Source organism: Pseudorasbora parva, chromosome 10, assembly GCF_024679245.1.
Source record: "Pseudorasbora parva isolate DD20220531a chromosome 10, ASM2467924v1, whole genome shotgun sequence".
NCBI lineage: Eukaryota > Metazoa > Chordata > Actinopteri > Cypriniformes > Gobionidae > Pseudorasbora > Pseudorasbora parva.
The window spans coordinates 2,089,867-2,161,294 of NC_090181.1; the positions used below are offsets into that span (position 1 = coordinate 2,089,867).

At 40.2% G+C, this 71,428-nt stretch overlaps 1 protein-coding gene and 1 long non-coding RNA gene across 2 annotated transcripts; both read left to right on the forward strand.

Moving 5' to 3' along the window:
- The first annotated feature begins 27,574 nt into the window (after positions 1–27,574).
- On the forward strand, positions 27,575–33,185 carry LOC137090489 (uncharacterized). The gene is made up of 4 exons (XR_010907871.1): positions 27,575–27,652; positions 27,736–27,822; positions 28,209–28,364; positions 33,107–33,185. It is a non-coding gene; the product is annotated as an uncharacterized lncRNA (long non-coding RNA).
- Positions 33,186–38,796: 5,611 nt separating this feature from the next.
- On the forward strand, positions 38,797–53,916 carry LOC137090486 (adhesion G-protein coupled receptor G2-like). The gene is made up of 11 exons (XM_067454449.1): positions 38,797–39,028; positions 39,105–39,273; positions 39,353–39,487; positions 39,609–39,707; positions 39,791–39,827; positions 39,914–40,011; positions 43,349–43,467; positions 43,610–43,875; positions 49,815–49,905; positions 52,707–52,990; positions 53,143–53,916. The coding sequence occupies exons 1-11, from the start codon at positions 38,871–38,873 to the stop codon at positions 53,277–53,279; spliced, it is 1,593 nt and encodes a 530-aa protein (XP_067310550.1). The 5' UTR covers positions 38,797–38,870; the 3' UTR covers positions 53,280–53,916.
- Positions 53,917–71,428: the final 17,512 nt, after the last annotated feature.

The following is a 71,428-nucleotide window of genomic DNA, read 5'->3' on the forward strand; positions in this document are numbered from 1 at the left end:
CTCTGAGCTATATTAGCCAAAATAAACACGCCACCTCACCAAACAACCTCTCATTTCAAAATGGCCGCCCTTCCCCTTTATTGGTCAGCCCATCACAATAAGAGTCCCTAGAGGCCGAAAAAAAGTCCCCTTAAACATAAAGGCACATGTACATACAATGACCCTTTATATATATATATGATATTGATATTGATATTTATAAATAATGATATTTTCATAACAGCACAGCTTTTTTTTTTTTTTTCAAAATCAAAGAATAAAAAAAAAAAAAAAAACTGTATTCTGCCAACTGGTCAAACTCTCATCCTCACTACTGAGCACTGCCACCTAGCAATGTCCTAACCACCCAGTACAATCTGGACACTACAGAGCAAAACACTTAAAACACAGGTAACACTTTAGCCAGAAGGGTCCAGAATTATACATTAGTTAAGCATAAATACACTAACAATAAATTATGAACTTAACATGCAGTTAAACCAACAACTTAAGATATTAATTGCCACACATCCAATGTTCCTTAAAATGTTTATTTAATAAAGTTTTACGGTCTGTCCACGGCCATGATGGATGGTATTTACAATATTTATTTGTAGAAACTGAGGACACACACATTTTGATGGCAGATGTATTTCTAATTACATCCTGGTTGTTTAGATTTTTTAATCATTTTTTCTTGGATCCTGTAGTATTTAATTTTAAAGTAATGCAAAGTTTGAAACTAGTCAGGGTGTTTAGTAAAGAGATATAATCTATATAATGTTTGTTCCTTTAGTAAGCAGTCTGTTAAACAGCAGCTCTAGAGTCAGAGGACAGCAGGCCATTCAAACAATAGAGGAGTGTGTGTGTGTGTGTGTGTGTGTGTGTGTGTGAACGACGTGTGTTTAAGGGCTATTACAGTTCCTGCTCCAGCCTACAGGGGAGCTGCTGAGCATGGCCTTAAACACTCACACACTCTTAGGTCCCCTCTTTGTCAAAATTTTTAAAAATTCACCATTGTTTTTTCTTGATTTTAACATGATTTAAACACACACACCTGTAGGTCCCTACTTGGTCAACCCTTTAAAAAATCAACAGAGGTTTCTTTTAGTTTTTTACTTCATTTTCACATGATTTAAAGCATGACCAACAGGGGACTTGAAAAATGTCCCCTCTTGGCTCAGAGGTCCCCTGTTGGTGAGTGTGTAACGACGCCAAGGTCCCCTGTTAGATAGGTAGACAAGTACACACACACACACACACATCCTTGCATTGATGAATCAAATGAACATGGGCTATCTTTACTCATCCTAACTCGTGTATCTGACATGATTGTGAATTATTCAGTGATGCTTCTCTAAAGAAAATAATAATTATAATAATACTTCAGCAAAATACAGTAACATCTTGTTTCTGGAGACCTAAAGGAGATAGTAAAAAAAACACCAACAAACAAAAAACAAGGCAGAAAACACTGACATTTACACACAAAAAAGTCCAGGTTCAAAATCAATTTCCCCTCAAATCCTCTAAAGATGAGCTTTATGGGCCAATATCCCAGACAAACCTGTTAATTAGTGAATGGCAGACCGCGCATTAATGAAACACTGACATCACGGTCGGATCAATAAAAGCCTCGATCGATGCGTTCCTTAATGTGACGTCGTTTATATCTGTCATTATGTTTAACTGTGCAGATCCTTAATGTGATTGCGAACATTCAACAGATTCTTCGTCATGCTTTAAAACAAACTAACCCACTAATGCTTGCAACTTATGGATGAATGCTAAAAACAATAACAAACATTCAGAAATCAAAAGACTTTGATAATAAATATCAAACAAAGAGCTAGATTTAGTTATTGTTCAATTCAAGTTTACATATACAATGTTGATATTACCAAACCGATTTGTGTAATTTGATTAAACAGGATAAATGATTTATAGGGATAAACACACAAAACATCCCAGAATCCATCAGACACACACTCTGCTGTTCTGCTGTTTTCCCTCCATATTGTTGTCAAATCCTGGAGGATGATGCCATTAAGGATGTATTTATTTTTAGTAAGAGGGATTTGCTGAATCCTTTAAAAGGGAAATGACTGTGACACTAGAGGGCGCCGTTACTCTGCATCTGCTCTTTACAGTGAGTCCTGCTTCAGTGTGTTTCTAATGTTTCTGGACTTACTAGATGTGAGCTATAACTTTAGAGATCTGTAAATTCAAGATATATGGCCTAAAACTTGTATTAATATCACTAAATGTTGTTTTAAGGAACCTTTTTAAAGATATGTTACAGGGAAAAATAAGTAAAAGTTTTAGTGGCACAAAATAATTTTGAAAGCAAATGAAGTGAGTTTGCTTCCTTCTTCTCCGAGAAAATCAATAATATCAGAAAGGCGATCAGCACATCTTTGAGTTACTCTGGGGTCAGTCAGATCAGACCAAAACCTCAGAAAGTTACTATGGCTAATTTCTAGGCAAATGACGGTAAAATTTTTGAAGAAACAGTACAGCATCTTTAAACATCAACCTGCACCCTTGACGCACTCCCCACTTTTTTTCATAAGTGTGTTTAACTTTTAGAAGCAGTTTGGTAGTGGTAAACTCCTCACTTCTCTATGGGACGTTTCCAAACTCCGTTAAAACTGCAATAGTTAAGCCTCTTCTGAAAAAGAGAAATCTGGATAACTCCATACTGAGCAACTACAGACCAATCTCAAATCTCCCCTTCATAGGCAAAATCATTGAAAAAGTTGTTTTCAATCAACTAAACAAATTCTTAAACTCAAATGGATACTTTGACAATTTTCAATCTGGTTTCCGTCCACATCACAGTACAGAGACAGCGCTCATAAAGATTATAAATGATATTCGCCTAAACACTGATACAGGCAAAACATCAATTCTGGTACAACTGGATCTCAGTGCTGCATTCGACACTGTTGACCACACCATACTTCTAGACAGGCTGGAAAACTGGGTCGGGCTTTCTGGGATGGTCCTCAGACGGTTCAGGTCATACTTAGAAGGGAGAGGTTATTATATGAGTATTGGTGAGTGTTACGACCCTGTCTCCTATCGGTCTCTGAGTGTGTGTGTGTGTGTGTGTGTGAGATCGGCTGCAGACAATCAGACTCATTGATTGATTTGTGGGCAGAGAGTATAAAACTTGTACTCATTTTCTCATTAGTGCTTCTTCCGGGGATCACCTCCAGAGGAGTCATTTTTGCTCCATTTTGTTTCCAATTTATTTCTCCTTTATCAACATTCCTCACCTTTTAGGATTATTATTTTTCCCTTTATTGTTTAAACTAGTGATGGTGAAGTGAAGCTTTCAGCACAACTGAACCGGAAAAAGGTTCATTACTCAAATCAGAGCTCGATGAGGACCTCTTCTGGTGAAAGTGAGGGAATGCGCTGTGTCGCAAAATGTTTTGAAACCAATTTTATATAAGTAAAAAAATAATAATTAATGGATAGATGTAAAAATTAATGAATCAATATGTTAAATATATGACAGTCTGTTCCATTGCATACTCCTAGAAACATTTTGTATTGTGAATGAGGACATTTTTTACTGTTTGTAAACAAATAAACTTTGATAGAGAATACACACACACACACACACACACACACACACACACACACACACACACACACACACACACACACACACACACACACACACACACACACACACACACACACACACAGCCCCTAAACCTACTCATCACAGGAAACATTCTGCATTTTTACTTTCTCAAAAAAACTCCTCCTGTGTGATTTATAAGATGTTTTCCTCATGGGGACCTAAAAATGTCCCCACAAGGACAAGGATTTCGGATATTGCCATCTTTGTGGGGACATTTTGTCCCCATAACGTAGGGATTACCAGGCCACACACACACACACACACACACACACACACACACACACACACACACACACACACACACAAAATAAACTAGCACAATACAACTTCTAACCACCTGTCGCGCTTTTTTAATCAGAGGACGAAGCAGTCATGTGGGCGTGTGTTAAACGAAGCTTCGGACGTCATAGGTCACATGATTTTGATAGAACGAATCAAGCATCGATACAAAGCTTCACTGAAAATAGTTTTATTTTTTTGACACAATTTTTATTTTTTTGACTTAGCACTGTCACCTAATGACTACAGCCCCATTGACTCGCTGTGCAAATGCATTGATGAAGTTAACAACTGGATGTGCCAAAACTATCTTCAGTTAAACAAAGACAAAACTGAAATCACTACATTTGGAAACAAAGATGAAATTCTCAAGGTGAACGCATATCTTGAGGCTAAAGGTCTGATAACAAAAAATCAAGTCAGGAATCTTGGAGTGATTTTGGAGTCAGACCTGAGTTTCAGTAGTCATGTCAAAGCAATAACTAAACTGTTTCCAGGCAAGACTTAGAGAAACTGGTTCCTGCTTTCATCACCAGTAGGGCGGACTATTGTAATGGCCTTCTCACCGGCCTTCCCAAAAAGACCATTAGACAGCTGCAGCTCATACAGAACGCTGCTGCCAGGATTCTGAGCAGAACCAGAAAATATGACCATATCACACCAGTCCTCAGGTCTCTACACTGGCTTCCAGTTAAATCTAGGATCGACTTTAAATTACTATTACTTGTTTATAAATCACTCAATGAGCTAGGACCTCAATTCATTGCAGATATGCTGATTAAATACAAACCCAACAGATCACTCAGATCAGCAGGATCAAGTCAGTTAGAAATACCAAGAGTTCACTCAAAGCAAGGAGAGTCTGCCTTTAGCTATTATGCCAGCCGTAGTTGGAACCAGCTTCCTGAACAGATCAGATGTGCTCCAACAGTAGCCACATTCAAATCCAGACTCAAAACACATCTGTTCAGCTGAGCATTTACTGAACAACCGGTCCTCCAAAAAAATATGACTCTATAGGTCGTTTTTCAAGCATCTTGTTACGACCTATATTAAAGTTTTAAAGTCATGCGCCCTCTAGCTGGCGTAAAAATAATTACAGTGTCGCGTTACGTCTGACTGTCGTTACTAATCAAAATGGGTGTTCATTTTAATGCAATGTGTGGACTTTTTACCACCATTTGTCCTATTTACAACTACACCCACCCATCCTTAAACTTACCCAGTGTTTTATAGAGCATACACACTTTATGAGCACGTGTTCCCTGGGATCGAACTCACGATCGCATGATCACATGTTGTTGTTGTATAGTGTGATACTTTACCAACTGAGCTATGCAAAAGCTAAAATATTAAGCAGATAAAAGGGAAAAATGCTTTAAAATGAAAGTGTCCTGCTATCAATAGGAGGAAAACTTTAGAAAACGCTCCTGCGCGTCATAATTAATTAAAATATTGTCGATAGGGGCACAACTTTAGTAAATGCTCATATGGGTTGTATTTCAAGTGACAAACAACCTATATAGGCGTATTGGTTAGAGGACATGTTACTGAATGAGCTCTGTGCCAACTGTATGTCCAACTGAGTGCACCTTATCTTATTTATGTATCATTGTGGCAAGGGGGGCGTGGTTCAGCGAGGTCTGCAGCGGGAGAGAGAGCCGCGGGACGAGCGGTAAGTGAGTGGGTTGGACGCAGATTAATAACACCTGTCTCTTGTTTCAGTAATGGGCGCGGAGAGGGGATAAAACACCAGTGGAACCGGAGACCAGGGAGAGAGAGAGGCGGACTGTTGATGCGACACCCTGACCCTGAAGTTTACCCGGAAGCCGGAAGCGCTGTGAACCGGAAGTGATTGTCTATGAGTTTGAGGGTGCTTTCACATCTCTAGTTCGGTTCATTTGGTCCGAACCAAGGGCAAACAATTATACATTGTTGCATTTTTCAGCTTTTTTGGTTCCTTTTCACACCACACTGATTGCTTTGGTCCGAACCAGTTGAAACGAACCAAAACGCAGGCACGTGACAACATCCACATCACTCATTGGCCATGGCGTATTTCCTAAACTGCTTTTCGATTGGTCAGAATTTACATGTGGGAAAATTCCAACAGAAGAGGCAAAGCCAGCAAACTATAATAACACTATGGAGAGACGACTACGCGGGCCAGTTTTGTCCCTGGCCATAATCTACTACACTGTGTGTATTTACCACAGTATGAAAACAAAACATTTCTATAATGAAGCGCGGATGCGACATGAAAACACCGCTCTAATGCACTGCAGACGGCGAGCGCGCATCGCTCGTCACTTCAGCGGAGGCGTGCATTAATTATTAACTCTTGACATGCTCATCTTCCGAAAATATTGCCAACGATCTATCAGGTAATAATATCATGCACACAATGTCAGCGCAGCTAACTACGGCAGCTGGTTCAGTCCAAAAATGATCAGTACTTTTGCAGTTGGTTCTGTTCGAGGTCGGATCACGTTCTCACCACAAACGAACCGCTCCAGAGATCGTTTGAAATCGTACCGAGACGACCTCTTCAAGGAGGTCTCGGTACGCTTGTTTGGTCCGCTTTTGGTGCGCACCCGAGTGCGATTGCTGCTTTCAGACCTGACCAAACGAACCGCACCAAAGAGGGAAACGAACTCTAGTACGATTCAACCGAACTAAATGAGGCAGGTGTGAAAGCACCCTGAGAGAAGCACACGATACAGATTCTTGATACAGAAATAAAGAGAGCATCAACAGTCCAACCGACCCCCGTATCCTCTTCCTTCCTTACATTACGAACTTACTACAATCATCTTTTTAAAACTGCTTTAGTTTTCCATTGTTCTTATCTTTGGTTATTGTTATTTTATCTATTTACCATTATCATTTTATTATTTTTAATTCTCTTTACAATGGTATATTTCTTTTTCTTATGCATCTGTTGATTATTTTTGGTTAGGGCTGTCTGCCTGGAAGAGATTGGAAAAGGAGAGCAGTGTGCTTCGCTTCATTGTTCATGTTAATGGTGTAAAGAAGCGGACTCAAGAGGACCGACTTGTAAGGTCCAGGAGACATTTCGAACCTGCTCCATCTCTTCCATCTCAGATAGGGGTACCCGAATTTAGAGAATCAGGCAGATTGGGATTTATTTCTCACCATTTTATTTATTTTAATTTCTCTTTACAACTATTTTAATTGTCCTTGTTTTTATTTTAATTCTTACACATGGTATTCTTTTGTCTCATGCATTTGTTATCACTATTTTAATTAATTTCTACGTAAAGCACTTTGAATTGCCATTGTGTATGAAATGAGCTATACAAATAAACTCGCCTTGCCTTGATAATATGCACTGTAGGCAAGGCGAGTTTATTTGTATAGCTCATTTCATACACAATGGCAATTCAAAGTGCTTTACGTAGAAATTAATTAAAACAGTGGTAACAAATGCATGAGAAAAAAAAGAATACCATATGGACGAATAAAAATTAAAAACAAGCATAGTTAAAACAGTTTTAAAGATAATAATAATAAAAAATAATAATAATAAAATAAAATAAAATGGTCAGATCCACAATAATGGTCTGAAATAAAAATAAACCATTCTTCAGTTTACTGCCTACATACATGTACCATCTTTATTAGAGCACCTCTCCTTCATTTCTTTCTCAAACACGTTCATAACATCCATTTTGATCACTCTTCCCTGATTTTTACTCAGGAACCTTCTTGTTAAAACCCTTATCTTACCCCTCATCATACCCTCCACAGATTTACACATACTCAAACCTTATTGTCAAACTTACTATTTCCATCAAACCCAGTTTTCACTCATCATATTTAACTCAAAAGAACATATAAAATAAACAATAACCAAAGATAAGAACAAAGGTAAACTAAAACAATTATAAAAAGAATAAAGAGATAAGATAAGATGCGATCAGTCGGACGTACAGTGCTCAGAGCTCATTCAGTAAATGCGCAGATAAACAGATGTGTTTTGAGTCTGGATTTGAATGTGGCTACTGTTGGAGCACATCTGATCTGTTCAGGAAGCTGGTTCAGCTGCGGCTGGCATAATAGCTAAAGGCAGACTCTCCTTGCTTTGAGTGAACTCTTGGTATTTCTAACTGACTTGATCCTGCTGATCTGAGTGATCTGTTGGGTTTGTATTTTAATCAGCATATACATTTGCCTGTAGATGATGATAACTTCAAACTCTTTGCCGTTTTTCTCTGAGAATCTCCTTTCTGATATTGGTCCACTATTGTCCGCCGCAGCATTGGGGGAATTGGTGATCCTCTGCCCATCTTGACTTCTGAGAGACACTGCCACTCTGAGAAGCTCTTTTATACCCAATCATGTTGACAATTGACCTAACAAGTTGCAAATTGGTCCTCCGGCTGTTCCTTATATGTACATTTAACTTTTCCGGCCTCTTTGCCTGAAAATATTCTTGCCTGCCAATTTCTTGGAATGTGTAGCTCTCATGAAATCCAAAATGAGCCAATATTTGGCATGACACTTCAAAATGTCTAACTTTCAACATTTAATATCTTATCTATATTATATTGTTAATAAAATATAAGTTAATGAGATTTGTAAATTATTGCATTCCTTTTTTTATTCACAATTTGTACAGGTTTGTAGATAAATAAAAGGACACTGATCTAAATGAGCTTTAAAGTTCACAGCAGTTTAAATTGCTCTCATTGGTGCAGGAGGAATAGTGGGCGGAGTCTAGAGCCACCAACCAACGAGAGAGCAATCAGATCCCGCTCCCGCCGCTTATTACCCACATAGGGACACAGCAGCACACATACATTTTTAAATATTAAAAAATAAAGTGATTCCTCTCAGCAGAAGTGCTTGACACTGTGAATCATCAGATTATTGTGTCCACTGGGCATCACTGGGCATCAGAGGGATCTCACTCCACTGGTTTGAGTCCGATCTCACAGGAAGGTCTTTTAAGGTTGCCTGGAGAGGAGAGGTATCCCAAGCACAGCAACTAACCACGGGGGTTCCTCAGGGCTCAGTGCTTGGACCTCTCCTCTTCTCTATTTACACTAAAATGGTAAATGGACTGCATTTATATAGCGCTTTCAACAGACCCTATGGCCATCCAAAGCACTTTACATTTTTGCCTCACATTCACCCATTCATACACCGACGGCGATGTCAGCCATGTAAGGCACGATCGAAGCTCGTCGGGAGCAGCTGGGGTCGGGTGTCTTGCTCATGGACACCTCAACACTTGGTCAGGTGGAACCGGGGATCGAATCACCAACCTTCCGGTTTGTAGACAACCTACATGAACCAATCGCTGCCTGTATCAAATTCAAAGCCCTGACTCTTGCTTATGGATCTTCCACAAGCTCAGCACCAGCATACTTTGACTCACTCCTACGAGTCTACACATCCACCAGAAGCCTTCGCTCAGCTAATGAGTGGAGACTTGTGGTACCATCACAGAGAGCCATGAAATCCCTCTCCAGAACTTTTTCATTCACTGTTCCTGGTTGGTGGAACGATCTTCCGACCTCCATACGCACGACAGAATCACTCGCTTCATTCAAAAGACGGGTAAAAACTCATCTCTTCCATGAGCACTTAATCTTATCATAATTTAAAAAATATTAATAATTCTAACTCTTCCTCTTCTGTTATTTTCTCTTTTCCCTCCCTTTCTGGTTTTTGCTACTCTGAGTAATATCCAAATCTTTGTATTTAGGGCACTTTTTGCGTTTCTTTGCCTCTTCATGACAGATCGCTTCCTATACTCGTCAGTTGTAATTCGCTTTGGATAAAAGCATCTGCTAAATGCATAAATGTAAATAAATGTCATAACACACACCAAGTTTGGTCAGAATACACTGAAGCACTACAGAGATATAACCTCACGTTTATTTTGGCGGGCACTTTGTCAAATTTATTTGCGCGTTAATTAAGAACGGTATGACCAATCAACTCGATTTCCATAATCTTTTGTAGGCATGGGCTGAAGATTACGTGGATATATTTTTGTGAAAATCGGAGAAAAAAGCCTGGGAGGAATTCGAAGAAGTATTCGAAAAACGACTAAGGGTGCAATCATCTTGAGCCAAGAGAATCAAGAGAAAAAAATATTTTGTTTCTTACCCCCTAATTTAGCCACCTCAGCTCTGCAGCATTTTTAGAATAATTATGACGTATGCAAATTTGGACCCAAATGAGCTGAAGGGGTTACGTTATGAGCATAAACATGAGAGTCACTTTTGACAGTTAGTGGCGCTAGAGGGATTGGTTAGAGACTCCACATTTGCTATGGTGACCTTTCAGACTGTCCTCAATCTGTGTGCCAAATTTTATAACTTTCCTGTAAGCAGTTCTGTGGGCGGCCATAGACTCCCAGAGCGGAAGAACAATGCCAACGATTAAAACAGACACACCTTAAATGCTTGGCCCCTAAATATCTGTTGATTGCTAACAGTTTGTTATGGTTACTGAACTGTGCTAAATGTTAGATTCATTCGCCATTATAATCATCCCGCTGCCCTGTAGGTTTAAACATGAGCATACAAGAGACACAACTATAACAAACCTCTTTTAGAAAACTAATTTGCATCTTCAGAATGAAACCAAAGACCACACGCCAAATATTTGCATGCTTATTTGATTTAACATTTCAAGGTAAGACATACACACGGTTTGTTTGGCACATATTTGGTTAATAAGAATGTCAAAACACTGGCTTGGATGCTTTGTTTTTCATCTAAAATCCTCTCATGTCATTCTTTATCATTCTGAAGTCTGCTATATTTCTATAACGCTTTATACAGATTTAAAGCAGCTTTAAAGTTATAATGAACAATGATGCAAAGACAATAGAGTGATTATCCATTATAATGAACCCAAAAAACATCACATTAGTCAAATTCGTAAATGTCTGAATGTCATTAATTGGGTGAGTCATTTCTTGTGAAAGAGACACAAATGACACAAAAGTTGTGTCTTGTTGTGTTTCATTGTTTCAAATAATTAATTGTCATCTTAGGATGATTGCAACTATTATTATATATTTTTAATTTATTTGTAGTTAGTATGTATTTGCTATACCTACATAGTCCTCTTTGAACAAATGTGACTTGATCAGAGGTGGACAGAAACTAAGTACATGTACTCGAGTTCTGTACTTAAGTACTCTCTTTGAGTCTCTGTGCTTTACTGGAGTATTATTTTTTCTGGAAACTTCTGACTTTAACTTCACTCCATCTGAAAGACAAATATCGTCCTCTTTACTCCACTACATTTCTATCAAGGTCCTCGAAGTGGAGAGTCGTTTCTGTCGCAGCTTTGAAAGTCAGTGGATGATTTTTTTCTTCTTTAAAAGGTGTTTGGGTTTTTGAAGAAAGCCTTTCAGGAATCACTCTTGTAGAGTCTCGTGAAGTTCAATGATTTCACAGCATTTATTAAACACTGATTTATAGTTTAGAGCAAAATGGAAGAAGACGGATGTCCAAATGCTCATTTAGTGGAGTATTCACATAGACAAAGTTGATTCTGTCTTCAGTGAAGGTGAACAGTGTGAGAATATCAGATGTGTATCAGTGTATTGGATCCGTGCATTCGGCAAGTGACAGCAGCTTTATAAAGAGCTTTGTAACTTTAGTATTTAAATGAGTTTAAGTTAGTCGTATGCTAGTATGTCAGATGGAGCGTCACTGACTGGCTTAAACCATGATGGCATAATGTGCATTTATACAACAAAAATAAAATAATGCATCAAGATAAAACTTTACATTTTACATTCACCCGAAGGTGAACTTCGCGTCGGCTACTAGTACCGTATTTAATGTTGTACAGAGGTTACAGTCAAACTCATTTCATCCTTGGTGACTTTAATCATATCTCCATAAAACAGACTCTTAAAACTTTCCATCAGTATGTCTCCTGTCCGACCAGACAGGGAAAGACTTTAGATCTGTGCCATGGATCGGTGAGAGGTGCATACAAATCTATTCCTCTGGCCCCCTTGGGCTCGTCAGATCACAATTGTGTCCATTTGTTGCCCATATATAAGACTGTTTTGAAGAGGGAGAAAACAGGACATCAGAGTGTGGTCAGATGATGATGTGTCCTGTCTACAAGACTGTTCCAGCTGGACAGATTGGGACCTTTTTAAACAAGCCTGTGGTGACGATTTGGACTCAATGGTGGATATTACATGCTCATATATGGCTTTTTGCAGTGACATGATAATCCAACAATAAGCCCTGGGTTACTAAATCAATAAAGTCCTGTTTACAAAGGAAAAAATTTGCATTTAAACACGGAAAAACTATGGACTACTATGTGGCTACTAAGGATTCGAAGACTGAAATCCTTAAAGCTCTACAAAGCTATAAGGAAAAACTAGAAAATAAGATGGCCCAAAAATCCTGGCTCAGCATGGGCAAATATGAAAACAATAGTAGGCCTTCAGAACTCAAACTGTAGTAATCAGGTTACTTTAAAAGGTTTTAAGTCAGATTTTGAACTGGCAAATGCACTAAACAACTTTTACTGTCGTTTTGACGATTTGGACTTCAGTAAAGAAATCCAGGAGTTGAATTTTAAATTAATGGATGATCAGCACTTGAACATCGACCTTCAGGAGGTTGAAAAAGCTTTTAGACTTGTAAAGGCAAATAAAAGCCCAGGTCCTGATAGCATCTGTGGCAGACTTTGTATTTCATGAGATTTATAATAAGTCTCTGAAGACACAACATGTACCGATCCTCTGGAAGGATGCGGTGCTCATCCCTGTCCCTAAATGCAGTGGGTTAAGATGTTTAATGATTTCAGGCCAGTTGCTTTGACTTCCATTTTAATGAACATCTTTGAGAAATTACTGCGGTCTGAGATCCTAAGGGTGACGGAACATAAATTGGACCCTATGCAGTTTGCATATAGACCTCACAGAGGAGTACATGACACATGCTAGACTTTTATTTGTTGATTTTTCTTCAGCTTTTAATACAATTCAACCACACATTTTAATCAAGAGGCTTTTAGATCAGTTTGCGTTAAGCAAAAACTTGATGGGTTGGATTCTGGATTTCTTTAAAGGGATCCCCTGGTGTTGAGACTTGTATGGCTTGATATAACAAAAATGATGTCTCTTACTAAAATATGTAGTAGAAAACCCATGAAAGATCTGCGTAATTTAAAAAAATCGATTTTACATTTGGACCATGGGCGGCGCCATTTTGTTTGCGTTCTAGGTTGATGAAGTAGAATGGTTGCACTCGGCAATCAGCTGGCATTATCCCGTAGCTATTTTTACCACAACGCAACTCGAAAATTGTTTCAGAGTTAAACAAAACCAATGAATTGCTTTGTAATTGTACTTAAAACACACTCAAACATACATGTGCACACAAACTCACCTACACAAAGTCACAAACAGATCGGCAGGCGGGCACACACACCTGACAGACTGCGCTGTCTCAATCGAGATGTTGGGCTGCTCAGTCTCCACGACAGGGGCTAAATACGAAATCGACCCCTTATACCCTGAAATAGGGCATTATTTGAAGGGACGGCCATTTGTAGTGTTGTCCGACACCATAGTGGACATGTTCGAGTGCATTCATTCAGTCTCACGCGTCGCAATAACGAGTGTACAGCCGATTTACACACAACAGCTGTCCGACTTCACGCACTCGTCTTGATTCACTCCTTCAAGTTGTATTAGTGAACAAAAGTAGGGAATGTTATTTGTGTTTTAAAGATGAAAGTTTAAAGATTGAGGTTTTAATTTACTGAGCTTGTGCTCAAACTTTAATGCACGATCCAACATCATCACCAAAACATCCTGCCTCTCTTCCTCACGTCCCCCTATCCCATGGTCCTATACCTAGATATTTCCCTCTGCTGGTCACATTAGGCATTACAGTTAATCTACTGCATATCAACCGTCTATCTATGATATCAACACAGGGAATAGTGATTGAGGGTTATGTTTGAGTGTGTTTTAAGTACAATTACAAAGCAATTCATTGGTTTTGTTTAACTCTGAAACAATTTTCGAGTTGCTTTGTGGTAAAAATAGCCACGGGTAACGCCAGCTGATTGAGGAGTGCAACCACTCTACGTCATCAACCTAGAATGCAAACAAAATGGGCCGCACATGGTCCAAATATAAAATCGATTTTTTAAATAACGTAGATCTTTCATGGGTTTTCTACTACATATTTCAGCAAGAGACATCATTTATGTTATATTAAGTCAAAGTCTCAACACCAGGGGATCCCTTTAACTAACAGAACACAGAGTCAGAGTGAATGGTGTCTTATCTGAAAAGAGGAGTTCCTCTACAGGGTCTCCTCAAGGATGTGTGCTGTCTCCACTTTTATTTATCTTATATACAAATATGTGTCAAAGCATGTATGATAACAAAATTATCATAAAGTATGCGGATGACTCCGCATAAAGTTATTTTGAGTTTACGTAACGAGAATGAGACCTCACATGGCCCAATTATTGAGGACTTTGTCAATTGGTGTGAGGAATCTTAGAGCGTAATATATCAAAGACCAAGGATATGTGTTACGACCCCCTCTTTTCTAGGGGTTGGTCAGGGGAAGTAACAAAGAAAATTAATTATTAATAATAAAATTAAAAGGTAACCCTTCAGTCTCCTGTCCCAGAGTGAAGGAATTCACAACTCGAGTCTGCTAAATTGCAGAAAAAGTAGGAATTTATTTACAACAAAAGAAACAGAAATTAACAGAAAAATCTTTGGGAGCACTGGCACAGGGGAGAGCAAGGCCTAAAATAACAAACAAAACGATCACTAACTAATTTTTGGGGCAGCTAACTTACCTAAATACTCAAAATAAAAGGGGAAAATAAACAGCATAAAACTTCCCTTACCTCCTTAACTGTACCAAAAACAGGGATGAAATGGTAGTCAACAAAAAAGGCACTCCCCCTTCGCTTCCCTTTTAGGTTTACAACAATCTTTGACAGGAAACAAAAATAATTGAGACGAAAAAGATAAAACTCTTGATCACCACTGTACACTTAGCCACTTGCTAACTTAACACAGGAAAATCACAACCTCTTAACCCACAATTACACCATGTTCAGTCTGGACCAGGAGAGAAGTGTGTTTTCCCACAGCACCCCTCCAAATGGCCTTATAAGCTCCGCTCTCAGCCGCAAACACGCTGGCATAACGAGCTCCAGGTGTACGTCATCCTGCCGGTGAGGAGCCGAGAGAGAGAGAGAGAGAGAGAGAGAGAGAGAGAGAGAGAGACGGCCACAAGGCATTACAATATCTCACCACACAGGTATATTCACAACTGAATAAAAACAATTTCAAAGCACCTATTGAAAAATACGTCCAAGGACGTAACACCCCCACCACTAAGTGTTTTTTTTTTTTTTTTTTTTTTGGATTCTTTTGAATTTAACTCCAATGCAAAAAGGAGGACAAAAAAGAAAAATTAACACACCTCTGTTTAGGTTTCAATCTTATTGGCCCTGGACAAAGCATCAGCAATCACATTTTCAGACCCTCTTAGATGATGAATATCAAGATTATACTCTTGTATAATTAAAGCCCACCGCATTAATCGTTGATTAGAATTTGACACCTGGGCCAGAAAAGTTAAGGGGTTGTGATCGGTGTACACCAGAAGAGGAGCTGCATGACCTCCTACATAAACAGCGAAGTGTTGAAGTGCAAGTAAGAGAGCAAGAGCTCCCTTCTCAACAGTACTATAGCACTTCTGGCAAGACGTGAACTTCTTTGAAAAATAGGAGACGGGATGGTCAACACTATGTTCATCTTCTTGTAATAATACAGCGCCTGCCCCCGTGGCACTGGCATCCACTTGCAGTTTGAATGTTTTTTCAAAGTTAGGGGCAGCGAGCACAGGAGCGTTACACAACAGGTCCTTTGCTGCCTCAAAAGCTAGAGAACAGTCACTGTCCCAGATGAACATTCGCTTACTACTTAAAAGATCAGTGAGCAGGGATACTACTGCGGAAAAGTTTCTGCAGAAACCGCGGTAGTAGCCTGTCATTCCAAGAAACCGCCATAGCTCTCGTTTATTGCTGGGGGTAGGGAGCTGTAGGATCGCCTCCACTTGGCCTCAACAGGTCTCACACATCCCTGTCCCACTTGTTTTCCCAAATAAGTGACTACAGCTTTACCGAACTCACATTTGGCAGCATTCAAAGTTAGCGAGGCTGTAGCCAACTTCCTGAACACATTTTCCAGTGTTTTCACATGCTCTTCCCAGGAATTTGAATAGACAACCACATCATCAATGTAGACTTCGCAATTTCTGACTCCTGCCAGGACTTTCTGCATCAGGCGTTGGAATGTAGCAGGAGCATTCCGCATCCCAAAAGCTAGAACCTGGTATTGCATAAAATGATCTGGCGTCACAAATGCAGAAATTTCAGAGGCACGAGGAGTGAGGGGGTCCTGCCAGTAGCCCTTAAGGAGATCTAATTTTGAGACAAAGTTAGCAGAGCCCACCCGGTCCACACAATCCTCCATTCGTGGTAACGGAAAAGAGTCAGCTTTAGTGAGTTTGTTCACCTTACGGTAGTCTGTACAGAATCGAAAAGAGGAATCAGGTTTAGGCACAAGTATACAGGGGGAGCTCCACGGGCTATGACTGGGTATGGCAATATTGTGATGTACCATGTACTCAACCTCCTCTTTCATTATAGCCCGTTTTTTTGGATTAACTCTATAGGCATGTTGTTTGATTGGCAGAGAGTCACTTACATCAATATCATGGGTTAACACTGAAGTTCTGCCAGGCACATCTGCAAATAGTGTAGGGTACTTGTATATCAGCTGAAGAAGTTCTTGTCGTTGGGAGCCTGTTAGGTAGGCAAGACTGTTAGGCAAGTCCTTCAGAATCATTGAATTTTTAAGCTTTCCACCGGAGCTTGCAGGGACCTTGTCTACCAAGCCATCCTCAGCAAGACAATAACTGGCACTAGAGACAGTAGCTGCGGGGGCAACCCTTGCAGTAGTGGAAGAGGTTGTCTCTTGACGTTTTAAATAACGTTTCAACATATTAACATGACAGACACGTTTGCGTCTCTGTCTGTCAGGAGTGGCAATCACGTAGTTAGTGTCACTCAGTTTTTGTATAACTGTATATGGCCCGAAGAACTTTGCAGCAAACACAGACCCCGGAATTGGCAGAAGGACCAGAACCTGATCACCAGGTCGGAACTCACGGTCAACACTCTTCTAATCAAAGCGGGACTTCATTTTTACTTGAGTAGCACCCAAATACTTTTGTGCAATGTTCCAGGCAGCATGCAAACGCTTCCTAAAAGAACTGACATATTCTGCCACTGGTCTAGGTGAATTACTCACAGACAATAGCTGTTCACTCAGCATCTTCAAGGGCCCGCGAATCGTGTGGCCAAACACAAGGTCAGCAGGACTAAACCCAGTTGATTCCTGCACAGACTCACGGGTGGCAAACAGAAGAAAAGGAAGTCCCTCATCCCAGTCTCAACACAGTATGCACGTATCATTGCTTTTAGGGTCTGATGATAGCGTTCCAGGGCACCTTGTGATTCAGGATGGTATGCAGTTGACATCCGGTGCGACACGCCCAATGCACCCAATGTTTGTGTGAACTTCTTCAAAGTAAAGTTCGACCCTTGGTCTGTTTGGATTTCTTTGGGCAATCCAAAGGTGGTGCAAAACTTTACAAGAGCTTTGATTACAGCTGGGGACTTAATTGTGCGTAGGGGAACTGCCTCAGGGAACCTAGTTGCGGTGCACATTATAGTCAGTACATACTGGTAACCACTTTTGGTTTTGGGAAGGGGGCCTACACAGTCTAATACCAACCGCTCAAATGGTTCAGCCATAACTGGCACGGGATGTAGAGGAGCAACAGGGATTTTCTGATTAGGCTTGCCAGACCTTTGACATATAGGGCAAGTTCGGCAAAACTCTGCTACTGAAGACTTGCAACCTGGCCAGAAGAAATACTTGGTTACCCGGTGAAAAGTTTTATTGACCCCTAAATGTCCCGCAAGTAGATTTTCGTGGGCAAGCTTCAGAACCTGTGGGCGATAATCAGCAGGGAGAACTATTTGATGAACTTCACGGCAATCAGAATCATCATCCTCTGGCTTCCATTTCCTCATTAATACTCCACCATCATAGTAATAGCCAATTCTCCTATCAGGACCATTTTTACCGCTGAGGGCTGCCTCAACACAAGGAACAAGGGATAGGTCTGTCTTTTGTGCAGCAACTAACTGATCTCTATCGACACTAAGAGTCTCATGGGGGCTGTTTACCTCCTTCCGCTTCCCAAGCTCAGGCTTTATTGTTAAGTCACATTGGAGAGGTTCAGAGGAGATTTGGAAGAACGAGTCGGTAAGACTTACAACATCTTCAAACTTTTTGGACTGTGCTCGAGTGACTGCACACACAGGAAAGGTAGATGAGAACTCTAGGGAAAGAGTACAAGTTTCCCCAGTTTCACCCTTATTTGTCACGACCGGTCTTGGGAAAACTTGACCACCTGCTAAATCATTTCCTAACACGAGACCTACGCCATCAAATGGTCACTGTTCACGCACTCCCAGATTAACTAATCCATTCACAAGATCAGACTTTAAGTGTACCTGATGGAGAGGAACACTATCACACCCCATCTCAATACCACGAATTAAAATATTTGTGCCCGTGTATGAATTTTGTGAGAAGGGTAGTACTTCTTTTAAAATGAAGGACTGCGCCGAGCCGGTATCTCGCAAGATCACAACAGGCTGATGTGCAGTGTCAGACAAGGAAACAGAGCCAGGAAAGAGAAACGGTTATATAGATTCATTCTAATCCATAGCCATTGCGTGCACCACCGCAGTTTTTTTTAGTTTTGGCTTCAGCATTTCTCTTTTTCCAGGCCTGACACTCCGCAATCAGATGTCCTTGATCAAGACAGTAAAAACAGGAACGTCCATCTCTTCCCATGGAAGAGACAGGTTTCCTATCTAGATTACCATTACTTTTCAACATGTGCACAGGCACACGTGAAAAACCTTGCGCCGTATTTCTACTAGCAGGCGGCATGTTTGACGAACGGTTAAATGGAAAAACATTTCGGTGCGTCAAAACAAATTTGTCCGCCACTACAGCAGCATCTGACAACGCCGTTACTTTATGCTCATTTAGGCGAACAACGATCCCCTCCGGAAGACAACTTTTAAAATCCTCCAGTAAGATTAACTCTTGCACCTGCTCAAAAGTAGTAACCTTACTGGAGAGACACCACTTCTCAAACAATACTCTTTTCTCTCTGGAAAACTCTACATAAGTCTGTCTCTCTGACTTTGCATGTCCTCTGAACTTTAGGCGATACGCTTCCGGGACGAGCTCGTATGCGAGCAGAACAGCGGCTTTGACCATGTCATAATCGAGGGACTGTTCAATGGGCAATGACGCACAGATTTCTTGAGCTTTACCTGTTAAACTACACTGTAGTAACAGTGCCCACAAATCAGTCGGCCATTTAAGCTTACCTGCGATGCGTTCGAAAGCAACAAAGTACGCGTCAACCTCTGACTCTCGGAAGGGAGGCACAAGTTTGATGTATTTAATAACGTCAAACCCTTGAGCATCTCCTTCCCTATTTGAGGTAGCCGGCGTAGCAGGAGTAGACGTAGGAGAAGGAACAGAAGCAGAGGGAGGTCTAGAGCGTGGAGGAGGAATAGGTTGTCGTCTCACCTCCTCAGATTTTAATTTCAACGTGTGAATTTTAACATCTCTATCACTTTCCGCCTCTACTACTTGGAGCTTTAAACGTAGATTTTCATTTTCCTGCTGCTTTATGTCAAGATCTAATTCTTTAAGACGGATGGCTAAGGCCGGATCAAAGTTAGTACTTTCAATGGTATCAAAACCAGAAACAACCTCCTCAGGCATTGTCTTTCATAACTGCAGGTTGTTCTTCAACCTCTGATAAGATACCATTGTAGACAAGCTGCTCAAACAGTAAATCCTTAATAATCTGCTTTCTTTCTTCTTTCGGGACATCTATATTAAAGAAATCTGCAATCGAAATCAGATCCTTCTTCCTACACTTTTGGAAGACCTCTGTGGTAGGTGATAGCGTAAATGCCAATAAATCAAACTCCATTTTTACTACCACAGAGACTCTCCCCTTCACCTAGCAAAGACAGAGAGAACATACGTTTTTAAGAGAGAAAAGAGAAATTGTACTCACCAAATCAACGTAGTCGTTTCTAAAAACGGACGGACGAGCCCCCACTTGTTATGACCCCCTCTTTTCTAGGGGTTGGTCAGGGGAAGTAACAAAGAAAATTAATTATTAATAATAAAATTAAAAGGTAACCCTTCAGTCTCCTGTCCCAGAGTGAAGGAATTCACAACTCGAGTCTGCTAAATTGCAGAAAAAGTAGGAATTTATTTACAACAAAAGAAACAGAAATTAACAGAAATCTTTGGGAGCACTGGCACAGGGGAGAGCAAGGCCTAAAATAACAAACAAAACGATCACTAACTAATTTTTGGGGCAGCTAACTTACCTAAATACTCAAAAGAAAAGGGGAAAATAAACAGCATAAAACTTCCCTTACCTCCTTAACTGTACCAAAAACAGGGATGAAATGGTAGTCAACAAAAAAGACACTCTCCCCCTTCGCTTCCCTTTTAGGTTTACAACAATCTTTGACAGGAAACAAAAATAATTGAGACGAAAAAGATAAAACTCTTGATCACCACTGTACACTTAGCCACTTGCTAACTTAACACAGGAAAATCTCAACCTCTTAACCCACAATTACACCATGTTCAGTCTGGACCAGGAGAGAAGTGTGTTTTCCCACAGCACCCCTCCAAATGGCCTTATAAGCTCCGCTCTCAGCCGCAAACACGCTGGCATAACGAGCTCCAGGTGTACGTCATCCTGCCGGTGAGGAGCCGAGAGAGAGAGAGAGAGAGAGAGAGGAGAGAGAGAGAGAGAGAGAGAGAGAGAGAGAGAGAGAGAGAGAGAGACAGAGAGAGAGAGAGAGAAGAGAGAGAGAGAGAGAGAGAGAGAGAGAGAGAGAGAGAGAGAGAGAGAGAGAGAGGATAGAGAGAGAGAGAGATTTTTTTTTGATTTTTAGAAAAAACTTTATTTAACACATCAGTGTCATTGGATCAACTATTCAACCAACTTCAAATTAATAACATGTCAACATTTACATTTACATTTATGCATTTAGCAGACACTTTTATCCAAAGCGACTTACAACTAAGGAGAACAGGAAGCGATCCGTCAAGAAGAGGCAACGAAACACAAAAAGTGCCCTAAATACTAAGATTTGTACACTGCTCAGAGTAGCAAAGACCAGAAAAGGAAAGGAGAAAGGAGAAATAGAGGGGGATTTTTTTTTTTTTTATTGTAAGATTAAGTGCTCACGGAAGAGATGAGTTTTTACATGTCTTTTGAACGAAGTGAGTGATTCTGTTGTGCGTATGGAGGACGGAAGATCGTTCCACCAACCCGGAACAATGAAAGAAAAAGTTCGAGAGAGGGATTTCATGCCTCTCTGTGATGGTACCACAAGCCTTCGCTCATTAGCTGAGCGAAGGCTTCTGGTGGGTGTGTAGACGCGTAGGAGTGAGTCGAAGTATGCGGGTGCTGCGCTTGTGGAAGATCCATAAGCAAGAGTCAGGGCTTTGAATTTGATCCGGGCAGCGAGTGGTAGCCAATGCAGAGAGATGAATAGAGGTGTGACATGAGCCCTTTTGGGCTCATTGAATACAAGACGTGCTGCAGCGTTCTGGATCATTTGCAACGGTTTGATTGCACAAGATGGAAGTCCAGCCAGAAGCGCGTTGCAATAGTCAAGTCTAGAAATGACCAGGGCTTGGACAAGAAGCTGTGTTGCATGCTCCGTAAGGAACGGTCTGATTTTCCTGATATTGTGCAATGCAAACCTGCATGACCGAGCCGTCTTCGAGATGTGGTCTTTGAAGGACAGCTGGTCATCAAAGATTACTCCAAGATTTCTGACCGACCCCGAAGGAGTAATCAGAGATGAACCTAGCTGGATGGTAAAATCGTGTTGTATGGTGGGGTTAGCAGGGAAAACAAGCAGCTCAGTCTTTGCTAGATTGAGCTGCAGGTGATGTTTTTTCATCCATGCCGAGATGTCCGCCAGACAGTTTGAGATTCGTGCAGCTACTGTGGGATCATCTGGTTGAAATGAGAGGTAGAGCTGTGTGTCATCAGCATAGCAATGATAAGAGAGACCATGTGCCTGAATGATGGGTCCCAGTGATGTAGTGTAAATGGAGAAGAGGAGAGGTCCAAGCACTGAGCCCTGAGGAACCCCCGTGGTCAGTTGATGTGTTTTGGATACCTCTCCTCTCCAGGCAACCTTAAAAGACCTACCTGTGAGATAGGACTCAAACCAGTGGAGTGGAGTCCCTGTGATGCCCAGTGATGAGAGGGTGGACAGAAGAATCTGATGATTCACAGTGTCAAAGGCAGCAGACAGATCAAGGAGGATGAGGACTGATGATTTGGATGCAGCTTTAGCCAGCCGCAGGGCTTCAGTAACTGACAGTAATGCCGTCTCAGTTGAGTGGCCCTTTTTGAAGCCTGACTGGTTTTTGTCCAGTTGATTAGTCTGTGAGAGGAAAGATGAGACCTGGTTGAAAACAACTCTTTCAAGTGTTTTCGCAATGAATGGTAGGAGAGAAACAGGTCTGTAGTTCTCTACAAGCGATGTGTCTAATGTGGGTTTTTTAAGCAGTGGGGTTACCCGAGCCTGCTTGAATGTGGTAGGGAAGATGCCGGTGGAGAGAGATGTGTTGATGATGTGTGTGAGTGCTGGTAAGAGTGTAGGGGAGATGGCTTGTAGGAGATGTGAGGGGATGGGATCTAGAGGGCAGGTAGTGGGATGGCTGGAGAGGAGAAGCTTAGATACTTCGTCCTCAGTGAGTGTAGAGAAGGAGGAGAGAAGATGTTTGGCTGTGGATGTGGCTGATTCAAAAGTGTGTGTGTGTGGAGGTGTGAACTGACTGCTGATGAGTGTGGTTTTGTTTGTGAAAAAATTGGCAAGATCGTCTGCAGAAAGAGAGGTGGTGGGAGGTGGTGGAGGGGGACAGAGGAGAGAGGTGAAAGTTCTGAAAAGTGTGCGCGAGTCTGAGGTGCTGTTGATTTTGTTGTGGAAATATGCGGATTTAGCTGTATGGACGTCCTGTGAGAAGGAAATGAGCAGAGATTGGTACTTACTCAGGTCAGATGGGTCGTTTGATTTGCGCCATTTTCTCTCTGCTGCCCTAAGTTTGGTCCGGTGGTCACGAAGAACATCAGATAACCAAGGGTTAGAGGGAGTAGCGCGAGCTGGCCTAGAAGACAGAGGGCAGATAGTATCTAGACAAGTGGTTAAAGTGGAACATAAAGTGTCTGTTGCAGTGTTGACATCCATAGAGGAGAATTGAGTGGGTGAGGGAAGAGAGGATGATACAACGGAGGCGAGGTGAGAGGGAGAAAGAGAACGCAGGTTTCGCCTGAAACTAACTGGTAGAGGAGGTGGAAGCATAAGAGTAGTGAGATGTATATTAAATGTGATGAAGTAGTGATCCGAGAAGTGTAAGGGTTTGACCAAAGTGTTTTCTGTAGTGCAGTTGCGTATGTAGATGAGGTCAAGTTGGTTGCCAGATTTGTGTGTGTGTGAGGTAGTAAGAAGTTTGAGATCGAATGAGGATAGAAGGGAGTGAAAATCTGTAGCATACGGTTTGTCCAGGTGGATGTTGAAATCACCAAGGATTACAAGTGGGCTGCCATCCTCAGGGAATGAGGACAGCAGCACATCTAGTTCCTCAACAAAGGTGCCCAATTGACCTGGAGGGCGGTAAATGACTACTAGACGGATTTTAGCAGGAGCTGTAACTGTAATAGCATGGTATTCAAATGAGATGTTATTACAGAGAGAGGTGTGGGTTGAGTATTTCCAATTGTTTGTGATAAGAAAACCTGTGCCTCCACCTCTGCCAGTGTGGCGAGGGGTGTGTGAGAAGGAGAAATTGTTAGAGAGAGCAGCAGGAGTTGCTGAGTCTTCTGAACGGATCCAGGTCTCAGTCAAGGCCAAGATATTCAGATTGGAATGAGTGGCGAAGGCTGGAATGAAGTCAGCTTTGTTTACAGCTGACTGACAATTCCATAGACCCAGAGAAAAGGAGGGAGGGATATTAGTAGAGGAAGGAATAAGACGCAGATTAGCAGTGTTGCGCTGCCGTCTGCGTCTGATAGTGGAGCGAGGGGTAGAAATAGTGGGTATGTATTGAAAGCACATTGTGAGAAGAGAGAGAAGGAGAAAGAGGATAGAGAAATAAATAAATACTTAAGTGCGTTCTTGGTGTTCGTTCTACGGTGGAGTCGATCGTAGGTTGAGTCGAAAACGAATGTCTTTACACTTGTCGGTCTTCACACGAGGCAGCTGAACACGAGGGCTGAACGCTCCCGCTGACGCTGCCGCGACAGCGCTGACACGCTTATTAAATACACACTGATCACTGCTTGAGGGATAGCAGGTGTGGACGCTTTTATAATTATCCCAAAGATTAATCAACGCAACGGTCTGCCAACGACTCAAATCGAAACCAAACTATCACTCACTCACTACCTGTGCTAAAAGCCAACAATTATTATTTAATAACGGCTGGTGATTGCGTACAGCGCGCTTCAAACTGCCCTGGTTAAAGTGCAATTTGTGAGTAGCTTACAGACGGTCAAAGATGAGTTCTCCTTCAATTACAGTACAGATGATATTCTTATAACACCACTGGAGTTCAAAAGACTCCATATCATTCATTTCTTTATAATATCTGTATTCAACACCAACCCTAGCTTTTAAAAAAGCTTTAAAGAGAAGTACAACATCCTGACCATGTCTATTCTCCATTCTATTTCTCCTTGTGATGTAGATTGCAAGCTTAGCTTGTCCAACAATAAAATTGATTAGCTGCCATTTTATTCTCTGTTTTTGACCATATCTCAAACCCAAAATAAACACATTACATGTAAAATTTTCCTGAAATCTTAAAAACATATCCTTCAATACCACAAAAAGTATTTCCAATCTAATGCATTCTGTAAAACAATGAAACACAGTTTCTCTGACTCCACAAAAAGCACATTTATCATCAACATCCGCATGTATAACAGACACAAAGGCATTAATAGCTATAGCCCCATGCAATATACGCCACTGCAGATCCCCGCTTTGCTTATTCAATGGTGGTTTGTACATCACCCTCCAAACTGGTTTATCATCTTCTTGTAACCCAAACTTTTCTCGCCACACAGTATCTTTCTTCTCATTTAATGCCACTTTGTTTAACATTTTAACAAAGCATCTATACAACAATTTTCCTGTAACCAAACCCAATTCCAAGTCCTGGTGAAATTAAAAAGTCCCCATAGTTTAAAAAGTCCACGGTAGAACGAAGGTAAGTCCTTTAGGTTCAGCTGTTTATGATCCATAAGCATCAGAGTTCTATCAAGTCCCAGCCCATCAGTGGTCCGTAGGATAGTCTGGGCAGTTTTCCTCCATACCAGATCTTCAGGGCCAGTTAATAGTCTCTGGAGAAATTGCAATCGAAAAGTTGCCAGCCTACTTGGAAGGTGCACCAATCCTTGGCCGCCTTCTTCCACAGGCAGAAAAAGTACACTTTGAGGCACCCAATGCATCCGATCCCAAAAAAAGTTAACAAACATTGCTTGTAACCTGGAAAGCAAGCCAAGAGGAGGGTCCACACATGACAATCTGTGCCACAAGGATGAGGCAGTCAAATTGTTAATTACTAAAACCCTTCCTCTAAAGGATAGTTGTGGATGTATCCACTTCCATTTCTTTAATCTACCCTCGATTTTTTCAACCACCCCAATCCAATTTTTTCCTTGCGTAACAGTATCACCGATAAAGACTCCCAGGTATTTAATCCCTCCTTTTTTCCAAATTAACCCACCAGGTAGTAATAAGAGAGAGAGAGAGAGAGAGAGAGAGAGAGAGAGAGAGAGAGAGAGAGAGAGAGAGAGAGAGAGAGAGAGAGAGACACGGCCACAAGGCATTACAATATCTCACCACACAGGTATATTCACAACTGAATAAAAACAATTTCAAAGCACCTATTGAAAAATATGGCCAAGGACGTAACAATATGATCATTGCTTTTAGGAAAAGTACTTATCCAAGTAAACTGACCTCAATTAAAGGCCAAACAATAAAGTATGTACAATCATGCAAATACCTTGGGACTATTATTGATGAGAAACTACATTTTGAAAAGAATTGTGAAGCTGTGCAAAAAGGGGCACCAGCGTTTGTATTGCCTAAGAAAATTATCTGTGTTTAATCTTGACTGAACAATAATGAAAATGTTTTATCATGCTTTTAATGAATCTGTGTTGTCCTTCTCCACTGTAGTATTGTATGGTCATATATCTTTAACGGCAAAAAAACAGTTAAACCAGATAGTAAAATGGTCTGGCCGTTTGATAGCTGAGTCTAAACCAGGAGTGGCATCCCTGTATACCAAACAGTTACAAAGGATGGCCTTCTCAATCATAGATGATGACTCTCAACCTAATGACTTTCAGTTATTGCCGTCTGTGAGGAGGTATAAAGTCCCGAGGTGTAGAACGAAAAGATATAAGAGCAGCATCGTACCAATTAATATGATTAACAAAGTGTAGAGGTGGTTCTTAGAAATGTACTAAGGTTTTTATGATTTTTATCCATTGTTTTTATTTTTATTTTTAAGTTGTTTGTTTTTATGTTTTTCAGTTCTTCATCAGGTCCTTTTACAAAGAAAACATGTAATGTTTTGAGAGCACTTTCTTTCTTTCTTGAGAGCACTATTTACTTATTTGTCTTTATGTTTTGTGGAGTATTCTTTGTTTGTGTGTTTTTGTATTGGATGCCATAGTCATTACACTGTAAAACAAATTTACCTACGGGTATAATAAAACTAACCTAACCTAACCTAAACTAACCTAAACTAACCTAACCTAACCTAACCTAACCTAACCTAAACTAACCTAACCTAACCTAACCTAACCTAACCTACTTAAGTAAAAATCTGTTACAACTTTCACTTGTAATGGAGTAATATTTGACCAGTTGTACTTTAACTTTTACTCAACTAATGAAGTTGTGTACTTTGTCCACCTCTGGACATGATAAACTGGATTTGAATGTAAATTATCACTGAAATTCACAGGTAAATCCCAAATAAACATTATTTTCCTGTATGCAAATAAACTGTATGTCAGTGTTTCAGCAGATCATAACCGTACGGCTTCATATGTGAACGGATGAAACTCTTTCTCTCTCCTCTTGGATTTTGGACGTTCATCTCAAGAATGTAAGAAAATACTTTAGGATTTATAGCCAATGTCTGTTGAAAAGAAAATCAAACTCTTGTGTCTCTATCAGGAAATCTTTGGGAATTATGTCTCGGCAAAAGCAGAATTTGCTGTGGCTGATGATCTTCTGTTGTGCTTCAGGCCAGATAAGTATGTCGCTTTAAATGACAAATTACATTTATCAACTTTGAAAGAACAAATATGTTTTTTTGATGTGCTTAGCCTTATAATGTTGTGTTTCTTTGTGCAGCCTGCTCGAAAATAATGATCATTGGAGACAATCTGACTAATGCATATTTCGAGAATTTAAATAATTCAACTTGCGCAGGTAGCTGTGAAATATTCTACATATTTATTTTCTGAAAGTGCTTGTGATGACAGATTAATAGAGATAATGCCTTTTTATTCCAGCTGTAAACCTGACATGTCCGTCGGCTTGTGAAATACTGATAGGGAATTTTTGCATAATGACTGTCAAACCAAACTCCACGTTAAAGGGTAACAGTGTTACTTTCGTATTATATATGATTACCATTTTGTATTAATATTTTGAACTAGCTTGTTTTAATATTTTTTCAGTTTGTGTTTTAGTTAAAGTTTTAATTATTTTGTTGTTATGTACTCACTTTTTTATTTTTATTTTATAGAGTTTTTATCTAGGTTTAATTTACATTTATTTCAGTTTAATTTAAGATATTTAGTACTTTTAACTTAAATGTAGGCCTATGCTAGTTAGTTGCCAAGGCAAATTTTTAAATTTTCTTTACATCTTCAAAAAATAAAAAATAATAGTTATTGATAACAACACTGGGTAAAGTATGCATATATTTTAATTACAAACCATTATTGAATAATTTTTTTTAAATGTTCTATCTTGTTTTCAGGACAATGCAAAACATTAAACAGAACATACTCTTTCAACATTACAAACAACTGGGGGAGTTATGAAATCAGAACGAAAGAGATACTTAAAGACATACAAATTTGGATTTTACCAAATGAATTTAAGTGCTTGCCATCAGCAGTCCTGAATTCAACAGGTGCGTGTCTTCAGATGCAGAGTGTAACACACACAACACCGCATGAGTACAGGTATACGCTTGTGTTTCCATGAGTGATCACTGTTGTCAGTCAATATGACATCATCGTTGCCATCAGTCATTATGACATCATCGCTGCTGTCAGTCGCTGTTGTCAGTCATTATGACATCATCGGTGCTGTCAGTCATTATGACATCATCACTGCTGTCAGTCGCTGTTGTCAGTCATTATGACATCATCGGTGCCGTCAGTCATTATGACATCATCGGTGCTGTCAGTCATTATGACGTCATCGGTGCTGTCAATCATTTTGACGTCATCGGTGCTGTCAGTCATTATGACATCATCGCTGCCGTCACTCATTAGGACGTCATCGGTGCTGCCAGTCATTATGACGTCATCGGTGCTGTCAGTCATTATGACATCATCTGTGCTGTCAGTCATTATGACATCATTGTGCCGTCACTCATTATGACATCATTGTGCCGTCAGTCATTATGACATCATTGTGCTGTCAGTCATTATGATATTAATAATAATAATAATAATAATAGATTTTATTTATAATGCACTTTTCATTCCGAAGAATCTCAAAGTGCAACAAAGGGGGGGGGGGGGGGGGAATAACAACAAAAAATGAATAACAAGTAAAAATATAGAATACTACAAACAATCAACCAACACAGAAAACAGAACAGAAACAGAGCTGATGGTGAACAGAAACAGAGCTGATGGTGAACAGAAACAGAGCTGATGGTGAACAGAAACAGAGCTGATGGTGAACAGAAACAGAGCTGATGGTGGACAGAAAACAGCTGATGGTGGAAGTCTCTGTTAGCTCCGCAGCACACTGTGGTCCACTCCATGTTTCAGATTTCTCCCAGCGGCAGTGTCCCGATGACATCGCCGAGCACGACAGCTGAAGACCAGATGATGGGTCTTCTTCATGATGATTCAAACGATGGGGATCGCTGCAGCACCATGCAAGAGGCAGAACATTCCTCCGGACACTTCTGTGGACACACCGGGGCCGGCGCAGATGTCGCTCCACGGTCGCAATGCAGGACGGAACAGCGGCGCAGCCGAGAAGCAGAACATCCCAACATCATGCCGGACGCCGCCGACGAGAGCCCGGATGACGCTAGCCCGGTGCAAACTTCAGCCACCATGCAGCTTAAGCCCAAGGGAGACCACCAGTGAGCACCCGCGGCGAGAAACATCAAATGTCCTCCAAACCAGAAACCAACCGCAGCAATTCAAACGTAAACATTAGAGAAGCGGTTGAAAACGGCGAAACGACGAACAACGACCTCTCAGTGGCTGCCAACAATCAGCAACAGTCCCAATTGTAGCTCTGACTGTTAGACTAGTCACGTAGTTATCACATATTATCGGTGCCATCCGTTGCTGCTGTCAGTCATTATGACGTCATCATTGCTGTCACTTATTAGGACGTTATCACTGCCGTCAGTCATTATGACATCATCGCTGCCGTCAGTCATTATGACATCATCGCTGCTGTCAGTCATTATGACATCATCGCTGCCATCAGTCATTATGACATCATCGCTGCTGTCAGTCATTATGACATCATCGCTGCCGTCAGTCATTATGACATCATCGCTGCTGTCAGTCATTATGACGTCATTGCTGCCGTCAGTCATTATGACGTCATCGCTGCCATCAGTCATTATGACATCATTGCTGCCGTCAGTCATTATGACATCATCGCTGCCATCAGTCATTATGACATCATCGCTGCCGTCCGTCATTATGACATCATCGCTGCCATCAGTTGCTGCTGTCAGTCATTATGACATCATCGTGCCATCAGTCATTATGACATCAACGGTGCCGCCAGTCATTATGACGTCATCGCTTCTGTCAGTAGTCATTATGACGTCATCACTTCCATCAGTCGCTGCCATAAGTCATTATGACGTCATCGCTTCTGTCAGTCGCAGCCATCAGTCATTATGACGTCATCGCTTCTGTCAGTCGCTGCTGTCAGTCATTATGACGTCATCGCTTCTGTCAGTCGCTGCTGTCAGTCATTATGACGTCATCGCTTCTGTCAGTCGCTGCTGTCAGTCATTATGGCATCATCGGTGCCATCAGTCATTATGACGTCATCGCTTCTGTCAGTCGCTGCCATCAGTCATTATGACGTCATCTCTTCTGTCAGTCGCTGCTGTCAGTCATTATGACGTCATCAGTGCCATCAGTCATTATGACGTCATCGGTGCGTCACTCAGGGACATCGTTTGGCCTATTTTACGGGGGCTGAAGCTACCCTAAAATGTTCCTAAGCCCCCTAAATGATAATGAACAACAAAAACAATTCGATTTATCAATAACCGTATCCTCAATCATATTTAGATGCAACAAATGATATATATCCAGGAGCATCGGAGCATCACTCATTATGACGTCATCGGAGCGTCACTCATTATGACGTCATCGGAGCGTCACTCATTATGACATCATCGGAGCGTCACTCATTATGACGTCATCGGAGCGTCACTCATTATGACGTCATCGGAGCGTCACTCATTATGACGTCATCGGAGCGTCACTCATTATGACGTCATCGGAGCGTCACTCATTATGACGACATCGCTGCTGGTTACAATTTGAATTCTGAACATTCTATCAATCAACGCAAATATGTAACCCTGGACCACAAAACCAGGGTCAATTATTTTAAATTGAGATTTATACGCCATATGAAAGCTGAATAAATACGATTTCCATTGATGTATGATCTGTTAGGATAGGACAATATTTGGCAATTATTTGAATATCTGAAATCTAAGTGTGCAAAAAAATCAAAATATTTAAAGTTAAAGTTGTCCAAATAAAGTTCTTAGCAAGGCATATTCCTACTAATAATAATTTGATAATTTCTCTACTTTTACGATTGGAAATTTACAAAATATACTCATGGAACATGATCTTATTATCCTAATGATTCTAGGCACAAAAGAAAAATGGATAATTTTGACCCATACAAAGTATTGTTGGCTATTGCCACAAATATACCTGTGAAATGCAGGACTGGTTCTGTGCTCCAGGGTCACAACAAATGGAAGACTGAAATTATATACAAACCAGAATATTTGAATGGAGTGTGTATGCAATGAGTTCTTGAGAAACAGCAAGTCATGTACAACCACAAACTATTTTACAAACCCGATTCCAAAAAAGTTGGGTCACTGTACAAATTGTGATTAAAAAAGTATAAGAAAAGTATATAAAAAAGTATAAAATGTAAGAATTTACAAATCTCATAAACTTATATTTTGAAATGTCATGTCAAATATTGGCTCATTTTGGATTTTATGAGAGCTACATATTCCAAAAAAAGTTGGGACAGGTAGCAATAACAGGGCCGGAAAAATTAAATGTACATATAAGGAAACAGCAACTTTGCAAAAATGTGCTACTTATTAGGTCAATTGGCAACATGATTGGGTATAAAACGAGGCTCCCAGAGTGGCAGTGTCTCTCAGAAGTCAAGATGGGCAGAGGATCAGCAATTCCCCCCAATCCTGCCTGCAAAAAAATGTGGAGCAATATCAGAAAGGATTTTCTCAGAGAAAAATTGCAAAGAGTTTGAAGTTATCATCATCTACAGTGCATATTATCATCCAAAGATTCAGAATTTGGAACAATCTCTGTGTGTAAGGGTCAAGGCTAAAAAACCAGACTGGATGCCCGTGATCTTCGGCACTGCGTCACATATAGGAATGCTACTGTAATGGAAATCACAACATGGGCTCAGAGAACACAATCCACCATGCCATTTGCCGTCGCCGGCTAAAACTCTATGGGTCAAAAAAGAAGCCATATCTAAACATGAAGTGCAGGCGTTTTCTCTGGGCCAAGGCTCATTTAAAATGAACTGTGGCAAAGTGGAAAACTGTTCTGTGGTCAGACGAATCAAAATTTAAAGTTCTTTTTGGAAAACTGGGACGCCATGTCATCCGGACTAAAGAGGACAAGGACAACCCAAGTTGTTCTCAGCACTCAGTCCAGAAGCTGCATGTCTGATGGTGTGGGGTTGCATGAGTCTGTGTGGCATGGGCAGCTTACACATCTGGAAAGGCACCATCAATGCTGATAAGTATATCCAAGTTCTAGAACAACATATGCTCCCATCCAGACGTCGTCTCTTTCAGGGAAGACCTTGAATTTTCCAACATGACAATGCCAGACCACATACTGCATCAATTATAACATCATGGCTGTGTAGAAGAAGGATCCGGGCACTGAAATGGCCAGCCTGCAGTCCAGATCTTTCACCATTAGAAAACATTTGGAGCATCATAAAGAGGAAGATGCGACGAAGAAGACCTAAGACAATTGAGCAACTAGAATCCTGTATTAGACAAGAGTGGGACAACATTCCTGTTCCTAAACTTGTCTCCTCAGTCCCCAGACGTTTGCAGACTGATATAAAAAGAAGAGGGGATGACACACAGGGGTGAACATGGCCTTGGCCCAACTTTTTTGAGATGTGTTGATGCCATGAAATTTTAAATCAACTTATTGATATGTCATCTATATTGTATTCTGATTAAAATATTGAAATTTGAAACCTCCACATCATTGCATTCTGTTTTTATTCACAATTTATACAGTCCCAACTTTTTTGGAATCGGGTTTATATACTAGTTTAGGTTATGGATATTTAGCAAATGTTGTAATAATTCAATTTCTTCCCTTTTGCTTGATCCAGATGTGACTTGTCAGACCACCAACAACCCGACAACTACAACCCCCATAGAAAACACCTCAAATACCACAACACCGACCCCGATCCCGACTCCAACCAGAAGCAATGCAGTTACTCAATGCCCAAACACAAGTAAGATTTTACCCTCTTCTACAGTATAATAATATTTGTTGTAAAACCAGATAAACTTCACTCTGATTCCCACTGAAAAGTTATCTAGAAGCATTGAAATAAAATAAAAAAATTAAAGAAGAATCCTCAATCTCTCTAAAGTCTAGGTTTACATATTACAATGGGAAAGTCCAATATAAGATATATTTAGCAACAATGCCAAAAAATTCCATGCATTTTCCATGCAGCCTTTTCATCAACACGATGGTATATATTTGCATAAATATCAAGATAAGGATTATATGTAAATGGATTAGGCTGAAAGGAATGTTGTGAAAAATTTAAAATATATATTAATGATGATACAAAAAACAATTTTTTTTTAAATTAAACACTAAATGACGTACAAATAGGGACATTCTAAAATTCTTAATGTGAACTTGACTTAAGACAGTGATATTAATTCTCTGGTGCTGTAACATCATTTTTGACCAGCATTTTTTTTTACTTCATCAGAATGGTACAAAACTTGGTAAATGTTTTGGTACTTGCCATGTTAACAAGCACACACACATACACACACACACACACACACACACACACACACACACACACACACACACACACACACACACACACACACACACACACACACACACACACGCATTTGATTGCATTCAGAAATAATAGTAAATAAAGAGAAATAATGTACACTACAAACATTAAACACTACAAACATAGGTTATTTTAGTTCCCCTCACTCCAAAACAAATCTTTTCGGTATTCAGAACTATATAAAGCCAAAACGAAATAATTTAATGAGGAACTGAAAGTAACCAGTGTTGGACTAACTCCCTCATTCGAGCCCAAATGACTCCATATTTGTGATGTATTTGGATGCTAAACCATTATTTATTATAGGCTTTTGCTACTTAACTCACGTCCAATATTGATGGAAAAAATCATCCTCTTCACATGTGCAAAAATGAGCTTGAGAATAGAGACCTGCACTCCCGCGGGACTCGCGGAACCCAACGCATAGAGTGCGGCGCGGGACTAGATTTGATGGCTGAATGCCGACTTTGCATTACTACCGCAAAATAAAAAAAAAATCTAAAAAGAAACATCTAGAAACAAATAAATTATTATAAAATTAAATTAAAATGATTTACAGGTGGAGGCAGAGTAGGCCTATAACACGTTTTGCTGCGTTGTGCATTGTAACCAATATATTGGTTAAACATAGTATGTTTATTTCTAGAACGCGATGGCCAAACAGAGAAAAATCCACTCACCGCTCAAAAGAGTTTTTGCACAGTGCTGAATTCTGTATGTTGACAAATCCTCTGATTATAACAAAGAAAGTTTAGACATTATGAAAGATTCATTGTTCAGTAATTTTTATTAATAACAGCTTTGTAAGATCGCGTTGAATTGAGATGATAGCTTTTTTGGAATTATGAAGGGAGCACGCACTTTGCAAGTATTCTGCCACGCCAAACCAGGCACACGCTTGCTTTTACGTTAAATTACTTGAAATAGTGTCATGGACGTACAGGAAAAAAAGCGCTGTATACTTGTATGCGGACAGGAGCGGGACGAAACATGAATGTTGCGAGGGGGTGTATACTTGGAAACACCTGAGTGGAGCAGTGCTCACGCTGAATGGCAAGAATTGTTGGCTACTTCTGACTATTTAAACTGAGCTGTGTAACTTTTTATATATTAGATTGGCTGTTTTATTTTGATAATGAACTGACTGCGATGTCAAGTTTGCAATGACATTGTGTGCGCGTGAGGCGCCCGTGCGTAATAGCAGAGGAAACAAATATCTGTAATGGTCATACAGATAATAAGAGAAAGACATTGTTCAAAATTGCAAAAGTGTTTACTTGCATTGTGCTATTGTAAAATAACATAAAGAAAATAAGATTTGCTCTCTATCATCTGGGTTTCCATTTGGTGAGCTTGTTTGGAGGAGCGTCGCGCCTCACGATAATGAACCAAAGTCAGCAGCAACTGTCGCACATTTCTTTCCCCTTTTTTTGTTAATCTGTTAATAATTTATGTCAAATATATTTCATGTATTTTTTACTTTTATATAGGTCTATAGACTTATTTTATGAAAATTATTATTTTTAATTTTTAATGTAAGCTAACTCAAGTCTTCTTAATTGTCCTGGCGACCCATTTTTAAGTCTCAGTTAAGACCCAGGGTTTGAAAACCACTGCTCCAAAGTGAACGTCCAGCTAGTCGTGTCTGAAAGCCGCAATCTTTTATTTTTATTGGTTAAAATTAATATATAATTTTTTCGTGGGAATATTTCGAGTATGTTGGGGCAGTGAGAACATTTATTTTTCATAAAATTCTAAATCCAACGCTCAACTTGTTTGTTGGTGTTTGTCTGTGCAGTAATTTGCCTGTAGAGTAAAAATGTATTTCATATAAAAAAAAAAAAAAAATGTTGAGCACTAATCTGCCAAGAGTTCAATCTACCATGCTCAAAAGGTGAATAAACTGATTATATTGCATAAATATGCAATATAATCAGTTGCATAAATATTTCTGTTGGTCTTTTATTACCTTCAAGAAGTTCTCAGTTTACAAGTCTTTAAAATGTATAACAACTATGTTGACTTGTGTGTTTTTCTTTTTGTTTTTTGAGGTTGTTTGCGAATCCCTGCTGTTGATCCTGGAGCAAAATGTGAAAACGCTTCATATATCAATGATACATGCAGTAAGTCAGTGTTCATAAACTACTCAAACTTGCACACATCCAAATTTCAATCAATCAAAATAAATAAAGTAGGCCTACAACATGCAAAAGGACAGCATGTCTTTTCTCCAGTGAGGTATAACTTATAAGATTAGGGTAATATCAGGTTTTCTTGAGCTTTTAAACATAGAATGTACTTGGTTTGTTAGTTTAGTAATTGACCCTGCGCTAAGCCCCACCCTCCTTAGTTACGGTTGCTACGCCTGTCAATCTTTCCGCCTGGCACGTCTATTACAGTATGTATGCACCGGTGTGAGACATTTCCAAGGAGATAATTAGTCATTTTGGGCGAACAGTTGAAATATCTGAGAGGACAAGACAAAGGGGACTGCAGTATGCATTTGCTGGATATATCCATGACATACTATGCAACCGATTAGAAGCCACCTGATACGCATGTTCATGCACAGCAAGGGTAAGTTAAATTAGAAAATAATTGAATAATTATAAATCAAACAGCTAATCAATAAATCTTATGGAATAAACACAAGACATTAAGTTAGCCTGAACACTTTGCAGTGATTCTCCCGCTTATATTGAGCGTGCCGGCTAATGTTACTCCTCACACATCATGTGTCTAATCCACGCCTTGGACCAGGAACTAGCCAGAGACATACATAAAAACCCCACAGTTACTTGTAACAATACAGCCTTATAATAGAAAGTCACTCTGTCAGACATGATAAACACAGCCCCTGCAACAATTCTTATGATGGTCTTAATTTGCACACAATTTATCTAAACGAACTACGACACAAAACTAATAAATAAAGCTACCAGGCAGTCCTCTTTATAGTCTATATGCTGCATCATGTAATAATTTGCATCAGTCAAAAACCTCATGTTCGTTGGAGCAAACGTAACCGTAGGTGTTTTTTTTTAAAATCCTGTCATCATTTAGTTGTGAATGGAGCCTCACACACTGCTTGATTCAGGCCTGGCATTTCTCACCTTGGGTTTTAAGTTTGGGGATGGAAAAAAATTCCACCCTTTATCCAAACTTTTAGGATAGGTATCAGATTTGCACAAATTCATATGCACAAGTTCGAAAGCTTGACAGACCTTCTGCGCCTAGTTACGGTTGCTAAGCCAAGATTAATTCAGATCGCCAATGTCACGTGATTTCAGCAGTCTGACTCACGATCCGATTAATGAATCGATTCACTGCTTCATAACGGTTCGAAGCTTTGTTCTGAAATCGGCCATCACTATATAAGTCGTTATTTAGTGTTTTTTGCGCACTAACTCTATTCTGGCCTCTTCATCAATGATTGTAGAGCCGCTGTAGTGAGATGGGCTTTGTAACGACGTCTTTAGTGCCTTTATGGGTCTTGAGAGAGGAAATTACATTGGTGTCAATGAAGGCCTTTCTGAGACATCGGATTTCAACACTAATATCTTCATCTGTGTGTGAAGATGAACGGAGGACTGACGGCTGGCCAACCACAGGAGGAATTAATGACAGAAGTTACATTTATGGGGGAACTAACCCTTTAAGGCTGAAGACATGGAGAGGTCTCAGAAGGGCCCTACTTCCCCCACCGTCCCCTGGGACCTTACAGAGATACCACCACTTCCTGTCCAGCTTTACCGTGCATAACTCAAGACACAAGCCGACTTGGGGCTCCAGACTCTGGGCATGGAGGGATCACCCAGTGGACCCCCTATGCCGAGAGTATGAAGCCCCAACTCCCGAGATATGGTCACTTCCTTTGGAAATTTGACTGGGCATAACTTGGGATTCAAGCCGACTTAAGGCTCCATTCTCCCAGCATGGGGGGACCACTAGGAGACCCTTCCGAAAGGCCAGAGTATGGAGCCCCAACACGGCTTCCTTCCTGAGATACACTCAGTCAGACAGTCCAGGTTGACTCCAGCTACAACTCCAGAGTCAAGCCGACTTGAGGCTCCAGAACAACTACTCATCCCACCCAGGGCTGTAATCAAATATTAGTGAAAGGATTTTTTTTAATACCTATGAATCGCTGAATAACTATATTGATGTTTTAATTCCTTAAAATCAATTTTTATATTTGGTGAACAAATCATGGGCTTATTTGGAATAAATGCAGGCTTAAATGGTGCCAACGTACAGCTCTGGAAAAAATTAAGAGACCACTTAACATTGAGAAATTACGGAGCCCCTTGCATGACATCCAAGAGAAAAAAGGTAAATAGTGCGCACGATTTACTATTTCATTCCCTCGAATTTATAAATTATGTGCATGATTTAGTAAATCGAGTGAATGAATTAGTAAAATGTGCGCACTATTTATAAATGAAGGTAACAAAATGCAGACAATTTAGCCTACTAGTTTTTTACTGCACATCATGTGTGGGGCTCCGTAAGAAATCAATGTTAAGTTGTCTCTTAATTTTTTCCAGAGCTGTATAACTAATTAAGCCCATTCCAGACTTCTGACTTTATTCATAAAAAATCTTAATTTTATATTCTAAAATGTTCATAAATTAATTTACACTTTTAAATACATTTTTAAATGAGCGATAAATATTGCATTTTAACAAATGACTTTTCTTATAAACCATGGCAATATCTTAAGCAGCACGTAAACATACTTTATCACTAGAAATATCGATATAACTTGAAAACATTATGCAATCATTCTCCTTTAAAGAGTCAAGAACCCTAGAACTCTACATAGACCTCCACTGAACCTTTTGGTGTATGTGATGAACATGTCTCTACTGTATAATGCAGAAATTAAGTGTTTCTTATGATATATGACATATTAGAACACTTTAATATGTTAATTATTGCATGGTTGCACAGATATATAATTAAAATCCATTCCTTATTTCTTTGTGTTCAAGGGACAGAAGGAAGCAATTATCTTCTGTTTTTGAATGAGAGTGACTGGATGTGTACTACTACTGTCCCGCCACCGTCACACACCACCACAATCAATCCAACTACCGATTTCACAACACAGATCCCAAAAGCCACTCTTGCACAACTTGACACGACAATCACTATCCCAACAGAGACGAGTGAACCTTTTGAACCCGCAAAAGCATCGTAAGTCTGTGGTTACCAGTGACTATAAGTCTAAAACTCTAGTACAGAACACCAAGTGATTCAATCAATTTTGCAGAGAGACTCTGGACAACATGACCTCTATGGTGGAGGAGATGGAAAAAAAAAATATAAGCAATATGGCGATTAAGATGGGAGATGTTATTGGTGTTCTCCAAAGACAAGCCAAGAACACAGAAAGCAAAGACATTCAAATATGCTACTCTCCAAATCAGAACATGATCAACGTAAGGCACGAGAAGCATTAAAGCATGTGGCTAGGATTGTATTGATTTATCAGTTTTAATTCCTCTTTTATATCCACAGGTTGTTGAGAATAACATGAAGGCAGACTTTCCCTGGTCTGTAAATGTTCCCAGGGAGGCCTTTGATAAATCACGACTGGAAAACAACGGAAGTGCGTTTGTTGGAGTTTTACGGTTCAAAAACATGGGAAATAAGGTAATGTGTGCATTGGGTTCTATATTTGTACAAATGTTTCTTAATCTGTTGCATTCACACATTTATATTTGATTATTAATGATTGCTTTTTAATTCTTGTATGGTATGGTTTATTACTTAGGGTGAAAACCTTTTGAACGATGAGGTTTATGGAATAACGATGGGCGCCAATATCTCCAACCTTACCGACAATATTGAAATGTTCTTTACAAAGAAAGTGGTAATGAAGGTTTTGTTGTGAAACTTGTTTTATTATAATCAGACACTGTACAGGGAAAATAATAATTAAACACAATCTTACAGGTCGGTAATGCGTCCTGCAATTCTTGGGATGGCAAAGGTAAATTCACATATTTCTGTATTGATCAGTTCCCATCAAGTTATTTTATATAATTCATTTCATTTGCCACTCTTTTTTCTTTAAAGGAAATCTTAAATGGACAACGTCCGGCTGTAAGACAGACATCAACAATAACACCATAAAGTGCTCATGTTCACATCTGACGTTCTTTGCCGTGCTGATGGTGAGAAGCTTCTCAGAGTTTCAGAGATAAAAACACCATGAATTAAATCTCTATTAGTCTATTAGTCCACGTCTATATGCTAATGAACATGTGCACGATGACTAAAGAAACTTAACAGATATATGCATCTAAAATTTTAAGTCTCTCTCTTTTGGGAAAATCTAACACATTGACAATAAAAAGGTTTAGTCCAAAATGTGTCTAGAATAATAACATTTCTCCAAAAATACAACCTACTTTTTAAAATGAAAGAAACAGAAATGATACTGAAAAAAATAATAAAAAATACTTCAGACGACATTAAAGAGCATCAAACATATGAATGAATTAATTATTTTTTTTAAATGAATAAACACATAAAAACATGAATAAGCAGAGAAACGCCAACTAAACCTCATCAATATAATCATTAGACAAATTCTCATATTGTTTTAAGAATCATTCGCATTATTTATTACTACTTAATCAAAAAGATTTAAGAAGTGAGTCCACCTTAATTAACAGCTGTGAGAGTTTAAGTGTTGTTTATGGATAACAAACAAACAAACAAACAAATATATTCTTTAGACTTGTTGGAAGCATCAGTATATTAGCAAATATTATTTTTAACTTTAAAAGATTTAACTATGCGTGAGTATGTCACCAAAACATCTGAATTCATTCACAAGGAAAGAATACATATATCAACGTATCTTCCCTCTGACCTCAAAATGTACAGGTACTAGGAACATCAACATATTTAGACAGTCAAATTTACAGTGTCATAATACTATAATAGTGTGACCAGTGGTTGCAAAGGCAAAGCAAAGATGTAAATAATACCTGGAGGAAACTAACAAGTCAATGCAAGCCTGTTTCATACTTTTAAGTGCTCTCAGAAAAATAATAATCTAAATACACTGATACTTAATTATCCACAACAATTGTATCTAGTCTTATCTTGATTGTTATCCTAATTTAATTTAAGTGAAAATGACATTTTCTTAGCTATAGATGATATTTAAACAAAAAGTACAAATAGCAATAGATTCTATTTACACTAAGTAAAAATAGCAGTATTTTCTTGTAAAAAGTTTTTAATAGTAGTTAGATGCTATTTATACTTTTTAGGCAGATTTTGCACCTTAGGTCAGAGTCCTGCACGGGTCTGATTTTTAAAATCCACACCCACCCGTACCCGCGGTGCTTAAAACCAGATCTGAACCGTTTTCCGACAGCAGCACTAATTAAAATTAGCACTCGACCCAACCCGCTTTAAATAGAACCGACACCAAACCCGCACCCAAAATAAAATCAGCATTTCATATTATAGACACTCTTACAAAAATGTTTGTTGCCAGGTTATACAGAAGTTATTACACAACCATTAACACAAGGACAACGTCAGTCGAAGCTGTCAAAAGGCTACATTATGAAGAACATATTTATGTGTCCTTATCATCTCTACCAGTCACCTCAGTGTTGTTGTACTTTACACCGTATGCAATAAAAACAGTGTAAATTATTAAATGTATTAAAATTATTAAATGGATGCCACCTGATTGAGACAATAAAGCCCCCTCCCCACACCTACCCCTAACCATTAAACACTTTATTATTAAACACACATTAGACACTTTATTTTCACATTTCAATGATTTTCTTCATTTTTCAATTCAAAATACATGCCTTTTTGATCTGATATGTGATGGCAAAAGGGAGTAGAGCAAGTTTGGCAAAAGTCGAACTCAAACATTATGATAACATTAAAAAGTGTTGGTCAATTTACACCAAAACTTTTTGCCATGTGCCTTACCCCTACACTATTGCTACTGTTGATAGTACAGCATCTTCCGTAAATTTGTCTGGTCCAACCAGAAGTCAGTGGGCGATGTTATTGTAAATAGTCTTTGCAAACAAGGTGGGCTATTTGCATTTATTGCACTGTGACGTGAGTCTGGTGTGGGAGTGGCAGGGGTTAGTTGTCACACAGAGTGAAAAAGGTTGACATTGAGCCGCTAAACCTCCAACCTCCGAAGAATCACCCATTTTAAACAAACAGCGAACAGAGGAGTGTCTGCTAGAGAAAAGAGAACGAGACAGAGCTCGTAATAAAACCAGAATCAACATTTCTGAGAGGTCTGGAGAGAACCGAGTGATTTGAAATGTTGTAAAATTGACGTGTAGATGATACTAGTTCTCTAACTGATTGTAAGCATTATCTGAAGACTCATTTCATTATGATTATAGCTCTGTGCTGAGGAAGTAACGGATCTCTTGACGGGTAAAGCTACAGTAAAGTCAGTCAACTTGAGATCCTTTCCATCTAGACTGATTATTTCTCTTAAAGGACAACTCTGGTGAGAAATGACCCTAGGGGTAACTAAAAGATGGTCAGCGAGTAGATCGTTCTCTGGGATGCGTTTTCATGAAAATCGAATGTAAAGAGTTTTATCTCTAAACACAGATTATCTTATAACGCTTGTCTATGGGGCACAGGGTCAGTGAAATTAAACCGCTAGTTAATATCACTAACAGCTCAACATAGCCTCAAACTAACACGGCAGCATAATGAGGGTCCCTACATGCAAACCGAAGCATTGAGAAACTTTGTAAGAGTACAAACAGTTTAAAAAGAAGATACTTTATAAAGACCATCTTGGAAAACAGCATCGACGAGTCAAGCCACGAACGCTGTGCTACTTATTAAACTGTTTGTACTCTTACAAAGTTCTCAATGCTTTGGTTTGCATGTAGGGACCCTCATTATGCTGCCGTGTTAGTGTGAGCATCTGTTAGTTACCCCTAGGGTCATTTCTCACCGGAGTTGTCCTTTAAGTCTGGTAAAGAATTATTTATGAGCAGTAAGACAAACACACTCATCCGCACAGTCACACAGAGCCGAAGCAGAACCAATACAATGTTCTCCAGAAAAATGCATGCAGAGGGCCAAAAGTTACATAGTGCACCTTTAAATTATCAAATGTCATTGTTCTCATTCGGTATTTATAAGTTGTGATTGGATTGCGCCTTTTTGTTGTTGTTATTTTTTTTAAATGACTGTAAAGAAATCTATCAATCTGTCTGTCTGCTTTTGAATAAAGGTCAATAAATACAGCCAGATGTTGTAGTTAGGACATCTACCAGCTGTCGACTCAGTTATACTAACTAGAGCCATAAAATGAACAAGGAGCATTTGATCTTGGGAGTAAATGTTGAGAAAAATTTGACTTCAAAATGAGATTTTTTAAATGAGATTTTTTGACTTGCAGACATTGACATGATGATGACTAGTGGAAATGAGAGTAATTATCCAGCTGATCTGTGTTTTTCTGTTGTGCTTTCTTTGATCTCTCAGTCTCTGCCCGATAACAGCACAGCACCGTACGTGGAATCATTGAGCTTCATCTCTTCTATCGGCTGCGGCATCTCCATGTTTTTTCTGTCCGTCGCTCTGTTCATGCATTTCCTCTTACGGTAGAGTGTCTTTAATTTGAACATCTAGTTTGTGCTGTTAGTACTTCAAGTATTGAAGTTCTTTGACCAGTTGTGTTTGTTCCTCTTTTGGATGGAAGTGTCTGCATGTTTCAAATACAGGCTGTTTTTCATCTTTGAACAGGAAAGCCAAATCAAATCAGGCCACAAAGATCTTGATAAACATGTTTGTGGCTTTGTTTCTCCTGAATTTATCCTTTTTGACAAACGAGAGCGTGGCCAACACAGGAGACAAGGCTGCGTGCATCTTCATAGCGCTGCTCATGCATTACTCCATGCTGGCTACATTCACCTGGTTCTTCATTCAAGCTCTTCATATGTACTTATGGCTCATCAGACAGAATGTCACCATCACAAACTACATGAGGAAGATCACCGTGTGCGGCTGGAGTGAGTTATATGAACAAAACACCTGTTATTATAGTGTTCACTTAAGAAAATATCTGTTTAAAACAAAAACCAGCAGACTGCAAACTCGAGTTTAGCTGAAAAAGAAAATTGCAACGTTAACAGATTTTGTGGGCATTCCACATTGCATCCCTCTATCCCTCTTTTAAATTTACCTAAAAATACCTAAATTTACCAATTATTGTTGGGGTTTGAAGTAGGGATATGCCCCTTTGGACAGGTACTCTCAGGGAAAAATGTTCTACTTGGGGCACTTGCTTTAGGGAACAGAGTCCCGTGCATTCTTCTGCACATCACATCGGATGCACTAGGGTATTGACATGCTTTTTGAATCTGGCTAGTTTTGCAGAGTCGCTTAATGTTAGGGGTGTGACAAGATCTCACGAGACTAAACTGTGACGAGATTTCTCATTGAGGTAAAAAGCTGTCTCATCATATTCTCATGACCTGGTCATGACGGAGTGAGAGGGGGAAGTTTATATTATGCCTCCACTCTAGTTTTGCTTTTTATAGAAATAAAAACAATTTAATTCAGGTGGATAATCATAACAGTCGCTTCAATTCCATCAGCTCATCTAGAACGAGTTGTTCCAGTCTTGCGAGCTATTCGCAGCACTGATCAAGTGACGAGAAGACGAGTGTGTGTTATGAGGTGTGTTACGTGTTAGTGAAGCGCTCGCATTCAGCGTGTGTTACGAGTGTGTGTTACATGTTAGTGGACAAGACTGTGCTGGAGGATTCGTTGCGCAGCAGATGCCAGACTTATATTTTAAACTGCACGTTCTGCACCACCGCTCCCTAATCACAGAGTATACATATGATCGCGAAATTGAAAGTAAAAGGAAATATGCATTCAAAATTCAAATGCGATTTCAATAATTTACCGCTGTTTGAAAGCGGCTCCCTGAGGCATGAAAATATCTCTGAATATGAAAGATATCTAGTTGTAATCATCTCTTAGCTCTAATGCTTGAAGAAAAAAACGGGTGACGTCACGACCAGGAAAGGATAAATACACCTCCGGTCTGACCAGACTTCAGCAAAACTGCCAAAGCAAAGATCGTAGGGATGCAGGGAGTATGGCAAGGGGACGCAGTGTCTCGTTCCTTTCTCAGGGAACTATGGTTATAGTTATAACATGTTAAAACCTGAGACATTCCCTTTAGGGGAACTTTACACTGTGTCCACTAGGGACAGCTTTGGGAACGAAAAACCAAAATGTCATAATACATAATACCTTTCGTTTGAAACTAGGACCAACTAGGACCAAACTAGGACCAACCGGCCGCATCGCAGACTTCTTTAAGGGAAACCCCCGAAACCAAGGCCTTAGAGGCCGCCATACTCCTAGTAGAGTGAGCTCTGACAGCTAAAGGGCACTGCTGACCCAAAGACTCATAAGCTAGAGAAAAAGCCTCAACTATCCACTTGCTGAAGCCTTGTTTATACTTGACGTGTCCGCATGAGCGCGAGGGTGCGCACGGCAAAAATGACGTCGACACGGAGGGGGTTGTAGTGTGCGTTGGGTCCGCAAGACTCCATTTCACCTGGCAGTGTGCAGCACATTTTTTGTAACTCCGCGCGCAGCTCCGCATTCGAAGATGAACGAGTTCTCGGCGAATCTAGCCGAGCATGACGTCTCATCACACCAGCCCCCAGTTTGCACATACAAATTAGGTGCTTATATTTACAAAATGAGCATACAAAAGCAGAAATAAGCCGTTTTAAATAAAGATCCATGTTTAACCAAATAAATAAATAAATCACGACACTAAAGTTTAGTGAAATTAGGAAATATTTAAAAGATCGTTAATTTAGTGCATATTTTGTTCTCATGTCACAAGTAATAATATCAAGCAAAGGTTTACTGAGTTTTACACAATTCTTTTGTGGTGTGGTTTTTGGTGAAATGTACTAAAATAAATATCACTTGTGTACATTAGCACACTTCTTCTTGACGCTTTTTCCTGTTGGTTTATAGAACAATTACTCCAAGTCGCCCTCTGTCGTTTCAAAGAATAGCACAACGGCGAGCGCGTCAAGTATAAACACCTCGTCCGTTTGGGGAGGAGTGCGCGCAGTCAGCGGAGGCTTGCGCAGCGGAGACAGGCAAAAGTATAAACAAGCCCCTAGTGTATGTTTGGACGTAGGGAGACCCGTTATGCGGCCTAAAACACACAAACAATCGATATCCGCTTTTCGCCACAGGGCAGCTCTGTGGACATAAGCATCCAGTGCTCTCACTGGACATATAAGGTTCAATTTTTCCTGGTCCGGATTAGCAAACGGAGGAGGACAGAGAGCCTGCAGTACTATAGGTCTTGGGACACTGGTTAGTACCTTCAGAACATACCCTAATATAGGGTAAAGGAAAGTTTTAACCATCCCCGGTGAACACTCCAAGCACGTAGGGGATATAGATAGGGCATGAAGGTCTCCTACTCTCTTAATAGAAGAAATGGCAAGAAGGAAGAGTTTCTTTAGAGTCAGAAACTTCTCTGAGATGCTGTCAAGTGGCTTGAACGGAGCCGGTGATAACCCTTACAACACGATAGCCAAATCCCAAGCAGGAATACTAGTGCGCACAGCAGGCCTCAGCCTCTTGGTGCCACGTAGTAAACGAGTCACCAACAGGTTTCTCCCTACAGTGATACCATCCACACGGGCATGGTAAGCTGATAAAGCTGACATAAACACATTTAGTGTAGAAGGGGTTAACCCGGAAGAGCAACAATCTTGTAGAAAATCTAGCACTGGGTTAGGGTTAGGTTAGGGTTAGGGTCAGCAAAATTGAAGAACCCGGTATTGGTATGCTTTTGCCCCCAAAAGCGAACCTCAGGAACTTCCTGTGCTGTGGTTGGAGACATGGAAGTATGCATCTTTTAGATCTATTGTGACAAACCAGTCCTCGAATCTGATTTGAGTCACAATTTGACTTTGCGTCAGCATTTTGAAATTTAGTCTTCTGACTGTACAATTCAAATGACGAAGATCTAATATGGGATGCAACCCTCCATCCTTTTTTGGAGCTATGAAGGAACGGCTGTAAAAAACAGAATCTCTGTCTGATCCAGGGATCTGTTCTATAGCCTCCTTCTTTATTAAGGTCTCTACTTCCTGTTCCATTATCAGAGCCTGCTCGGGGTGCACTAGAGTTAAGAGCACCCCGCTGAATCGAGGTGGGGGGAACCCAAGTTGAATTCTGTACCCTTTCTCTATCGTTTGCAGGACCCATAGCGATATATTTGGTTGAAGCCTCCACTCTGCCAGAAAATCTACTTAGGGAATCAGCCTCTTTTCTCTCCAGCCACTTCAGTGTCGTGAAACATACCTGCAGGCCCTAATCGATTTGACTGTGTTTTTAACCTGCTCGGAGGCCGAGAGTGTGACACATTGTCTAGTGGACGCGGAATCACGAGCCAGCTGGAAGACGCTGCGCCCTGAAGCACTGGCCTCAAGCCTTCTTCGCCTGAAGCATGACTTTCAGGTCGGTCTTTGGCTTAGAAGGCTTCGGCTGAGAGTGACGACCTTGCCCACCGAATCTCTTAGGTGGAGCACGAGATGCGACACTCTCATTTTGCTACTGCCTATATGAAGAGATTGACGGCTGGGGCTGCTCACAGCAGCCCCAGAGGGTTGGTGGCGGCGTGGAAGATACTTTTTAAAAGCTTCTGCTTGCTTCTTACTCTCTTGAAATCTGTCGACGACAGTTCGGCATTGCCGAACAGCGTTCCCAAAGCTGTCCCTAGTGGACGCAGTGTATAGTTCCTTCGTAAGAGAAAACAGTACTGCTGTCTTTTACTGTATATGATAATTTATACACAAAAAGTAGTACTGAAATGACATTCATTACAAGATGATTAGTTAAAGGGGTCATATAATGGTACATGCACTTTTTACAAGTTGATTGTATGGAAATGTGTGTTGGCAGTGCCTGTACACAACCATCCTATAATGATAAAAATCCATCCAGTGTTTTTTTTTTAATCTCCTTATATGTTTCCCCCTGTCTCAAATCAAGCCATTTGACCATTTCACACACACCCCTCCCACAATTGTTGATTGACAGCAGCGTTTTAACACAGACCCGTCCTGAGTAAGATGTTTTCATAGTTCGCCATTGTTGATACACTGGAGCAGAATGGCGTCTAAGAGATTGCGGTGTTCTGTTCTTGGGTGTGATAACAAACACAACATTCATTTTGATGTTGCTAAATCCGAACTGCTGAAGACAGAGTGGCTGAGTTTTTTTTCCAAAGGGAATATTCCCCCCGATCAACGTCAATGCTTTCATGTTTGCGCGAATCATTTCTCACCTGACTGCTTTATAAACGAGGGTCAGTATAAAGCAGGTTTTGGTAAGAAGCTGCTCCTGAAAGAAGGATCGGTACCAACTATTAGTGTTCCTGCTATACCTCCAGAAGAAGTGAGTGCAGCTTGAATCGCTTGCACGCTTCATGATGAATGCGGCTAAAGTTTACAGGGTAAGTTACATTACGGCATGAAAATGTATGACGTTCTCAATATAATTCACAATCCCACGTTTATAATGAACTAAGCGTCATTATGGTTATTGTGTTATTACAAACTGTGTCCGCTGGTGATAAAGTTAATGTGGTAACACTACGCTAAGCTTACTTTTGTAGATGGTTTATAACGGTGTCTGTGGTGACCTAATGTAGTGCTTCAGTCCTGACAGTTATACCTAACACTGCATAGATGTTACGCATCACTGACAAGCCTACATTTACAGATTTTTTTTTTACATGACCATTAGCTGTAATATCAATCTGTCAATGAACTAACGTATACATCAGTAAACGCATAACATTCGTATCTCACTATGCTAACGTTACCCTGCCAGTACAAAGATAGATCAAAGTGACATTACGTAAACCAACCATTCAGAAATGACCAGCTCGCTGGCCATCATCTTTTTCCGGGTTCAAATGATACAGTGTCCTCAGAGACTCCTGTTGCCATTCTTTCTCCAAAATATACCCTCAACTTTTGTCAAAGCAACTCTCCATGTGTGTCAAAATGCCCCACAGAACCAGGTAAAATTAGTGTTTTCTTACGATACTAAGGATCATTTTTAATTAAAGTATATTACAAACTTTTCATTTAGACACTAAAGAATCATATTAACTTGTACAAAGATGGCATTATATGACCCCTTTAAAACATTTCAAATATACCTGCAAACAATTTTTAATTTCTAGTCATGTATTTGGTCATTGTGGATTTCTTAAAAATTTGATGTAAAAATCTTGTCTCGTCTCGCTCGTCTCGTGAGATTATTTTGTCACACCCCTACTTAATGTTATTTTCACTCTGTTTGTGCATATTCACAACTTAGAGGTCTGGCATTTCCTCTGCATGGCACTGGCAATTATGTTCCCCACAGTATCAGTATCACAGTTCAAAGTTCCACTTAAAAAGGGAATATCTTGTGTTGAGAATGCAACCCAGTTTCTGGAGAAGGTAAAACCAGATGTTGCGTATTGCTGCCATACTTCAGGGCATGTTTGCACATCTCCTTCAGACAAAAGAGTTGATGACACTCTGAGTGTAATGTCATGGACTACAGTCTGCCAATAGATTGCTGTGTGTTTAAACATACACCAGACAGTCGAGGGCAAGGGCGTTCACCTTAGTGCCAACACAAGATGCAGCATCAAAGTTCCACCTCTCAGGGAACTGGGTTGCAACCCAAGATGTCTATATATTTTTTTCATAATTTTTTATTTTAGTTTTAGTTATTTTAGTACATCAAGTTAAACTAAATGAAAATGAGAAATGTTGCATTGGCAGATTTTTATATGATTTATGTTTAGTTGAAGTTTATTTTAATTCCACTTACAAAAATGTGTTGTTTTACTTTTAGTTACCTTTAATAACCCTGATCTCCATGTTTTCAGTGTTTCCAACTCCTATAGTCATAGCCATTGCTTCAGTAGGAGAATATAAAGTGCTGATCATAAACACAACATCTGGAAAAAGCCCACAAATGTAAGTTGTTCTGATGTCACAAATGCATGAATTAAATATGACCTATTATGCTTTTATGCCTATATAACTCCCTCCAGTGAGAGTTCTTCTCTATGTCAGTGTCTATGCCACTTAATGCCAAGTCAGTTTTTAGCATGTTGAAAATGGTGGTTATGGTAAAGGACAGGCATTTCACAACACACTGCTGTCAGTCACCAGCTGGTGTGCCCATGTTGACCACTAGTGGGCACTCCTTCCCTGACCACTGCCACTCAGCCCTGAACTTCAATCCTTTGCCTGGACTCTTCAGTAATGATTGCATTCAGTCTATACACAATGTGATTGGCCTGAGCAGAGTTGTTTTTTTCCCAGCTCGCAAGTCTATAGAGAGTTGCTAGATGACACTGGCTTCAAATTAGATTTGCTGCCATTAGGGTGCATCTAGATCCTAGACCCTTTACATGCTATTTTGACTATGATTCTGGATTCTCAAATAAATCTTTGCTTGGATCTTATCCAAAGTCTCAGAACATTCTGTGACAGAAAACCTTGTTCACTTCAAATACAGTAGCATGACAGTTTGGATTCTTCCTCAAGCCAATAAGGAGTGGAGGGCACGATATCAGGCATTGACTGGGGGTAGGTGGATTAGCTCAGTTATTTTGGACCATGGCTGTGGGGCTGGAATATAATGATACTGTTACCAGCAGCCATATCAGCCTGTAGCCCAAGACTGGTTTCCCACTGAAGCTAAGCAGGACTGAGACTGGTCAGTACCTGGATGGGAGACCAACTGGGAAAACCAGGTAGCTGCTGGAAGAGGTGTTAGTGAGACCAGCAGGGGGTGCTCACCCTGTGGTCTGTGTGGGTCCTAACACCCCAGTATAGTGATGAGGACACTGTACTGTCAAAGAGCACCGTTCTTCAGATGAGACGTTAAACCGAGGTCCTGACTCTCTGTGGTCATTAAAAATCCCAGGATGTCCTTCGATAAAGAGTAGGGCTGTAACCCCGGCATCATGGCCAAATTTGCCCATTGGCCTCTGTCCATCATGGCCTCCTAAAAATCCCAATATAATGATTGGCTTCATCACTCGGTCTCCTCTCCACTATAAACTGGTGTTGGGCGTTCTGGCGCAATATGGCTGCCATCGCATCATCCAGGTGGATGCTGCATATTGGTGGTGGTTGAGGAGATTCCCCCTTCTATGGAAAGCGCTTTAAGTGCTTAGAAATGTGCTATATAAATGTAATGAATGAATTATTATTATTTATTATTTCTGATCTAATAGATATCTTTAATGAATGCCTGGACTACAATTTTGCCTCCACGGCAGATGGAGGGACGTAAAAGCTTAGTTCACCTTAAAAATTATAATTCTGTCATTAATCACTTACCCTCATGTCGTTCCAAGACCTTTGTTCATCTTTGGAAAACAAATAAAGATATTAGTGTTGAAATCCGATGGCTCAGAAAGACCTTCATTGAAACCAATGCCATTTCCTCTCTCAAGACCCATAAAGGCACTAAAGACGTTGTTACAAAGCCCATCTAACTACAGTGGCTCTACAATCATTTTATAAAGCCACAAGAATAGTTTTTGTGCACAAAAAAACAACAACCAAATTTCAAAACACTGCTTCATAAATCCTTTGAGCTTAATGAATCAGTGTTTTGAATCGGTGGCTCGGATCGCCAAAATCATGTGATTTAAGCAGTTTGGCGGTTTGTCACGCTGATTCAAAATGATTCAAGGCTTTACGGAGGTATGTTTTGAAATCGGCCCAGCACTATATAAGTCGTTATTTCGGGTTTTTTGCGCACAAAAACTATTCTTGTTGCTTTTTTGGGTGACCTAACCTTTTAAGACTGGTTTTTGGGGTTTCATTGACTATCTCCAATATCAAAGTCAAATAGTTAAGCTTGTGTCTTTGGACAAGATTGTCACTACACCTGTGTCTTCAGACAAGATGGCCGCCACGCCAGAGTCTTCAGCCAGGATGCCCGCTATGGCTATGTCTTAGGACAAGATGGCCACTACAGCTGTGTCTTCAGCCAAGATGGCTGCCACGCCACAGTCATCAGCCAAGATGGCCGCCAGACCAGTCTTCAGCCAAGATGGCTGCCACACCAGAGTTCTCAGCCAAGATAGCTCACTCGTAAAAAGGAGGAGAAATAAGGCTTCCTCCATCCCACATGGCCCAGAGGCCATGCAAGCTCCATATTTGATGTCTGTCCTGTAGGTCTCTCACTGATGCCGGCTAAAGCCCCTAACTAGAGTCCAGCGATGGCTCCAGCACCTGACCAGAGTCTGGTGATGGGGGAGGGGCTATAGGTACCTGGAGTCCAATCCCTCCTGGTTCCCTGAATTGCCTGTACCTCAATGGCAACTTCCTGCACCTCCAGGGCTCCCTGAATCGTCTGCACTGCCATGGACCCCCAGCCTGCCAACGCCACCCTGAAGGCTTTCTAGCCTGCCAGATTTGCCCATGCTCCACAGCCTGGATCCACCCATCCTCCAAGTCCCAGATCCGCCAAAGTCTGTGAGCATTCTGTGACAACTGCTCCAGCCAACCAATTAGAGCACATTGTGCTTTTCAGAAGGTGGAGCCTCATAGGGACAGAAACTAAACAGAGCAATACTGACTGACTGGGAAAAGAGGAGCTTCAACAATAAAAAATATTGGGGGAAATAATCAACATTCAAGCAGGAAAACCTGCTTTAGTAGAGCCCCCAAACAACATGAAATCTCTGTAAAAGGGTACAATTAAAGACATAACTTTTCAAATGTCAACATTTTCTATTCTCTTCTAATTACAGGTGCTGGATTACTGATAATGTTATTCACTACATAGTGAACATTGGTTACTATGCCTTAGTCTTCATCTTCACAACTGGAGTCTTCATCATGATCGTCTCTAAGCTTGTCCAAGCCCGACACATAAAAGCGACTGATGGCAAGAAAAAGACGTTCAGAAAGCAGGTCATGATGGTGTTGAGTTTGTTCCTGCTCTTCGGCTTGACGTGGGCTGTGGCGTTCTTCAGTTATGGGCCGATGCTCATTCCCTCATATTACATCTTCACTGTGTTGAACTCATTTCAAGGTGAGAAACAATCACCAGGTCCTGCATAGACGATTGTGCGCAATTTGGTTGTTCTTTTGGTTACATTTTTTTTAATTAAACAAATAAATGTAATGATATCTGAAAAGTTTATGAATTAGTTGAAATATGTTCTACTGATTTTTCTTTTTCAGGGTTTTTCCTCTTCCTGTATTACTACCACGTTCACAATGATGTTGAAGGAAATTTCTCAGATAATTCAGAAAGCTCTGAATCTACCACAACTGTTGTTCAATCCAGAATTAATGCCGTGGAAAATATTTATAATTAGCAGAATTAAGGTTTCTTTATCTCAGACTTTTTTAGACTGATTTCTTCTCGGCTGAGACGAACTGTAAGGGCTGATTTAAAACTGGACTATAACGTTATACAACCTGGATCACCTTGAGGAATATATCAATGTGCACTACAACAGATTCTGCAACACCATGAACAGGGACAAACCAGAAAACAAAAAATGTAAAGGAAAAAAAACCCTCTAAACTCAAAGAGACTCCAAACTCTGTCAAATTTCACTCAAGTGCAACACCATCCATATCACCCAAACCACTGTGCTGCACCGAGATAAACGACATTCAGCTTTCCAATGAAAATAAACTTTCCGGATTTGATGCCAGTAGTGCACTCATTGAAGCCAAAGAACTCCAGGAACTGCTAGGACTGAACAAGCAGTAAACAAAAGGAAAATCTTGAACGTCAAAACTTTTCCGTATCTGTAAACAGATTTTCCCAATCTGAAAGCAGATTTTTCCAATCTGAAAAAAAAAATATAAAAGGGAAAATGGGGACCATTGCAGTGGACAAATTATACATAGATGGACAATTATGTTGTGATAAGGGCATTACCTCCTGGCTTTTTTAACCCTCCACTCCATTCCTGAGTCAATAACGGCCATGATCATGATCCCCCCCCCCCCCCCCCCCCCCCCCCCATGAAACATGATCACCCCTCCCGCCTCTATTTCTTATTCTTTCACAAAAATCTATAAGATGTGATACTATGTATGTATATAATGCTTTCTGTTTTTGTTGTGCTGTGTGCATTCTATAACTTCTGTATCTTTAGTTTTGTTCGTCTGTAACAGCACTGCCATATTATACACCAGTGTATATAAATATTAAGCTTTGGCGAATATTATCGCTTTACCTATCTTTTTACTTTTACTCCTATTTTAGTAGCACAAGTTCATAAAGCCCTATTAAATTTAGATTGTAAAAAATCAGCAGGGCTTGATAATATAGAGCCTTTTTTTTTAATTGCAGCAGATCTCATAGCAGAAACTATTGCTTCTATTTGTAATTTAAGTTTAAATTCTAATGAAATTCCCCATGCATGCGAATCAGCTATGGTTCTGCTGTTGTTAAAAGGAGGTGACTGCTATGAATTAGATAACTACTGTCCTTTTTCAAGGTTATCAGTGATGGCAAAAGTTTTTAAGTCTTTCGTAAATGATCAAATAAAGCGATTTTTAACGGAATATTATACGTTTATTAACGTTTCAATCAGGTTTCAGGTTAGGACATAGTACAGTAACAGCGACCATGCTGGTCACGAATGATATTATTGCTTCTTTAGATAATATTCGACACTGTGCTGCTCTGTTTGTTGATCTCTCAAAAGCCTTTGATTCTGTAGATCAGAATATTTTGTTGGAGTTGTGTATGTTTTAGCAAAATAAGTATAAATGGGTTAAATAATTATTTTTGAGAAAGAACTGTGTGTTTCAGTCGAAAATGTCACTTCTATAAATTTTAAAATGAATAAAGGTTTTCCACAATGATCAATCTGAGCACAAGTTTTATTTTCAATATATATTAATGCCCTAGGTAATGAGATAACTACAGCTAAACTACATTTATACACGGATGATACAATTATTTATACTGTCATTTTGGAGTCAGACCTGAGTTTCAGTAGTCATGTCAAAGCAATAACTAAATCATCATACTATCATCTGAAAAATATTGCAAGAATTAGATGCTTCATTTCCAGGCAAGACTTAGAGAAACATGCTTTCATCACCAGCAGGGTAGACTATTGTAATGTCTTTTCACCGGCCTTCCCAAAAAGACCATTAGACAGCTGCAGCTCATACAGAACCAGAACATATGACCATATCACACCAGTCCTCAGGTCTTTGCACTGGCTTCCAGTTACATCTAGGATAGATTTTAAAATAATATTACTCATAAATCTCTTAATGATCTGGGCCCTCAATACATTGCAGATATGCTGATTAAATACAAACCCAACAGATCACTCAGATCAGCAGGATCAAATCAGTTAGAAATACCAAGAGATCACTCAAAGCAAGGAGAGTCTGCCTTTAGCTATTATGCCAGCCGCAGCTGAACCAGCTTCCTGAACAGATCAGATGTGCTCCAACAGTAGCCACATTCAAATCCAGACTCAAAACAAATCTGTTTAGCTGTGCATTTACTGAATGAGCTCTGAGCCACTGTACGTCCGATTGATCGCACCTTATCTTATCTATATATCATCATTTTATTATTTTTATTTCTCTTTGCAATCTTATGCATCTGTTGATTATTATTTTTGGTTAGGGCTGTCTGACTGGATGAGATTGGAAAAGGAGAGGAGTGTGCTTCGCTTCATTCTGCTTGTGGTAGCAGACAGTGAAGTGGACTCAAGAAAGCGGAGGCCCTATGGGGCAAAGGTCATGACTCCTACAGGAGGCTGTCTTGGACCGACTTGTAAGGTCCAGGAGACATTGCGAACCTGCTCCATCTCTTCCAACAGCATGACAGGGTGTGCAAATGGTGCTCAAAACACCATGCTCCTCACACAATTAACAAGAAGTGTTTTTAATCTAAAGTTGATGTGATTATTTAATTAAATTACTAGCCGTCAGACCGTTCATCTTCAGACACAGATGAAGATATTAGTGTTGAATTCCGATGGCTCAGAAAGGCCTTTATTGACACCAATGTCATTTCCTCTCTCAAGACCCATAAAGGCACTAAAGACGTCGTTACAAAGCCCATCTCACTACAAAATATTTTGATTCTCTCGATCAAAGAGTATGTTCTGTTAGACACATACACATAAGCAAAACGATCTATAAAAATGCAATACTATTACATATAAAACACGTTTTACTCACATAAGTGTGTTACACCATTCCAGTCAGATCTAATGTAGAAGAGCATTGTGTTTTAATCTTAAATGTCTGCAAATCCAGCATTGACCTGAGATTTGTTTACAAACGATTCCGCAGTGAACTGAAGTGAATATGTCTTCCCTACGTCAGCTGGAGCTTCATTAAAAATAAAGTTAAATCACACATTCCTAATATTACGATCAGAAGGAAGCTTATGCAGGAGACTTGTGTTCTTCCACAACCAGGAATAGTGCAATATCTTGCCATCTTCTTCACAGCTTTTAAGCTTTCATCAATTTATATATACATACATACACACATTTCTCTTCTACATTGTGGTGCATTAAAAACACATGAAAAGATTAGGGGGAAAATTAGCTCTCTGCCGGGAGTATGAGTGATACCCTTTTCAGCCCATGTGCGAAAGTTGATTATTTTTTTATTGCTAATGAAGTCACGGTTGTTCCACAATGGGGTGCGGATAGATGGAGCTAGTATCGAATTTGTGATTTGGTGAAATTTCCACCAGGCTGTCAGAGTGGAAGCTATAGTTACAGCCTTAAAACGTGTGTTGTTTGATTGTTTTTGTGAGGAATGGTATGTCAGCTATATTTCATTCTTTGCATAGTGATTGTTCTATATCTAGCCATATAATATCGGATTGGGTGGGGTGGGTCCATTTGTATATGTATTGCAGTTGGTTAGCTATCGAGTAATAATAAAAATTTGGTGCTTCTAGTCCTCCTTGAGCCTTGTTTTTTTGTAGTGTAGTGAGTTTTATCCTTGGTGTTTTATTTTTCCAGTAGAAGTGAGTGATAATGGAGTCTAATGATTTAAACCAGGTGAGTGTGGGGTGGCTTGGGATCATTGAGAATAGATAGTTGATTTTTGGTAAAATTGTCATCTTTATTGCTGCTATTCTGCCAATTATGGAGATTGGAAGCAAATCATCTTCTATTTTTTTTAGCAGTGGTGTGAAGTTAAGTGTTACCAACTCTGACAGTCTGGAGGAAATCTTGATGCCTAAGTAAGTGATGTGATCATGACATATAGGTATGGGTGATTGGTGGGGTGCCACATCCCATTTGGATTTATGTAAAGGGAGGATGGATGATTTGTTCCAATTTATTGCGTAATCTGAGATTTTTGAAAAAGACTGGATTGTTTTAATTATTTCTTGTGAAGATACTAGAGGTTCTTGTATAAATAGCAGAATATCATCTGCATAAAGTGAGATTTTATGTGTTTGTTGTGGTGTTTCAATACCTTTGATTGATGGGTTTTGGCGGATGGCTGCTGCTAGAGGTTCAATAAAAATGGTGAATAGAGATGGAGAGAGTGGACATCCTTGCCTCATTCCCCTGTGCAGGGCAAAGCTTTGTGATGTTAGTCCATTGGTTGTGACTGTGGCAGACGGTGATGTGTATAAAATCTTGATCCAGTTAATAAATGACTCTCCAAAGCCAAATTTTTGTAGTGTGGTGAATAAAAATTTCCAGTTGACCCTATCAAAAGCTTTTTCTGCATCTAAGGTGGCAATGAGAGTATCTTTCTGTTGTACTGATGAGTAATGCATTAAATTGTATAATCTGCGAGTATTGTTGGATGCGTGTCTACCCTTTATAAAGCCGGTCTGATCAGGATGGATGATATGTGGTATTATTTTTTCAATTCTATAGGATAATGCTTTGCTGATAATTTTTATGTCAACATTTATAAGTGATATAGGACGGTAGTTAGATGTGAGGGTGTGGTCTTTGTTAGGTTTAGGGATGAGTGATAAAAACGCTGTGTTCATGTGGGATGGGAATTTAGCATTTTGTTTTATTTCTGTTATTGTTCTACTGAATAGTGGGAATAAGGTTGACCAAAAATGAATGTAGAACTCAGCAGGGAAGCCATCCGGTCCTGGTGCTTTATTAGTTTGCATGTGATTGAGCGCAGAGTGGAGATCTTTTTCAGTGATTGGTAATTCGAGAGAGTTCATTTGTTCCGGGTTGAGTTTTGGTAGAAGGGTGTTATCGAGGAATTGGTTTATGTCTTCTTGGTTTGGGTCCAGATCCGATGAGTATAATTGTGTGTAGTATTCTTCAAATATTTTGTTTATCTCAATTGGAGAATTGGCTAGCTTCACTGCTGAGTTTCTAATAGAGGTTATAGCTGTTTTTTCTTTATTTCTTTTGATTTGACTGGCTAAATATTTACCGGATTTGTTGCCATGGTGAAAGGTCTCATGACGAAGTCTGTGAATAAGAAACTGGTTTCTTTTGTTTATTATTTCATTAAGCAAATATTTATTTTCTCTTAATTCTTTATGGATGGTTTCTGATGGGGTTGTTTGCATGTAAAATTTCTAATTTTTTAATTTTTTCTTCTAGTTGGACTTCTTTTTCTTTTTCCTTCTTTTTTTATGGACTGAATATGATATAATTTTCTCCCGTAATACTACTTTCCATGTTTCCCAGAGAAGTGATGCTGATGACTTTGGAGAGTCATTTATTTCAAGGAAGGATGTCCACTCTTTCTTGAAGTAGCTGTCAAATTTTGGATCTTTCAAGAGTGGAGAGGTTTGAAAGAGAGGAAAAGAAATTTGAAAAGAAGGAGGGGTCATCAGAGTTTGGTCCATAAATGTTGCCAATTGTGATTGGATTATTGTCGATTGAAATGTTAATAATGATAAAACGGCCTTCAGGATCTGAAATGGTTGTATGGTGGTTAAATTGTATTTTTTTGTTAATTAAGATGCATACTCCTTTTTGTTTTGAGTTATAGTAGGAGGAAAAACAGTGGTTAAAGTATGTAGTTTTTAAGCAGTTTTGTGTTGATTGTGAGAAGTGAGTTTCCTGTAATAAACATATATCAGCTTGCATATTTTTTAGGTAATTTAGGACTTTGTTTTTTTGTGCTTGTGAGGCAACTCCACGAATGTTCCAAGTTAAACATTTTAATTGCATGGCCCTATAGTGTGTACCTCATAATTATGCTGTGTGAGTATAAGTCTCTCTCTCTCTCTCTCTCTCTCTCTCTCCCTCTCTCTCTGTGTGTGTGTGTGTGTGTGTGTGTGTGTGTGTGTGTGTGTGTGTGTAGATCTACAATACCAAATGATATACAAAACAGCACAAACATAAAAACCTGTAACCGACAACGAAACATATAAACAGTGAGCAAGAAGACTAATTTGGTGCATTTTATGTGTGTGTGCGTGGTGCAGGTAGTTTAATGTGAGAATATACATTGATAAGGAGAGAGAGAGAGAGAGAGAGAGAGAGAGAGAGAGAGAGAGAGAGAGAGAGAGAGAGAGAGAGAGAGAGAGAGAGAGAGAAAGAAAGAAATGTGAGGATGATACAGTTAGAATGAGAGAGGAGCATGGGTGGGTCTATTGTCTATACATCTTTTACAGTTTCTAGAATTAGTAAAGCCATGGAGTAGTGTCCTTGTCTCTGAATAGTTGTCCATCAATATATAGTTTGTCTACTGTAATGGTTGCTTTTTTACCTTGACTGATCATTGTCTTGCGGATGGCGAAGAGTAGCTTACGTCTGCGGATGATCTCTTGTGGAAATTGGTCGTTGAGTCCGTAATGAGTCCCTTTTAGCTGCCGGCCTTGTCGCTGAACCAGTACTTTCTGTTTGAAATGTTCAAATTTGACAATGATGGGCCGGGGTCGGGTAGAGTTGTGGAGTTTCTGTCCTAAACGATGTACGCGGTGGAATGTGATGTGCTCGACAGTCCCTGGTGTAAGTTTGAGCTGGTTAACCATGAAGTCCTTAACAGATTTTTCGGGGTCTTCGGTGGATGATTCGGGAATGCCAGAAAAGATTAGATTGTCTCTCATACTGCGTGACTGTAGATCCAGGATGGTTTCTTGCATAGCTTTGTTTTCGGCGGTGACGGAGGTGAGTTGAGTGGTTACAGTCGAAAGTTTAGCGGTGAGTGAGTCCACAGAGCTTTTAAATGATTTGTTTTCTTCTGTAAGTGAATCGACTTGTTGTTGACTGTATTCCAGGCTATGGCGAAGATTTTGGAATTCTTTGTGAAGTACTTCGATTAATGAGAGTCTGGAATCCAGGTTTGATAAGCACTCGTTGATTGATAAAAGTATTTCGGAACAACAGTTTGTTTTGGTAGGAGTGGATGTTGGTGAAGATGAAGAATCAGTTAAACTGGGAGAGTTCGAACTGCGCGGTTTTTTGGCTTTGCGTGATGGGCTCATTGTACATAGTCTATTGAAGCATTTGTCAATGTAGTCCTCCAGGTGGTCCAGGTCTGAGTCGTAATCCAGGTTTTAATCGGGTGATGTCGTAGCGGGGAAGAAGAAGAAGAAGAAGAAGAAGAAGAAGAAAAAAAGAAAGAAAAAAAACTCACAGAAAGATAACAGTTGAGAAAAAAGCAGAGAAAAAATTGTAATTTTTCTAGCAGCGCGCTGCCATGTTAGATCACGCACCCATCACACGCCCATCACCAAGTCACATGATCTTCACGCCCTCACCTGATCCTCACCTTCAGTGTTGGAGTTCCTCCAAAATCGTTTCTCTGCAGGGCTTACCCCGTCCACACTTAAGGTGTATGTGGCAGCTATTGGAGCTTTCCACACTCCATTAGGTGATTGGCCTTTGGGTAGGCACCATTTGGTTGTACGTTTCCTCCGTGGGGCACGGAGAATGAGGCATGTAGTGCGTACCAGAGTTCCTACATGGGATTTGGCCGTGGTTCTCGAAGGTCTGGGCGAGGCCCCCTTTGAACCACTGGATGCAGCGGAACCTAAGAATCTGACACTTAAAGTGGCGTTCCTCCTAGCCATCACTTCTCTTAGGAGAGTGGGGGATCTTCAAGCCTTGGCCATTACGCCAACCTGCTTGGAGTTTGCCCCGGGACGAGAAAAACCATACTGCACCCTAGACCAGGCTATGTGCCTAAGGTCCCGTCCAGTGTGGTCAGGTCCTTGGTTCTTCAGGCATTTCATCCCCCGCCTCACGCGACGGTGGAAGAAGGGAGACTGTTCATTTTGTGCCAGGTTCGGGCCTTAAGGATTTATCTGGAAAAGTCAGCTCAGTGGAGGAAATCAGACCAGCTGTTGTAACTAACCCTAAGGAAAGTGTAAATTTGGCGCCTCCTTGTGGATCGTTAATTTCGCATCTAAAGGGGGTAACTAGTTTTTGTTGTTGTTGAGACATACGCACGGAAGTAAGGAGGAAGATCGCATGTCGCTCTGAAATCATATAAATAAAGGGATATTTAAGCACCTAGCTGGAACGGGAACAAGGTATTATGCGTTGATTTGTTTCATGTTTATGTTAGTAATATGTGGTTAATCTATTGATCTGAGAAGAAATGTTTCACTGTATTGTTACCCCTCGTGTTTTAACGTGAGGTCATACTAACATAAGCCTTTAGCATTGTTGATACTGAGAGAGGTAACGTCACAGAAAGTTTTATTTGATAAATTGCTATTTGTAAGGTTAATGTGGATTTCGTGAAATGTGTATGTTTATAAGAGCTAATTTTATTTTATTTGTCTGCCCTGTAGCTCTTACGGTGTTTCACGAAGAAACGGTGTAACAAAAGGAAATATATATTTGTGTTTCAAAACAAGGCTGACGGCTGAACATAAATAAAGGCTTTTGGAAACATCAGTACGCTTCACCATTGTCTAGCTTGGGTTTTGCTACAGCTGTTAGTGTGTTTTGGCTCACCCAAGAAAGGGTTGCCTGCATCAACCCCTACTATTAGTAATTGGATTGTGCAGGCGATAGCTTTGGCATATCAGGTGCGCAATCTGCCTTCACCTATTGCCTTGAGAGCCCATTCTACCAGGGGCATGGCCTCCTCGGTGGCCCTTCTCTCCAGAGTCCCAATGCAAGACATCTGTGAAGCGGCTGGTTGGGCTACTCAGCACACGTTCATAAGGTTTTACAGCTTACACCTCCCTGCGACACCCGGCGGCAGGGTACTCCAGTCCTAATTGTGCCTGGTCTCCAGTTCACAATAGGGCAGGTGTATCCTTGGTGTGGCCTAGTGGGCACTCGTTCCCCAAATTCGTCGTTTTGATGCAGTGCGAAGTTACCCTCGATATAGGGAATGTCTCGGGTTATGTATAACCCTTGATCCCTGAGCGGGAACGAGCACTGCGTCTCGTCACCACACCGCGCATCGCCTGAGAGCGCTTTGCTTCATCGCGATAATTGACGCTACAATGCGCCGGGCTCCCCTTTATAGCTTCCGGGTATGCCGCCACATCTACGTCATGACGTAGGACAAATCAGGATTGGACTAGTTTCATTCATACTTCAGATGCGTTGATGCTTAGGGAGCATCCCCAAATTCGTTGTTTTGACGCAGTGCTCGTTCCCTCTCAGGGAACAAGGGTTATATACATAACCCGAGACGTTTGATAGGTAAAGATGTTCTCAAAATAATCTTTCCAAATCTGACCATCTTGTATGGCTGGTTCTTGTGGCCTTGCAGAATTTAAACTGTTTCACATGCTCCAGAACTGGAACTGATAAACTGTGTGTTCAACCTTTTGAAGCGTCTTCACTCACACACACTCTCACTCGCTCTCACTCACTCACTCTCACTCACTCACTCACTCACTCACTCACTCACTCACTCACTCACTCACTCACACTCACACACTCACTCTCACTCACTCACTCTCACACTCATGAGTGAGTGAGTGAGTGAGTGAGGGAGTGTGAGTGAGTGAGTGTGAGTGAGTGAGTGAGTGAGTGTGTGAGTGAGTGAGTGAGTGAGTGAGTGAGTGAGTGAGTGAGTGAGAATTGTTTAATGTGATTTCTGTACATAAAATTATGACCCTATAATTTTCATTGAGTGAGAATTGTTTAATGTGATAAAGGTCATACAAAACTTTACTGAAATCACTCAAAATAAATGACAGATATCGGTGATGATCATCAATGAAGCCGCTTGTTATTGTGGGAGGATTGAATTATGCTGAATATTACTAATGTTAGATTTATTAGGTGTTATAATCATCCTGCTGTCCTGTATGTTTAAGCATATGGATATTAGAGCGACACCAACAAAACTGAAACTCTTTTAGAAAACAAATTTACATTAGAATATAACTAAAGTCCCACGCATGTGGATGAAAATATTTGCATGGTTATTTGTTATAGTAGATTAACAAAACTCATCCACATGGACGTGGAACATATTTGGTTACTGATAATACAAGACACGCAAACCCTGTGTCAGAATCAGCAAATGACTATATTTCCACGAACCTCTCGAGTGATTGTAATGAAGATAATACAATTTCTTAATCATGATGGACTTTCAGTAGCTCAAAAAACATTTATTGAGTTTTGTCAAACTAAACATCATTTTCTGTACGAGAATATGAATCTATATATTGTAAAATAATCAAAATATTGTCAAAAAAGACCAAGTTATACTTTCTGAATACAATTGTTTATTTGCAATATTTATATAGTTATCTGTGAACAAATGTGACTTGATAAACAATATCTGAATGTAAATGAATGAACACTGAAATTTACAGTAAAATCCCAAATAAAATAAAAAAAATAATAAAACAAATTCATCCTAAATGATTTTCATGTATGCAAAAGAAGCATGTCATTGTTCCAGCAGCTCTGAGCTGCAGATCATAACCGCACAGCTTTATATGTGAACGGATTAAACGTTCTCTTTTCATGGACTGTGGACTTTTTATCTCAAGAATGTAATAAGAAACTGTGTAACAAAGTTTGTATTGTGGAAGGAAGAGGACAAGGGGTCGGCGTAACTGCAGACGCTTTTCTTTCATTTTCAATAACTCAAACACAACGTGCACACTTCAGCGTGTGGCTTTCATTCACTATCTCAGTTCACTTCCGGGTTCGCGGCACTTCCGGTTTCCGATTCTCAGTGTCTCTGGGGTTCAGGGTGGAGCGTCAGCAGTCCCTCTCTCTCTCCCATGCTTCCGATTCCACAGGCGTTTTATCCTCTCCCCACGCCCATTACTGGAATAAGATACAGGTGTTATCAATCTGCGTCCAACCCCCTCACTTACCGCTCGTCCCGCGGCTCTCTCTCCCGTGGCAGACCTCGCTGAACCACGCCCCCCTTGCCACATACCCCCACCGCCCGACCCAGGCCGGGGAGCCGTCCGGCCTGCAGCCCCCCCCCCATTACTGGAGAGGAAGAGAGGAAGTCATCTGAGCACCCGGCCTGTGGACCACCTTGAATTTAAAAGGCTGAAGAGCTAGATACCAACGGGTGATCCGTGCGTTGGTCTCCTTCATGCGGTGGAGCCATTGGAGAGGAGCGTGGTCCGAAAAGAGGGTGAACTCCCGCCCCAGGAGGTAATAGCGGAGGGTGAGAGCGGCCCACCTGATGGCAAGGCACTCTTTTTCGATGGTGCTGTACTTAGCCTCTCTCTTAGAGAGCTTGCGGCTAATGTACAGCACCGGCCGCTCTCCCCCCTCCACCTCCTGGGTCAGTACTGCGCACAACCCCCTGTCCGACGCATCAGTCTGCAACAAATTATGTGTTTTTGATTTAACATACACCGTTACATCACGCGAGAGCAGTTAGTAAACCTATCACTAACTTTAATCGTAACAGAGTATGAAAAAAAAAAAAAAAAAAAAATACTCTCAGGATACCTGGAATACATCGTTGCATGTTTGCAGCAGAAACACCATCAAACCGATGAGAGCATCAGATTTTCCAATATGTCTCTATGGCTCTGAAACCTAAATATGTACGAATTCATATTGCCTCTGTGGTTGGTGCTTGATGACATACAGTCTTGTTCAAAATAATAGCAGTACAATGTGACTAACCAGAATAATCAAGGTTTTTAGTATATTTTTTATTGCTACGTGGCAAACAAGTTACCAGTAGGTTCAGTAGATTCTCAGAAAACAAATGAGACCCAGCATTCATGATATGCACGCTCTTAAGGCTGTGCAATTGGGCAATTAGTTGAATTAGTTGAAAGGGGTGTGTTAAAAAAAATAGCAGTGTGGCATTCAATCACTGAGGTCATCAATTTTGTGAAGAAACAGGTGTGAATCAGGTGGCCCCTATTTAAGGATGAAGCCAACACTTGTTGAACATGCATTTGAAAGCTGAGGAAAATGGGTCGTTCAAGACATTGTTCAGAAGAACAGCGTACTTTGATTAAAAAGTTGATTAGAGAGGGGAAAACCTATAAAGAGGTGCAAAAAATGATAGGCTGTTCAGCTAAAATGATCTCCAATGCCTTAAAATGGAGAGCAAAACCAGAGAGACGTGGAAGAAAACGGAAGACAACCATCAAAATGGATAGAAGAATAACCAGAATGGCAAAGGCTCAGCCAATGATCACCTCCAGGATGATCAAAGACAGTCTGGAGTTACCTGTAAGTACTGTGACAGTTAGAAGACGTCTGTGTGAAGCTAATCTATTTTCAAGAATCCCCCGCAAAGTCCCTCTGTTAAAAAAAAGGCATGTGCAGAAGAGGTTACAATTTGCCAAAGAACACATCAACTGGCCTAAAGAGAAATGGAGGAACATTTTGTGGACTGATGAGAGTAAAATTGTTCTTTTTGGGTCCAAGGGCCACAGGCAGTTTGTGAGACGACCCCCAAACTCTGAATTCAAGCCACAGTACACAGTGAAGACAGTGAAGCATGGAGGTGCAAGCATCATGATATGGGCATGTTTCTCCTACTATGGTGTTGGGCCTATTTATCGCATACCAGGGATCATGGATCAGTTTGCATATGTTAAAATACTTGAAGAGGTCATGTTGCCCTATGCTGAAGAGGACATGCCCTTGAAACGGTTGTTCCAACAAGACAATGACCCAAAACACACTAGTAAACGGGCAAAGTCTTGGTTCCAAACCAACAAAATTAATGTTATGGAGTGGCCAGCCCAATCTCCAGACCTTAATCCAATTGAGAACTTGTGGGGTGATATCAAAAATGCTGTTTCTGAAGCAAAACCAAGAAATGTGAATGAATTGTGGAATGTTGTTAAAGAATCATGGAGTGGAATAACAGCTGAGAGGTGCCACAAGTTGGTTGACTCCATGCCACACAGATGTCAAGCAGTTTTAAAAAACTGTGGTCATACAACTAAATATTAGTTTAGTGATTCACAGGATTGCTAAATCCCAGAAAAAAAAATGTACAAAATAGTTTTGAGTTTGTACAGTCAAAGGTAGACACTGCTATTTTTTTGAACACACCCCTTTCAACTAATTGCCCAATTGCACAGCCTTAAGAGCGTGCATATCATGAATGCTGGGTCTTGTTTGTTTTCTGACAATCTACTGAACCTACTGGTAACTTGTTTGCCACGTAGCAATAAAAAATATACGAAAAACCTTGATTATTCTGGTTAGTCACATTGTACTGCTATTATTTTGAACAAGACTGTACGTGAAGTTTGTGTGGCTGGCATAATGAACTACTCAGCCACTCGGTTGATGGAATATAACAACTACAATGCTCCATCATATTTATCAGTCATTCAAGAATTGGACTCCTTTGACGGCCTTTTTACATCCACAGAAGTGCTTTTTTTCAAACGAAAGTTTGTTTTTTTCCCGGTCTGGTAAAACCATCCCTTCCATCTGTAGAGCTGTGCACCCTGTCTTGTCTCTTTCAGGTCATCAGAGGACTGATTCGCTGAGGACTATTGCCTTGTTAAAATCAGCGATGGCATTATCATGATCAATACAGTAGCAAAAAAAAAACACTTAGTGATTTATTTTCCTCATCGGGACCAACATGGCCTCTTTAGCTCTCTTGTGTTTTATTATTTGGTTATTCTTTTATTGCATTCCTGGTTGTCTTTGATGAATACTTCATACAGAAATGTTAATGTTACTTTTAAATCATACAGTGACAGTATGATTTGATAATTATGTTGAATTATGTGTTGTCATTGTCTCTTGAAGTTGTCTGAAAATCCCTTCTGTTCATCCTAATGAGACATGTGAAAACGCCACATATGACAATAATACATGCAGAGGTAAGTAGGACTCAATATTATAGCTGGAGTGTGCCAATAATGAATATGTGAACTATAACTTACTTGCATGCTGAAATTATAGTTTATAAATTAAAATAACAATATATTGGGATAACATTAATCTGTGAGATGCAAATGCACAGATATATAATTAAACTCAATCTCAATTTCTTTGTTCTGAAGGGTAAGAAGGCAGCAAATACGTTGTGCAATTTAACGGAATAGAATGGATGTGTGCCATCTGTGTTGATGAAAAAGTAACTATTGTCACACCACTGTCACACACAACTACTGACAAATCTGAGACGACTAACAGTCCAGCTACCAGTTTAACACCATCTAAGACAACTAACAGCCCAACTACCCGTTTAACACCGACTGAGACAACTAAAAGCCCAACTACCAGTTTATCACCATCTAAGACAACTAACAGTCCAACTACCAGTTTCACACCATCTAAGACAACTAACAATCTAACTATAGTTGACCTAAAAGACAAGGATGGATTTATAAATCCCCCCAAAGCATCGTAAGTGAGCGGTTACTACTGATTTTTCAAATTAAATCTCTTTTTTCTGAATACAGACTAACTATTAATATTTTGCAGGGAATCTTTGGACAATTTGGAGTCTAACGGCTGTTTCACACCGCAAGCATGACCGGCGCGTGAGCAGCGCGTATTTTTTTCGGGCCCCATGTTAATCATTGAGTGCATTCACACCGGGAGCAGGAGCAGCGCGTGAGCGTCAAGCAGGAGCGTCGCGTGAGCAGCAGTGAAGCGGGGTTTCGGCTGCGAGCCTATTTTTGCTGCGCTGCTGACGATCCTGACGCTCAATTAAAGTGAAAGCACACTTTTAAAGGACAAAATAAATATGATTTCACACAAAAAGTGCCTAAAATGCACTCAAGAAGCACGTGTAGTGTATTTTAACAATAACTGGAGTATGTCAGAGAAGAAAACGAAGAATAAAAAATATCTGTGGAAGACTTTAGCAATTTAAACTTGGTTTGATTATTCATTTTGGGTGAAAGTATGGTTATGATTATAAAAAATGAAGTAACCTAGCCAGAAAATATAACAAACTTTCGTTTAGTTTAGTATTTAATACTCAGACAGGTAAGGCTCTCGGTCTGCAGCTGCAGTCACGGTGTAAAGCGAAAGCACACTTTTGATGGACAAAATAAATATAATATCACAAAAGCGCTCAAAATGCACACAAGAAGCACATGTGGTGTGTTTTAACAATAACTGGAGTATGTCAGAGAAGAAAACGAAGAATAAAAATCATCTGTAGAAGATTTACCCATTTAAACTTGTTTTAATTATTTAGTTTGGGTGAAAGTATTATAAAAAGTAAAGTAAACAAGCCAGAAAATATAATAATTTATTTTAGTTTAGTATTTAATACTCAGACAGGTATAGGCTCTATCATTGTGGGAGTCGCTGCTGTGACGCTAGCACCAACGCTTCCAGTGTGAATACACTCGCGCGTCTGCAGCTGCAGTCACGGTGTAGTTACGCTGAAGTGCAGCTCACGCGCTGCTCACGCTTGCGGTGTGAAACGGCCGTAAGATAAAAGAGATGGCAAACAGCAATATAAGCATAGCACGGATTGTCATGGGGGATGTTATTGGTCTTCTTCACATACAAGACAAGAACACAAAAAGCAGAGACACATGTTACTCTTCAGATCCAAACAGGATAAACGTAAGACTTGAGTGATATTTAAACATAATATGATTCTTTATTTATTATAATTCAGTTTTTACAGGTTACTGATTGTTAAAGTGGCCTGAACACAGACATTCCCTGGTCTGTAAAGATTCCCAGCGAGGCCTTTAATAAATCACGACTGGAAAACAACGGCAGGGCGTTACTCGGAATTCTACGGTTCAAAAACATGGGAAAGGTACTCATAATTAAAAAAAAAGAAAATCCATGTTTGAACATTTTAAGGAAAGTTTATGGAATAGTTTACTAATTCAAAAAATGTTTACTAATCTGGATAATTAGAAGAGCTGGACATTAGTACACCATCATAACCAATACTGTTATGATGCTTCTGTGATGTTATTGTAACCTCTTTGTTCCAGTGAAAATATGACAAAAAAATTTTGGGGAACAAATGTCTCGATCTATTGTATTTACACGTTTATATTAGATTTTGTTTTTCTGTTTCTTATTTAGGATGAAACTAAAAATTACACTGTTTTGAACAATGAGGTTTATGGAATAACGATGAAGGCCAATATCTCCAGCCTTAAAAAAAATATAGAAATGTTCTTTACAAAGAAAAATCTGGTAAGGAAGGTTTTTTTTGGATTTATTTTGATAATCAAACACTGTGATAGGAAAATAAAAATATTCCTACAGGTTGGTGAGGCGTCTTGCAGATCTTGGGATGGCAAAGGTAAATGTATTAATGGCTTTATTGATAAGTTCCCATCAACAAACCCAATTTATTTTATTTATTTAATTTGTCACACTCTTTTCTTCAAAGGAAATCTTGAATGGACGACATCCGGCTGTGAGACAGAAAAAAATCAACAATAAAACCATAAAGTGCTCGTGTTCACATCTGACGTTCTTTGCTGTACTAATGGTGAGAAGCTTCTCATTTTTTAAGACTCCATGAAATCAGCGTCAGTGTCTATGGGCCAGATATACTATCAGCTTCCACCAGTGCAAACCCTCTTTTGACATTAAAAACGGTTCTCAGGGTTTATTAAATAATGTTGTTGTGGTGTGGCAAGCAGCGGGGCGAGGGACCGCGAGAGCGGGCCGGTGATTAATGTCAACGAGTGCCAGCTGCGTGGCACACCGGTCTCGTCTCGCGGCCATGTGACGGGAGCATATAAGGAGGAGCAAGAGCTGCGGAAGACGAGAGAGGACCAGGCCTGGATTTTATGTTTAGTTTTGTTTATGTGTTTGTGGGCAGTCGTCCGTGAGGGGCTGCCCACGTTTTATTTTGTGTGTGTTTGCGGGCAGTCGTCCGTGAGGGGCTGTCCGCGGTTTTACTTTCGTTTTGTTTATTTATTTTGAGATAATAAATGTTTGAACGTTCGCCGGTTCCCGCCTCCTTCCTTCCATCCACGAACATTATTACAGTTGTATTAACAAGGTTCAGAAGAAGCACGTTCAGATAATTGACACAACAGTTCTACCTCTGTTCATTGATAGTGTATCAGCATGGACGCCATTTCTGGCAGTTCGCCCCACATGCCCACTCACACTGTCCACACAATTTTTTGCTTTTTTCCAAGATGTAATTCCTTGTGCCTTTGGTACAATTAACAATCACGATTCTGTCTTCTAACAATTGTAATCGTTTCACAAACTTCAAATAAGCAATGTTCTGTTAATAACGTGGTGTGTTAGGAGCCATGATGACCAGCGATGGGAATACGGCATTACTAATGGCGTTATTTTTTTCAGTAACGATCAAGCTAATTACTGTTTCCCCCATTACCATCACTGAGAATAAAATGCAGTGTTACTATAATTGAGCTCACTGAAGCGGTTTTCATCCGAACTGGTGCGTTCTCTGTCAGACTGACCTGCAACTGTAAAGTTGTGTGGCAGTTTTAGGATTTTAATTTGCACTACAAAAGTCTAGGCTATGTATATACTTTTAATTATTATCATTTTCTATTTTGGTAGACTTTTCTTAAGGAACATCATTTATTTTTAGATTTATTTGTTGGCCAGTTGTGTTCCCTTTCATTCAGTCACTCGGATGTAACGTCAGTGACTGACGAATGGGGGTTTCGCTTAGAAGCCTATCATCTCCGAGACTAGAAAACGTCCAATGGCAGTGCCAATGCCATGGGCATGCGAGATCCGGTCCGCGGGTTTCGTTCAGTGCTCCAGAGGATGACGAGATGTTGGTAACCGCATCACAAGGTGGGCTAGAGTCCTCCGAGGATGATGATTCGGCTGTGCTGCCGCCTCCGGGCGCACCAGCATTGTCAGAGTTGGACCCGGAGCTGACAGCCATCAGCTGTATATACGCTGCCCTCCTGTCCCTTCCGCTTGGCCGCAGCAGCATCCTTCATCCGAGCCAAAGGGCAGAGGTGCCCGCAGGTGCCTGAGACATGCTGCTCGGAGGTAAATTCGGTTCTTTCTCAGGAGATGGTTACAGGACCACAAATCTTTTGTTTAATCAATTCCCATCTGTCGGTCTGAAAAAACCATTGGTGGCACCCTATTTGAACAGAGAACTGACTCATTCGCCTCTGAGCCCCAAGAGAGCGCGACAAGCAGTGTGTGCCACCTCAGTGCCTCACCACTCTCAGTCCCCT

Coding starts and splice junctions, on each gene's coding strand:
- LOC137090486 (XM_067454449.1), top strand. CDS start 38,871: ATGTGTACTACTACTGTCCCGCCACCGTCACACACCACCACAATCAAT. Junction 39,708..39,790: donor TGTTCTTTACAAAGAAAGTG/GTAATGAAGGTT, acceptor ACAATCTTACAG/GTCGGTAATGCGTCCTGCAA. Junction 52,991..53,142: donor TGTGTTGAACTCATTTCAAG/GTGAGAAACAAT, acceptor TTTCTTTTTCAG/GGTTTTTCCTCTTCCTGTAT.